Genomic DNA, 72089 nt, shown 5'->3' on the forward strand with positions numbered 1-72089 from the left:
ACTTCCTTTTATGCGCCATGTTTTTTACTAAACATGCAAGAGTTTCTGGCTTAAAGTGTCACGTGGTGCCTGGTGGTGCAGATACGACGATCTTCTGCTGAAGATATTTAAAGTTTGTCTTTGTGTGTTGGTCTCTGAATTGTTCTTTGAATGGAGATCGAGTTCACGACTTGCAAGGATGAAATTAGAGTTGGAAAATCTGGGTCAATTTTATTGCATCATAGATAAGTTTTGAAACTTTGCAGCTTGCAAAAAATTAAATTAGTAAATGATTGGCAGTTATAAATCTGCTGTATATCTTACACATATAGGCTAAAGCTTGAAAGTTTGTTTGCTTGTGTATTTGAAGTATGGTACTGTAAATACATCGAGGCAAATCGGGCGTTACAGATTTCGGGAAATTTTATTTTAAATGGTGAAATTTTGTGATATTGAAAAATTGATAGACACATTGGATTTAAAATAAATTTATAAATTTTACGTTGGAAAGTGTCATTAAATTTTGAAACAGGACTTGAATGTGAGTTCCATGCCAAATTTAGGTTTGAACGGGTCATTCATCAATTACTCGATTATAAAAATTATCAACTGTGTTCAGGATTATTGGGTTCGCGATTACTGAGACTCGCGATGATAGCTATTGGTATAACAGGATTCTGGAATTGCAACGATTATCATTTTTTATCACGAGCAAGGCTGATTTAGCCTGCTAGTTGACAATGCAGGTACAATGCAATGTATGAATGTCATATACTATAGTGAACATGATGTTCTGGTAATGGTTTTCGTTGATAGCGCCGTGTAAAAAATTTCGAATGCGTTGTAAATTGAAATTTAAAATTTCTTTTGTGTAGAGATTTTTATCATCCATTGGCAAATGAATCGCCCGTCCTTCCCTCGAGTTTATTCTTTCGTTTCAAGAGTGTTAATTTTTTAAAAAAAATTGTTAATTTTTTTAAAAATTTTTACACTCACATTTAATTTCTGTTCCTTCACAGAATTTTTTCAAGATGATTCGGTATTAGCCATCAAATAATTTTTCAGTAGAAGTGAGGACAATTTCGTTTCTCGGTGTAATTCGAAAATCATGTCTCCGAGCGCATTGGTGTTTTTCAGAGAAAAATTGGTGTTGTGATGACGTCAAAGAAAAAAGGAGTCATTCAGTGTTGGAAATCTTCTTTAGTGCGGCTGTATAAAAACATAAAGAATAAAATTCAGCGAGCATCATCCAGTAGATTAGTAATATCTTATTAGAATAATATTCTGTGGAAAAATTAATTTGCTTTGTCTTGTCTTTGAAAAATTGTAGAAACACTAAAAATTGAATTCACTCACCATGGATGTCTTCAAAATGGAACCAAGTCTCAACTCTTTAGGAACCGCAGTTCCCGGAGTTAAAGTTTCTACCACCGAAGTTACTTTCGATACCAACACCGACTTCAACTTGTCCTTTTTCGACTCGTCAACGCCTCCCCCTTCCGTATCAAAGAAGGAGCCCGACTTTTTGAACGATCGCGATGCAGAGGGTCTCTTCGAGTCCATGACTTCCGACTCATTGTTTTCTCCAGTCTCCATCAAGAAAGAAGATTTTAATGAACGGCAAGACAGCAGCATGTATGAACCAATGTCCACCGACTACTCATCGCCATTCACCAGCGAAGAGTCAAAATATACGTCTTTTTCTGATGCCGCGGTGCCTTCATCTCTACAACAAACGCCCCCCAGTCCCGCACCGACACTCAGCCCGCGCTGTGACACGCAGTCGGCCAGACAACACAGTAAAGTGCCCATCATAATCAAGTCAGGTGAGGCTTGCTAACTAATTAATGAACTTAGATCATGTATTAAAATTTCATGTATATGAATTAAAAAAACGCATTTGCAAATTTTGAACTCCAAGGACTAGTCGACGTAAGAAAAAAGTTTTTCTACCGCTTTCTTCGAAAAAGAATCAGGGAAATGATTATTCATTCTGGCGAAAATTCATGACTGAGCCAGTGAGAAATATGAAGTGAAATATATTTTATTATTATTTTCTTTCAAGTAATGTCTTATTGAAGCGCGTGTCACTGAGTGGCGTCGTTCGGCTGCAAACTTGAAGACAATTCCTGTTTAGTCGCAAACTTTAGTGAACTAAACTTTGGCTTAAAAATCAATCAATCTTTGGCAATCAAAAAAGTTGTAGAAAACATACTTTCTTTGACTTTCCTACTAAACGGTAGTCTATAACGTGTTTAAGTTTATACTTTTTTTCAATGTTCTGCCACTTATCTCGTGTAATTAAATTTATTTCTTCCTAACAACAATTTGTTTATTTCGACAGCTTTATTTCTACCGAGCATTGTCTTTAGATGTTAGGATTTTCTTTTGACGATGAGAAATCGTTCAAAATTTTGCACGCAGCATCTGAAACGTTGTTAGACGAATATTCGCGCATCGAAATATATCTACACATCGATCTACTCACACATGTATTATCTACACGCTATACTCTAAATATACTCACAAACGAATATATCGACACGCTAAACGCTAAATCTAATCACACACGAATCCATCTAAACGCTTTACTCTCGATATACTTACAAACGAACCTATCCACACGCTATACGCTAAATCTACTCACAAACGAATCTATCTACACTCTATATGCTAAATCTACTTACACACGGATCTATCCACACGCTATACGGTAAATCTACTCACAAACGAATCTATATACACTCTATATGCTAAATCTACTCACACACGAATCTATCTACACGCTATACGCTAAATCTACTCACAAAAGAATCTATGTACACTCTATATGCTAAATCTACTCACACGCGAACCATATCCACACGCTATACGCTAAATCTACTCACAAACGAATCTATGTACACTCTATATGCTGAATCTACCCACAAACGAATCATATCCACACGCTATACGCTATATCTTCTCACACACGAACCTATCCACACCCTATACGCTAAATCTACTCACAAACGAATCTATGTACACTCTATATGCTGAATCTACTCACACACGAACCTATCCACACGCTATACGGTAAATCTACTCACAAACGAATCTATGTACACTCTATATGCTGAATCTACTCACACACGAATCTATCTACACGCCATACGCTAAATCTACTCCCAGGATGACTAGAACATCGCTATCATGGTGCACGCTTGTACGTCTACTCCCTGACTTTCTAAGCTGCCAAAATGATCTCGACAAAAAAATGGCTACACTGACGCCTCTACACATTAATTTCCCTTCCATGATGTATATTGTGCACAATTTCTGCCACCGTCTACATTTCAGTTACTAGCTTTCAATGTTAAAAAAAGGTCATTTAATTTACATATGAATAGAAATACTTTATTATGTGATAGGTATTATGTATATAATTGTTTTCACAGTTGCTTCAATACGTTTTGTAATGCTTCTATTTTATACCCAAAAATATGTATCGCATATCGCACCCATAATGCATGCATACATTGCGCGGATCGAGGGATGAATGTTCTATTCATGAATAATTGGACTCGTTAGTCTCGTACCTGATCAATTATATATTCATAAGCGAAAAAGAAACAGATGAACCTGAAATCATCCATTCAAGATTTAATTCGAATACTTTAAACGTTGGACATGATATAATAAATGGATAATCGTTAATCATTACGTTGGATTTTTAATTTGAGATCCCGCATTAATGACACGCATCATTTCGAACATAAAATGCTAATAAAATGAAACGCTCTCGAATTTAATTCGAAGACTTTAAACGTTGGACATGAAATAATGAAAGAAAAATCGTTGACTATTACGTTGAATTTTTAATTTTAGATTACGAGTTAATGACACGCATCATTTTAAACATAAAATGCTATTAGAATTATTAGAATGCTATAAAATAGAACGCGCGCGAAGAATATCTCTCTCATACAAGTGTACCGTCTTGAAGCTGTGGTTCGCTGCAGGCTTCCTAAAGCATCGCTTCCTTTCACTTCCATTAATATCGATAGAGGCTTGCATATTGGCTCAATCTGAGACTCGGCGCGCAGGAAGCCATTATGTACGAGCCGAATAATTCCGGTGATGCAATATGAATGGGAGCTAAATTTCGGTAACTAGTAATAAAGAATATAACTTGGTTTATTAGTATTTATGTCAGCGTTAGTTTAAGGATAAGAATATTGAAGGTATTTTTCTATTTTTTTGTACATTGCAATGGAAGTCAACTTAGTGCTGGCAACTCCTAATAAAGAATATCACTTTGTTTATCAGTTTTTATGTCAAAGTTAGTTTAAGTATAAGAATATTGAAGGGTATTTTTCTATTTTTTTTGTATATTGCAATGGGAGTCAGAGGTTGGTATGTCTATTTGAGAAAAACAATTATGCATGATAAGCGCACAATTTGAGTGCTTGAGTTCCTCCAGCGGCGTTAGAAGATGTTGGCTTACATCAACAAGGAAGATGTTGGCTCACATCAACAAGGAAGATGTTGGCTCACATCAACAAGGAAGATGTTGGCTCACATCAACAAGGAAGATGTTGGCTCACATCAACTATACTTTGAGATGAAGTGAGTCAACATCCCGGAAGTTTTGAGCTCAACATATTCAGGAGCTTGTAGCTCCAAAGACGCGCCGTAACCTGTAATTGCCGTACTGTTGTTCGGGCAATTGTACTTCCTGCCGCTAGTTTACATTCGCTTCTCCTTGCGTCATAAATAATGAAAAATGATGGGTATGGTGCATTTACGTACAATATGTAAGAATAATCGTGGCGGTGTTCTGATTATTAGTAATGTTTACTGTATACTTTTTTTAACATGCATTATAATAATATGTTCTTTAAGAATGTCCTTCACTGTATGAAAATAATAATTCGGATGAAAATATTTGCGTATGACATTTAGAATTATTTTAATCTTTGAAAACAGGTTACCATTTGAAAATTACTTAATAAATTAAACAGTTCGAGTTTCTATTATATTTGCATTATGCACATTGGCGCCTATATTTTTTTACAATTCGTAAAATAGAAAAAAAAAAATAAAAAAAACGTTCATTTTTTCCCAAAAAATCACTTGATAATACTTCAGACTTTCCCCAGAACAGACAACCCCTGTTCCACATGTGATCGTTCATTCCCAAAGTACACTTCATATTCCCGACTGGTTACCTTTTACCTGGACCATCTCTAGCCAGCTGCGGCCGCCGCTGCCATGGTCTCCAAGAACCGGTCGGCTCAGCTCGTCAAACCTCGGCTCTTTTTAGAAAGAACTCTTCCTCTCTCTTCCTCTCTCTTCCTCTCTCTTCCTCTCTCTTCCTCTCTCTTCCTCTCTCTTCCTCTCTCTTCCTCTCTCTTCCTCTCTCTTATACAACGACTCTACACCATGACTCTGCCGCTACAGCGACTCTACACCATGACTCTGCCGCTACAACGACTCTATACCATGACTCTGCCGCTACAGCGACTCTACACCATGACTCTGCCGCTACAACGACTCTATACCATGACTCTGCCGCTACAGTCAGAGCAGGGCCTGACACAGGAAATATAATATTCGTAACGGGGTAATTTTGAAAGACTTTCTTTCCAGTGCAAATAATGCAATGATTCGTAAAAGTTAAATACAAAGCGTGTGATTTCAAGGAGAATACATTTCAAGCTATGGCCTCATGAGATTGATGATGCATGTGGCGTGTACAGAGCGCTAATTTCGTAAGACAGCCGAGCACCTCTGGTCGGAAATATTTACAAATTTAAATTTTCAAGTTTACCTGGGAACTGCCGCATTTGTTGCTGATTTGTTTGAGCCATTTTGCAACATTTTACTTTATTGAGATCAGCGTGTGTATCTCATTACCCAGATTGATCATTCGATGATGTTATGTGGCAGACGATGTTATCCTATTTACACAAATGCCAAATTCTGGAATAATTGAATTCAAAACACTTCGTCTTAGGACAATTCCCTAAACTAAATTTACACTAACAATCCTTGCGTATAGTTAATGGGGGATTAACGTTCGCTATAATTACAGATAACTTTGATAATTTTAACAACGCTGCTTCAATTTGAGTTTCTTGAGCAACAATGCAACAGAGAGTACGGAAATAACTGCTTTGAACAAGAATTTTTATAATCTCCATGAGCTTGAGAAGAGCTTTTTGCATAAAATCCGTCATTTATTTTTAATTTTTTTATAAGAAAGCGTGGAAGAACGTTAACGGATCCGAAAATTATTTATTTGGTAAAAATAATAAACATACATCGATTCATACTTAATTTAGTTGCAAAAAACGTTCATAAACTCCAAACTGAACAAATCGTTCCAATTACATTTCTATTTGGGATTCATGAAATCAAAGCCATTTAATCGATATAATTTCACTATTCTGTTGATGGTTATTTAAATTAGCCAAATAAAAAAATGTTCCAGGTAAATATATTTTCGTGATGCTCGTACACACTTTTCATTTTTTGAGCACTAATTGCATATATTTTCTATTAAAGGGACCTAGTAATACGGAAAGATGACCCACTTGTGATCATTTATGCATTTTAATCTCAAAGTGTTTACGGAAAATCCATTCATTAACTTGTGGGTACAAACTGAGAGCCTTCTGAATATTACAATTTTATACTCGTAATTATTTTATACTCTTAATACAGTTTTCTACAGTTAGTTTTCTACAGGATACAGCAAACACATTTCCCAGCAGTCATCTGACGTCTAAAACAACGTTTATTTTATGAATTTAAATTATATTTATTCAAGAAATGAATATAGTTATTTCAACGGAATCGGAAATAAATCACGATCGTTTAAGTCATTCTTCTCGGGTGAATATCCTGTCTCTGCGCAGACACAAGCGCCCGCCTCTGTGTTCCAGCACTCGACGTGACTCTCTGGCCGTATGCATGCATTAATAACGAGACTTCAACTTGACACAATAATATTTATTTTTGACAGCTGTGTACCTAACTATAAGTTGTTTAAAAGATACAAAGGACCATGTAAACAAGGGTGTTAGGCCCATACAATGGCCTCCTCTTGTCTGCTCCTGAGCTGAGGCTCATGACGCGATCTTACGCCATCAGTTTCCGTAACAGCTCGGCATTGGGCCGAGTGCGTCTAGGGTTAGGAGTGACACAAGCCCACGTAACAGCTCGGCATTGGAGCGACACAAGCCCACGTAACAGCTCGGCATTGGGCCGAGAGCGTCTAGGGTTAGGAGTGACACAAGCCCACGTAACAGCTCGGCATTGGGCCGAGTGCGTCTAGGGTTAGGAGTGACAGAAGCCCACGTAACAGCTCGGCATTGGGCCGATTGCGTCTAGGGTTAGGAGTGACACAAGCTCACGTAACAGCTCGTCATTGGACCGAGTGCGTCTAGGGTTAGGACTTAGGAGTGACACAAGCCTCCGTAACAGCTCGGCATTGGACCGAGTGCGTCTAGGGTTAGGAGTGACACAAGCCTACGTAACAGCTCGGCATTGGGCCGAGTGCATCAAGGGTTAATAGTGACACAAGCCTACGTAACAGCTCGACATCGGACCGAGTGCGTCTAGGGTTAGGAGTGACACAAGCCCACGTAACAGCTCGGCATTGGGCCGAGTGCGTCTAGGGTTAGGAGTGACACAAGCCCACGTAACAGCTCGGCATTGGGCCGAGAGCCTCTAGGGTTGGGAGTGACACAAGCCCACGTAAAAGCTCAGCATTGGGCCGAGTGCGTCTAGGGTTGACAAGCGTCTCGGGTGCAATGAACCTCTCGCACAATAACCTTCCAGCGTACTCTACCCCATCCCTACCCTCCTCCCTCCCTCTTACTCTATCCAAGCCCCACCTGCACCTCCCCTTACTCCACTCCAGCCCTGCCTATACCCTCCTTCCTCTATCCCAGCCCTATCAGCTCCCCCTACCCCCTGCCCTTCCAGCGTACTCTATCTAATCCCCATATGCCCCCTTACTCTATCCCAGCTCTACCTGCTTGCCCTACACCCTGCTCTTCCAGCGTATTCTACCCCAGCCCTGCCATCAGCCCTACCAACATCATGCCTTCCTATTAGACTCGCCAGAATGCCTGGTCCTAAGCGCTGTCATTTTCTTCAGCACTGCAAGTAATTGTGTGGGGTAAGATAAGGATTATATGAAATAAAGGAAAAGCTCTGCACCTTATCTTCATAGATTTTATTTACACTATTTTCTTTTATATTGCAATATTTGGAAAATACATTTGCTCGAAATTATTAAATGTTTACAATTTCGGCCCATATTATTTCAAAGTAACTCATGATTTTAGTTGCTGTGAAAAAAGCAAATTAAGCATGATTGCGGCCGCAAGGATAATTTGTGCACATTTTCCCTGAATTATAATGTTTACATTTGCATGAGCTTCGAAGTAAGCTGTGAAATCAAAGCATTGATGGATATTTTCACGAACCCCGGTTTCTTCTGTCTCAGCTTGAGCTCGGGTAATAACTGTACTCGTAGAAACTCAAATTCCATTGATTGACTGTTTACTGCTTTTTGCATTAGTCAGCACTCACCTAAAATTTGTTTTAAATGAAGTTTTTTTTAATCGTAAGTAGAAATAATCGAACAAGAGTCGTTTACTTATCTAAAACACTTACAACAATACTACCTTATTTCCCGTTGATTAATATACTTAGTCAAACTGTCTGTTGTTGAGTTTGTCGCATGTACAATTTTTTATCCAATTCTCACGTAGTGGTGTTAATCATGCTACGTATGTATACCTTGATCCAGTAAACGCGATGCGTTATTTTGAATTTATTACCATGAAGGCTGCGTTTTTTGCGATATTCATCTCGAGGGTAGATATACTGGTCCATTGTATCAGCTGATATAGTGATAAGTAAACGTGTTACGTTTTATAATCATTTGCCTGTGGTTTTTAAGACGAATTAGGTTGTTAAATTTGTTAGATTCGATCAATTTCTATAGATATTTTGTAATTCACTAATGTAAAGTAAAATTTCGATAGAGTTGTATCAATGCGTTCGTGACGTGCGAAAAAATCTCCTCTCGCGATGAAATTAGATAATTGTAAGATGAGCGATTTGAAGAAAATAACTGAAACCCTAAAATTAAGCCTGAACATTTTCATATTGACAACTAGATCTTCTCATATCAATTTTAAAGTTCAGGTTTATGAAAAATGTCGCCTGCTTAAATGCCAGATATTGCCGAGTGCCCCATCTGCCCTCGCTCTAACACTTCCCTCTCTCCGCGTTCCCCGACGTCAGGGGGAGGAAGGGGAATGCTTTGTGCGCGAGTTGCCACTTTCATGTTGTGAGCTCACAACAGGTTCTGTGCTGCACGAACTTCTGTTGTGCAGCCAAGATATTAGGCTGCTGCACCGCAGCCTCGGCACAAACTTCTGTGGTGCAGCCAAGATATTAGGCTGCTGCACCGCAGCCTCGGCACAAACTTCTGTGGTGCAGCCAAGATATTAGGCTGCTGCACCGCAGCCTCGGCCCGAACTTCTGTTGTGCATTCAAGATATTAGGCTAGTGCACTGCAGCCTCGGCACGAACTTCTGTTGTGCATTCAAGATATTAGGCTAGTGCACCGCAGCCTCGGCACGAACTTCTGTTGTGCATTCAAAATATTAGGCTAGTGCACCGCTGTCTCGGCATGAAGTGCAGCCAAGATATAAGGCTAGTGCACCGCAGCCTCGGCTCAAAATTCTGTTGTGCAGCCAAGATATTAGGCTCTGTCACCGCAGCATCGACCCGAACTTCTCTTGTGCAGCCAAGATATAAGGCTAGTGCACCGCAGCCTCGGCACAAACTTCTGTTGTGAAGCCAAGATATTAGGCTAGTGCACCGCAGACTCGGCATGAACTTCTATGGTGCAGCCAAGATATAATGCTAGTGCACGCAGCCTCGGCACGAAATTCTGTTGTGCAGCCAAGATATTAGGCTGCTGCATCGCAGCATCGGCGCGAACTTCTGTGGTGCAGCCAAGATATTAGGCTGATGCACCGCAGCCTCGGCACTGACTTCTATAGTGCAGCCAAGATATTAGGCTGATGCACCGCTGTCTCGGCTCGAACATCTGCAGCCTTGCCACAATTTCAAGCATCTGTATTGCAGCTTTTGTTAGCTAGCAGCGATATTAGACTGCAATGAATCATTATGGCTGTGCAGCGGTGCGTTCTGCTGCTGCAGCTGGAAGTGTGCGTGGCTAAATGGCAACTACCGTCGAGTGTTGCTACCAGTAGTGATGAGTACTCATTAGCAAGTCGCCGAATGCAGCTAGTGAAAATCTTTAGAAAAGACATAACTCATTGAACAAAATTATCAATTATTAAAAATTTATTCAAAATTATTCCATCATTAAATTCATAAACTTTAACAATAGAAAATTGGGATAAAATTAATTTTATACATATGATTCAACAGTAACTTGAATTGCAATTTCCCTCCGTTAAAATTACACCTTAATAAATTATTCATGCAGATAACCTGTTTCAAAAACAACCTTAATATAAATTAAAGTGCTTTATAAAAGCTATACAAGAAGTAATTCTTTCAGTTTCCTCTCATCCGCGTTGAAAGTAGTACGAGCAAAACATGGTCATCGCCCATGCAGCGGCTGCAACGATCTGAGAATAATATTTAATGCGGATGCGGGAATGCAAAACGCGGACAGCGCAATGTGTTTCCTGACATCGAGAAATGCGCGAGCTGCAAGTGAAGCGGGCGCCTTTCACTGGGCAAACATGCACCAACTTCCCTGCCATCTTCACACCACTCACATGTTCTGCAGCTCCGTTATCATCCTGTAAAGTGGTAGTTAATGTGCGTGTTTTTTTCATTGTTATTTTGTTGCATGTTCTGCTTTTGATCGACGTCTTCTTGAAGTTTTCTAAAAGCATATATAAGCTTTTAATACTTTTAATTTATTTCTATCTATCTAATGTTATCGGAAGGCTTCAGAGATTGTCAGTGTTTTGTGTTGCCAGAAGTTGGCATAATATTTCAACTGCCTTCGTATAAATTCATGCCAACATAAACTATCCCATAAAATTTTATCTAATTTATGAAAACTAAACGCACAGTCACTTCACTTGCTGTTTTATTGAATTTTGTCGTCCATTCAATGGAACTCCATTGAGGTTGCTAAAGTTTTGTTGCCACAAACCCAAACTCCAAATAATTTCGGGCGCGTAATTTTTTCCATCGGGCATTTGATTTGTAGGTATATTATCACTCGTTTTGTGTGAAGTAACAGAGATTCCACAAGAAAGTGTTCTCAATTAACTTTTCATTACTCACAAAGAATTTAAATAAAAGTTGTTTGAAAAAATATTTTCCTGTTTCGCACGAAAGTGCTATTATCCTTCTCTCAACTACTCACAAGGAATTAAAATAGAATCAGTTGGTAAAAAATATTTTCCTGCTCTCTGGTGAAGAAAATCTTTTTGATTTTCGTTTCGGGACTGGATGAGAGAGCTGTCGGACAAGAGCTTTTATGAGCGGGGCGACCAGGGAAGGCTTGCGTGTTCATCCAAGCGGAAACGCTTACGCACCTCTGGCGCTGCGATTTTTTTTATTTTAGTTCATGTCAAGACTTCAGTGCTAAATCCTACTGGTATCGCAAGCTTAGTTGCTTCAGTTGCATCCTTTCGTGCTAAAGATTTTTTCCGTTTTAAGATAAGGTAATCGCTTTATGACTGCCTGCAGTTGTCAGGTGCCTGTTTATTATTCTATTTTTTGGATTCTTTCAGCCTTCGAGATGGTGCCCCTTAAAGTGAAGGGATTTTGTTTAGGGTAACATGTGCAGCTGCGTGTTACCCTAAACCCCATGTCCATCAATGCAAAATTTATGCTCACACACTTAGAGTTTAAAAGATGCATTTTTCGTTCAACTGAAGTACTGACGGTGCATTCGCAATTGTGGGCGTTTAGTAAAAATAAATAAAAGATAAATCGAAATTTTTCTTTACGTCTGCAAATGAGCCAATTGTATTTTGGATGACGATCGATCATATATTATTATTTTTCTCTGCATAATAATATGGTTGATTTCGGTCAATCTTTCCTGAGCGCTGAAATGCTTGATGAAATTCCTTCGTTATCAGATTCCAAGTTTCAATGAACCATTCAGTCAATGCCCACAAATAATTATAAAATCAACTAGATGGAGCCTGGGTATAACGTATAAGATCATTCACTAGAAAATGACGCACATCTTCCTTCACTAATAAAACAGTGGCCATGCTCTTATTATCCGAAAAAATCTAATTTAAATTTAAGCCAAATCATAGGCAGTGAATAGCCAGCGTTATTTTTTATGGCCACCAAGACGACGTCGGAGATTCTCAATAGGGTACGACTGACACGATGCTGGTGATCAATTTTTTTGCAAACGAGTACGGCGCAACAAAGAGTTATGATGAAGGTTATTCATTGATGATTACTTTTAATGACTATATATTTCTCTCCTAAAATTTAAATAGTATTTTATTGTACCGATTACTGTCATTACTTAATTGACAGTAATTGATCATTAATTAATTAATTAATTAATTATTGTCGATTACTCAATTATAAACAAAAAATCTATCCTACTAAAAAACTTGGCTGAGACTTATCTGTGATACCTCTGTGCAACTACTCGAATGAAATTGAATTAATAAGAAGTTTCTGCTATAGCTGTTGACTATTGTCTATGGAGGCTCAATTACGCCTCTGCTGAGTGGATTTTAATTAGATGGATTGGTGAGTGGACGTGGAGTGGCAGTGTGAGTGGCATATGAGTGGACGTGGAGTGGCCTACATGTAGATGTATAATGAGTTGTTTTGGAGTGACCAAGTGAGTGGTGGTCTACATGTAGATGTATAATGAGTTGCTTTGGAGTGACCAAGTGAGTGGGCACGACCGTGAGTAGGTTGGAGTGGTTGGGTGAAAAGGCAGGGAGTGGTGGGGTGAGTGGGCACGAGTGGCGGGTGAGTGGGCACGAGTGACGGGGTGAGTGGGCACGAGTGGCGGAGTGAGTGGGCACGAGTGGCGGGGTGAGTGGGCACGAGTGGTGGGGTGAGTGGGCACGAGTGGCGGGGCGAGTGGGCACGAGTGGCGGGGTGAGTGGGCACGAGTGGCACGGTTGAATGACCGCTGTGCGCTAACGGGACGCAGTGGCTGAGCGCCGCGCGCTGCCTTGCTGGATTCCTGGGACGCTGCCAGCAACACTGACAGCAGACCAGTGTTATGCTGAGAACGCTGCCAGCAACACTGACAGCAGACCAGTGTTATGCTGAGAACGCTGCCAGCAACACTGACAGCAGACCAGTGTTATACAGGGAAAGCTGCCGGCAACACCGATATTCACTGAATGACAGCGACATTTACTGAATTTTGTTTAATTTTAGCACAAAAATCAAAGCGAAATTATCTGTATTTCTAGCACTTCTATCATCACGAAACTTGCACCATTTCCAGCACAATTATTATCGGCAATTGTATAGCATTCAAGCACTAATATGTAATATCATCAGGGTTGGCCACGTACACAATAATGTTTTTACCGACAAATAAACAAAAGTGAACACCTGTTACCCTGTTATAGCAGGAAGAATAGCAGCGTTTGCTGCTCCGATATAATTATACAGACTGTCTATTTCTATCGTTTCAATTTCATCCAAGGAAACCTATCCTCTCAAAAAAAAATTCAGACTCTTCAGCGTCTCTGGCCGGACATTGAGCAAACTCTGGCCGCGTTTTGTAAACTCTTGCAAAGGTTTTTTTTGAGCAGTCGCTTCGCGTCTATAAGCGAGGTTTCCAGCCCCGAATAAATAGTATTTTCCAGAGAAGTAACAGAGTATGAGGATAATTAGAGAACAGGTAAATATGAACAGGATTTACGTGTTTTTAAGTATTGTTCAGAACTCATCGCATCCGAAACGTAACATATATGTGTTATATATATGATCATCAGATGACGTGTTTTTGTCTTCTTTCGGACGTTTGAGTAATGTTTTATCGATGTTAGAAAATTACCTTCCCTTCATTCAAGTATACCTGTTCATGGAACTGCATCAATCATAAAATTGACTTCGTTACTGTTGTTTGATTTGATTGGGCCTTTGAAATACGCAAATTAAATATCTCGAGCATTAATTTTGTTCATGTATGATAGCAGTTTAGTTTTAAATTAATTAATTGTGCCGCGTGAGAAACGTCTTCACTAATATCGGTTAGGCTACGAATATAATTTCATTCATAAACCCTAGACCATCTTTGACGGCTGCTCCTGATAGACCAGCCGTCATACAAAATTCTGAATGAAAACATCTAAACCGTAAATATTGGTGGCAAGAAAAAAATTTTAATCCATTTGTTAAATATTTGTGAATTTTTTTATCGCTGTAGTTTGTTTAAGATCAATTCGAGTGCGCATTTTTCTGTAACAATTATCTGTCGGGATGTGCATTTAACCTGAAATTAGATTTTTCGATGGAGGCCCTTGAAGAACGGGAGTAGATGGCAGGATCACGAATTGAAATTTGATCTTTATTTTTTACATGTTATTTAAAAATAAGAAACAATTTTTCCCCAGATTAATTAGAAGTCAAATAAGATTTTTATTGTAATTGTGAGTTTAAACCGTTTTTTAACACTTACCTTTCCTTGAAAACCATTGAAGTTAATTTTGGTCGAAAGTTGTCAAAAGATTCAAGATGACGTGGTCCAGGTTGATGGGATCTGGGACTACATGCAGGATTTGAGACAACAGAATTGTGGTAAACGAAAATTTAAAGTCTCGTGTATCAATTAAACCAATCCGGCCAAGGACAGTAGCGCTGCTAGATCTTTCCGTTCATATGATTATTGAATTATTATGAGTTTCTATTACATTACCAAAAACGCCTACCGGTAGTTGTGGATTTTTATAAAAAAACTTCACAAATCGGTCAGTGATGTACCAATTATATACAGGCCTGCCAGTCTTACATTAAGACAAATCCTGATCTCCCGGATTTTTTCCCTATTAAATATATTTGTCTAGCCAACTTTCTTGGCAAGGGCTGCTCATACGTTTGGCAGCAAATATTTGATAGCTGGCGCCGTACGTACGATGACGTCCCGTTACGTGTCTACGACACGCTTATTTCAACAGCACACGACATACGGACGTGTAATGCCTTTGAATTACATGAAACATTGCATTAAAAATCAGGTTGAAACTTACGAAAAATTTGTCTAAGGATGCCGTAGATACGAAGTGACGTTCCTCCTAATTAAACTATAAATTGTGAATCCGAAGCTGTGTATACTGTGTACATGAACATGTTTATCAAATTATTTTCTTAAACTGTGATGTGAACTCTCTTATGATTTGTGAACTCTCTTATGATTAGAAGCTTTTGACCTTCGTAGCTTTTGACTTATGTTTTGAATGCACCAGTACAAATGCAATTGCACTGTATCTCGACATCATAAAAATACTCAATGCGGCATAAAAGTCATACAAGCTACACCTTAATGTCTCATTCTCCGAACGATCATTGAGTAATGGTCTCGAATATTAATAGAGTCATCAGATAACACCCAAATGTACAATTCAGCAAAAAAAAGCAAAACAAATCATTTTACGTGAATCATGCAATTAATCTCATACATTCATTCATGGAAACAAAATAATCGCTCAGCGCCCGTTAGAACCAAGGAAGAGACAAACTTCACTCCTACAAAAATTCGGTTTGTAGGCAGATGCAAAAGTCGCTGTTATAGGAATTTTCCACAAATCCATTGAAAAAATATCTAATTTGGCATATTATTTGGCGCTCTTATTTTCGAGGGAGAAGGGCACATGAAAGTAGTTTTCAGAGACCACACCCCGCGCCCGCCACAGTATGGCCCTGCTTAACGCTTATGTTCTGATTTAATTTCTTGCACAGCTGCCTCTTACTGAACATTTCTTGCACAGCTGCCTCTTACTGAACATTTCTTGTACAGCTGCCTCGTTCTTAACATTTCTTGCACAGCTGCCTTTTACTGAACATTTTTGCACAGCTGCCGCTTACTTAACATTTCTTGTACAGCTGCCTCTTACTGAACATTTCTTGCACAGCTGTCCTATACTGTACATGTGCGCGCAATATTTTTTTTCATTTAATTATTGAACGCATTTTTCTCTAAGAATGCCTTCCAGTCACATTTTTGCTTCGGGATTTTATTGCACAAATTATTTTATAATTTAGTTATGACAGAAGTATCCATTATTTGACTTCACACAGACAGACAACTGTGTCATTTTTGATTGTGCAACCAATAAAATTCTTCTTGACAAAACTCACCACAAAATATTCAATACTTCAACTTTTACCAGCGATCAAAGGATAACTGGAAGAACCAATTGTGAATGGTTGAACAATGGACGACGAGAGCAGCTTATGGCGGCCATAAAACCTCGAACGATGCGAGCTTAGGACTTCCTTTCGCCTTGCGATATGGCTGCCCATACACCGGTGCCATATTTTTTTTATTGGTGGAATCAAACTTGATTCGTAAATGGAAAAGAGCATTTAAAAGCGCTGGAATTTACAGATGGCATCTTTAAAACCTATTATTTTTATTTGAGGACATCTATGATGCAATGTCATATTTTTTGTAGTCGTGGAATTAAACTTTATCAATTGATGGAATATATCATTTAAATTTATGGAATACAGAGATGACTTTTTATAACGCAGTTATTATTAATTATGTAACCCAATGATGGATACTTCTGTAAAATTTAAATAATAGAATAACTTGTACATTAAAATACCAAAATAAAAATGTCATTGGCAAGCATTCTTAGAGAAAAAAAGTCTTTTAATAATTGAATGAAAAAATACATTGGGCACAAGTACTTTGGCGGCAATGATGCCCGGTTAAGAGATCATTACAGTGAGGCATTTAGTAACTCGTTGTGACATAACATAGCATAACATAACATAGTTATCTCGGGGCTGAAGTGTAGGCCTGATGTGGCCTGTCGCCGATTCTTTTCCTTCTCGTGCCTTGTTCACAGAAGATCTAATATCGTTTCATTTGGCCGGATATTTTGATGACTGACGATAGTTTGAAGTAGCTACTAGACTTCCACCGGGTTCGATAAGGAGCTAGGCATTTCAAATCTGAACATATATTTTTCCATAGCTTTATCTAGTCTGTTCTTGAACGCGTTCATATGTACTTGGAGCGCCAACGATGTCATCGGGGAGGCTGTTCCACATGTCGGTGATTCGAAGCGAGAAGAAATTTTGTCGCGTGGAGAAGTTGCAGCGCAGTTTTTTAGCTTATAGCCGTGGCCCCTGGTGTTGGTTCTTGTTTACATTAGTTACAAGACTTGACTCGTGACGTGGCATAAGCTTATGTCATGTACTCGCATTACTTGAACTCCTAACGTGACATCAAGTCACAAGACTCGTGACGTGACATTCAAGGCCTCGAGCGTCATGTGGCTAACGCATCGTCCCTGACCTCAATGCTCCTATAGTGGATACCGTGACGTTTACATGTAACGTAATGCTTACCTCGTTATCTCCTCTTGTGACATCATTTATGGCCTTAATGGCCTCATGATAATGTACTGCATGACGTTTACAAGTAACGTAATGCTTACCTCGTAATGCCCTCATGTGACATCATTTATGGCCTTGATGTGCATTATGTACTGCGTGACGTTTACATGTAACGTAATGCTTACCTCGTTATGTCCTCTTGTGACATCATTTATGGCCTTGATGTGCATCATGTACTGCGTGACGTTTACATGTAACGTAATGCTTACCTCGTTATGTCCTCTTGTGACATCATTTATGGCCTTGATGTGCATTATGTACTGCGTGACGTTTACATGTAACGCAATAATAGTGAAAATTCGTCATTTATAAACAGCTGGACGTTCGACTTTGCATTCAGATTTTTTAAGTTAACATTTCTGATGACGTTCAGGAATTTAAATCCGTCTAAATATACACATTTAACAATTTGATCTAAAATTCATTCTCTTGTCTAATTAAGATTTATTAGATAAATGTAATGAGCAGTGTTAGTAAATAATGTTTCTAACAATAAAAAATATACTTTTTATTTGCAACATTATCGTAAGTTTAAATGTAATCGATCATATAGTAAGGCAATGAAAATTGGACAGCAAATTAGTTACTTACTCCAGTGAAAAGTTTGTGAGGTTTAGTGAAAGTTATTTCCTGCCTCGCCTCCACGTGTAATTTAGCAAGTGTCATAACGCATATTTTCTATGATAGCGAAACGGCATGAAAATAAAACTTTTATACATGTGATAATGATTACGTTTTATTAATAATATGCGGAAATGATGTTGAAACAGTACCAAAATTCGGAACTGCAAGACAAAAAAATAAGAGAAAAAATATGTATGAAAATGTGCAGAAATAACTCCAAACCAGAATTATGTGAGAGAGAAGGATGGTACGAGAGAGAAGGTTGCTTGTATGGAACCGAGAGCGAAAGTCATATCGAGGCAGGAACTTTGAAGCGACCAGCGAATGGCAGAGATATTTGTACCTGCCTCTTGCCCTTGGTTGGGCAGTTCAGTTTCCTGCCGCTGCAGGAATTGGTTTCAACGTTAATGATTCGTAATGGGCCCAGCGAGAATTTTTACACGATTGTTACTTCAAGCTTAAGCGTCGTAAAGTGTCCAGCACCGGGCCTTTTTGAGGCTGTCGCTGCGTTAAGCGAACAGCAATCGAAAGCATATATCGAGGCGCTGAGCTCCAAGCAAAAAGAGGTTCATTCTGTTCTCTGCGGTCTAACTAGGCCACGGTGCAGGAGACCCACAACTCACCTTATAAAAAACTTCTTGCTCGTAATTCTGAAGAAATATGAAGTGGGCGCAAGCGGGTGCGTTGAAACCTGAGCCTCTTTCTGTATGAATGATAATTTTGAACTATAAGTAAACTTTTGACCAATTAACAAATATATTATTAAAACCCGATATCAAGTTGTTCTTCGATATACGAGGCCATAATAATACTCGATTTGAGGTCGTTAAGATTGCTTGACCAGGACCTAGCCAGCATTTGTACATTGTATACAATGGTATGAAGCACTGCATTGTATAAACTCTTTGATATCACCTATATACATTAACTGATAGTAGATGTGCAATGAATGAATTACGCATAATTCCTCCATTTAAATTTTATATTGCAGCTTACTTCCATTGACGGCAGAGGTGTTGAGTCTCGCACTCAAACCCTGTTTTTTTTATGTTCGATATCAACGAATCCCAATTTTTAAACCTTTCTTTGATTTTAGAAAACAAAGAGAAGTTGCAGAAGATTTGCCGCTTTGGCTCAGTTCTGTAACAAATCTATTGCAAAAACGGCCGTTTTGGTATGAACTTTTAACTCGCCAGTAGCAGAAAAGCGGCTGTTTCGGCTTTGTTTTATACCTTCCCCCTTTCTGAAGACTGGATTTTTCGACTCAATTTTGCAATTAACATGTTACAGAAGATAGGCAGTTTTGCTTAAGCATTGTTACTAGCCCGTTGCATAGGAGTGGCCGTTTCGGATAGGTTTTGTTAATATAGCCGGTGGCAGAAGAGTGGCCGTTTTGGCTCAGTTTCATAACAAATCGATTGAAGAAAAGTAACCAATTCGACTAGTATTTTTAACTTACCCGTTGCAAAAGAGCGGCCGGTTTTTTTCTGTAACTAGTCTGTTACAGACGAATAAATATCATAGCTCAGTTTTAATTCTTGTAATGCTATGAATTATTTCATATCTTTTTCAAACCAGAGCTACCAAGTCTGTTACAGACGAATAAATATTATAGTTCAGTTTTAATTCTTGTAATGATATGAATTATTTCATATCTTTTTCAGACCAGAGCTACCAAGTCTGTTACAGACGAATAAATATTATAGCTCAGTTTTAATTCTTGTAATTATATGAATTATTTCATATCTTTTTCAGACCAGAGCTACCAAGTCTGTTACAGACGAATAAATATTATAGCTCAGTTTTAATTCTTGCAATGATATGAACTATTTCATATCTTTTTCAGACCAGAGCTACCAGGTGGCCGACAGCACCCCCAGCGCCCAGAGCTCGACTCCCTCCAAGACGTTCGTGGCGTGCAAGGTTTGCGGCGACAAGGCGTCAGGCTACCACTACGGCGTCACCAGCTGCGAGGGCTGCAAGGTGCTACAATTATTGATATTCTCATGACACTAATTTGCTCTCATAATGATGATGATGATTATTATTGCTTTATTCTCTGCTGCGTGCGTGATTTTGGTCAATCAATAATATCAACGAGTTTTATTGAGGAGCTAAATAAACCTTTATTTTTAACCAAGAAAATTAGGTTTTATTCGGCGAACGCCTGACAACAATACAATTGAGGCCTGACATTATTACAGAATCGACCGATTTCGAAATTAATTATTTACAATTAGATGTTCAGAGAACGTAATTACATAGAAAATTTGCACATTAAACCACAGGTAAAACTAATCTGTTATAATATATTATTTTTACATTACTTTATTAAGTTTAAAACCGAATAGGGAAATACTTTCGTACTTTTTAAATTTTTTTCTCCTCAACATTAATCGTCACGTTCTAATATTTGAATTTCTGGGCAGGGCTACTTCCGGAGCAGCATCCAAAATATTTATTATTTTTTCCTTACTCTATTAAGTTTTAAACCGAATAGAGAAATACTTTCGTACCTTATAAAATTTATTTCTCTTCAACATTAATAGTCACGTTCTAAATATTTGAATTTCTGGGCAGGGCTTCTTCCGGCGCAGCATCCAGAAGCAGATAGAGTACCGCTGCCTACGGGACGGCAAATGCCTCGTAATCCGTCTCAACAGAAACCGATGTCAGTATTGTCGCTTCCGGAAATGCATCAGCGTCGGCATGAGTCGTGATTGTGAGTAACTCGAGTCAACATCATGGTCTTGGGGTGGGAAATTTTTATTTAAATTTTGTGTATGTTATTGTTGGTGTTTGGGATGTGAGTAGCTCAAAATAACATGTTCATATTAGGAATGTTATTTTTGTCATGCTTGGGATGTTATTATTGATGTGAGTAACTCAACCCGATATATCATCGCTGTTGATGTTGGGAGGTTATATTTGATGTTGGGAATGTGAGTGACTCGAGTTAATATTTTGTTGTTGCGCGTATTTTCGTTGACAACTCTTTTAATGTAAATATGATGAATTTTTAGCCATTTCTTTACTTTTGAATTCTTGGTTTACGTCGTTTCAAAAATTCAAATTTTCATACTTCCCTTCCATAAAAGTGACGATTTTGTCCGGTTTTGTCACCATGTAGAAGACTAGAGCGACTAAAACTTAACATTGCCACAACCAGCAGTCCGGTATGGTCGAGTGCCCAAAAGGTCTCGAGAGCGAGAGAGCCTCGACTCCCGGTCTCCCAGCGCCCCTCCTACGCCAGGGTCTGCAGCAATCGAGGGACCGCTTACCCCCACCGGTCTGTCCTCTTCATCCAACGGCTACACTCCAGCCTGTGATCTCCCTTCATCCCAAGGTGATATCTTTCACACGCCACCTCATGTGATCTTCCTTCATCCCAAGGTGATATCTTTCACACGCTACTCCATGCGATTTCATCTCAATGATAGCACATACCCACAACAATACTACTTCCATTTCTCAGCATTCCCGAAATGTTCTCTCGCCAAGAGACATATATACTCCTTCTTTCATCACATCTCAACATGCAATATTGCATGGAGTTTCGAGCCATCAGCCTTCCCATTTAATTTCAACTAGACTAAAATAATTTTTTCTCGGTAGGCTATAATCTTTTGTATCAAATTACTACAATTCTTCATTAGGGTACAGATATCTTAAACATTTCATGTCGGACAATTACAGCGTATCAAATAAACGTTTAATTTAGTTCGAGAATAATTCATTAAACGAGTAAGCCTCAACAGCTCGTATGATTTACTTAACATTAACTTGACTACATTTTCTGTGAACGTGCAATCAAATCACCATGAATTTAGAATAATTTTTCACGAAAAATCAATTGTTATTTGTTCGATTTATCCGTTCGGGATCAAACGATTTTCATTTTTTTAGATATATGAATATGAACGTGTCGTAATGTATTCTCAATTTGATACGACTTGAATGATTAGTATAAAATGATGATGTTATATTGCAGTTTTAATATAAAACGCAAATAAATTCACACATAAAATTGAATGATGATTCAGAATGATGTATACAAATTTGCTTAATGATATCAACATTACACAGGGCTGAGTAACGGGTCCAGCAACGGCGTGAGCAGCACCATGAGTAACGGCATCAGCAACGGTGTGGTGAACCAAGTGATGATGGGTAATGGTAGTGAGAGCTGTATTGATGATGGTGGTGATGGAGCAGGAAGAGCACGAGTGGTGAGCTCATCATCCATGATGGAGGTGGAGCACAAGCAGGCCGATATATACGACTTCATCATGGCGGTGTCACAAGCCCACTTCAGCACCTGCAACTATACGGAGGACAAAGTTAGAGACCTTGTTCGGAAACCCGTTCTTTTTGTAAGTAATTTTAAAAATTACTTTTATTAATAGGTGCTAAATTTTTTATTCAATTCTTCGCAATTATTTCTGTATTCCTTTCGAATCATCCATATCCTTTGTACATGTGAAAATTAAAAACAATGTTTCTCATATGCGAATCCCAAATAATCCAATAGCCTCACGCGGAAGTATTAGAAAAATATTTATCGATATGCTAACTTTAGACACAACACGATCTTTACATCCATATTTTGATTCTTCATAAATCATGCAATAGTTATCCTAACTTAGGCACATATTCAGATTTATTCATTCAACGAGCAACATAGATTACAATTTAACTTTTTGTTCAGAACTCAAGCATCAGCGACCCGGACGAAGCGAGCAGCACTGCGGATGCGCTGGACGACCAGAAGATCCGCCTTTTCCAGGGATTGTCGACATGTGTCAGCCCATCCATACAATCCGTGGTTGAATTCGCCAAAAGATTGACAGGTATACAAGATTAAAATGATATTATCTTGTAATGTTTCGATTGTCTAGTAATTAGGTAGAATATTACAACATAGTAGATATTGCACATCCGGACCATGCAGGAGCACAGTTTAACTCGATCAATCAGGATTAACATGTTATTGTTATTCTTTTATATTGAAGATGGTTAAGTACAGTAGATATTATCGATCAGGAAAAAACATGAGTGCACGATATCCAAATAGTTAGACCAGGATTAACAGTTTAAGGTTGTCCTAGGTAGAAGATTACATTACTGTAGATAGACGCCTATAGCAAAATACCGAAGCAGAGTAATTCCAATCGGTTCGACTTCATGCTGAAAATCAATTATTGAGGACAGTTTTGAATCTATCAGTATACTTTAAACTGATAAAGCAGGTCAACTTTTTCAAGGTGTGTTTTTGGATATTGAAGTTTAGGAAGGGTTAAAAATATCAAATTCTACAAGCAATATCTTTTATTTCATGGCTCACCAGGCACTTCTTGTCTATCTTTGAGCGTCAAAAGTGCTACTAAAACTTGCAATTGTTTTCTACGGTCTATCCAAGTTTCTTCATATTGTATTGATTTCATTTAAATCCATACCATATACATGTTTCTAAAATTGACATTTTGCATACCATTTGTGTACAAATAGTATGTTCTTTTCCAGGTTTCAGTTCGTTGGGGCAAGATATCCAGTTGAACCTCATCAAGGGTGGATTCTTCGAGCTCTGGCTGACACGCGTCAGTCGCGTCACCTCGTCTTTAGACAACACACTAACCTTCGCCGACGGTTCTTACGTCACGCGACATCACCTCAACCTCATCTTTGACGTGAGTTAAGGAGAAACAATGGTCATTTATACATTTATTTATTTATTTATTTATTCTGCGAAGTTATTGTCGGGACGTCTGGCATAAATAGGCCACGGGCCTATATCTTCAGTGCCGACACTTCTATTCTATTCTAAAACTTCGAAGGCACGTTACAACTTATAAATAGGAGCCCTGCGAATAAGTTTGAAGGTGAGCACAATGACTATTCGCGAGCCGAGTATTACGATAAAAACAGCAAAAAGCATCATTAGTATTCGTCACAATTGGTAACTATTACAAATATGTCGAAATTGTAAAGTTATTCGAATTCTTTGTCAATGAGGTTAAATTCCATAGAAAATAGTGGCAAAATTCGGAAATTTAGTTAAAGATTTGTCAGCTTTTGACAATTGTTTCATTCTGCTCCCATGGACTTTAATTTCAAAATGCTCTACAGTCATTTTAATATTTCCTTTTTTCAGGTTGATTTCGTTGACTCGCTCTTCAACTTCGCCGCGTCGTTCAATTCCCTGGGACTCCACGACACCGGCATCGGGTTGTTCTCAGCCGCTGTTCTCTTCACGCCCGACCGCCTGGGTGTCATTGACAGGAAAAATGTCCAGTATCATCAAGATCGAGCTATGGAGGCTCTCCGGACTCATGTAAGTCAGGTACTAGTGCCCAAAATAAACTGATCTTGAAGCTTATTCGTCATGATGACATCGGCCGAAATAACAGGGAGATTTCATTAAAAATCCCAGATATTGTCACGACATGATCAGTTAAATGGCTTTGAGAGATTTCGCTTAGACCCATGAATATTGTCATGACATTTTGCTCAAAACGAAAGATTTCTTCAACTTGAAACACTGGTTTTCTTAAGAAATTTCACGTAAAACCACAGATGTCGATTATCGCTCTAGCAACAACTTTTACTGAGAATGATCCCCGTGAATGGCATGGGGCGTAATATTTTTTTTGCTTCACTTTTAAACACTGTTACACATATTTTTACCTATAAACTTATTATCACACTTTAAATCGTGATGATTAAAATTAATTTACTCAATGTTGCCGTATATTACAGACGTCACGAAGCCATCCCATGGACAACAGTATATTCCAAAGTCTGCTCAGTAAACTTCAAGAACTTCGCAAGATTGGAGGATGCCATCAGAGTCACCTGCAGTGGTTCAGGGACAACTGGAACAGATTGGAACTGCCTCCACTTTTTGCAGAAATTTACGATATTCGACAAGACGAGTCGAAACTCATGTTGAACTGACTGGGTGAGGCCTTGAGATAGCATGTTGAACTGACTGGGTGAGGCCTTGAGATAGCATGTAGAACTGACTGGGTGAGACCTTGAGATAGCATGTTGAACTGACTGGGTGAGGCCTTGAGATAGCATGTAGAACTGACTGGGTGAGACCTTGAGATAGCATGTTGAACTGACTGGGTGAGGCCTTGAGATAGCATGTTGAACTGACTGGGTGAGGCCTTGAGGTAGCATGTTGAACAAACTGGGTGTGACGTTCACGTGATTCATCAAATGATTGCAGAAGGGGTGCTGACAAGTTTTAAAAATTGATCAGTCATAGATTGTCAAGTTTCAGAACAGAACTTAACTTTAGAATGCAAATAAAATGTAAGTTCAATTTTTACAAGCTTAAGCTTAACTTCAACTGAGTTAAGTATTTACAGTTTGAATTAGATGAAGATGTTGATGAATACATAAATGGTATGGTTGATGAATACATATAAGTACTTATAAATGATGTTGTTGCAGGTCCGAACTATTAAAACTTAAGTACACGTCACAACCATTTTTTTTCGTCTGTGATCAGTGGGTTTTGCTTTAGGAAGCCTTCATGTACTACATAGCTACAAACCAGTAATTATTTTTGATAGTACGGCCGCAGGAAGATGAAATGAATGCATTGTTTTCAGGCGCGTTGCAGCATCTACCTCGAGCGACCTTTGCCTCGACAACTCTGCCTGCTCCACTCTTCCTCTGCCCCCTTCATTAAATTCACCACCAGCTTGAAAATCAGTCGTCTTCGATACCAGATTTTTCATCAGTTCTTTGAAACAAATTATCTACACGTAAATTACAATTCTCTCATCATAAAATAATATTCGTTCAACTATCCTCGAGACATCTTTTATGTACGAAGGGCTTACGATAAAACGAGTCGAAGCATTTTCTGGAAGTCTACAAGCGTCTAGATTCTGCATCTCCACTCTAGATTCTGCAAAATCACCAATGTAAAGTTAGTAAAGCTCAAATTCGTGGTTGTTTACTTGGACCACTACACGTACAACTCCAACGAATACGGAAGCAGATTAGCCGTTACTTGAAGTAAATATCACGCAATTATTCCGATGTTTATTAGAAAATATCAAGAAAAATATTTAACTGAATTTTTGGGGTGGTTTTAACGGCCCACGATGTACGATACACGAACTAAGTAACTTGAAGTGCGGGTTTTAAATGCGAGTTGTTTAATGGTAGTTATTTTTGATGACAAGTTTATTGGAATAATTAGAAGTATGGTTGGTAATCAATTTAAACCGACACGGGCGGTGTGTTATCGCCAGGTAAGATATCCGAAATTACCGCGTGTAAACTTATTGCGAGTGAAAAGATTGGGATTCGTTCCCCAAATGTGGAATTATATATTTTTTCAATTTGTTTGATGGAAAATGGAATTGTATGTGAGAAAAGAAAAATTTACAAACCAGGTTTGAAACATAGATATATCACATTAATCGCAAAGCATAAGCTGGAAAGTTCAGGAAGTTTCATGCAGCTGCTAGATATGATTTTTCGTTGTTCACAACGATATGGGAGACTTCAAACGAGTTTTATTGAGCAGATGTCCCAGGACTTCCGATGAGTGGGAAGGTTACCTCTTGTGCCTCTGACCATTTCTTGTTATACTGTTATCCGACTGTGTTCAGTTTTGTTATAATGAAACATTGCGGTTAAATGTCTCGTCGGTGTTGCTGTTCTCCGAGTTGTCTTTTGGACGATACGATAATCTTCGAAAGTAACTCATGATATTATATGCAAACTTTATATTTTATACAGAATACTATTTCTCAGCAAGGAGCCGTACGAATTTTTCAATTTATTGGCTCAGAAATTCTTATGAAATGTGAGCCTGGCTGGTACCTACTCATAATTCTAGGAAGAAAATCCCAACCATGAATTGCAAAGAATCTCAGACTAATTTTGTCGTCGTGGTGATTGCCAAGGATTTGGAGAAATCATAAAATGGAGAAATTATTGTCGTTGTTGCAGTATAATATACATTGCAAGGTAATTAACTGGATATTGATGGAATAAACTCTGAATTAAATACGAGTGTTCTCATGCAGTTTGACCGTAATCTAGATAACCCTAGAGTAGAAGTTAATTTAGATAAGAACAACTTGATGCTGAAATTATTCAAATGGCAGCACCCGTTGAGCTAAGCTTCTTAGTCGTTCTCGTGAAGTTATTTTTGGTAGCAGGAAACTAGTGAGAATGTCTAGGTTACGTTTAGCCCTGTTATTAGTGATGTAAATAGGTAGCCCACCCACCCTAGACTATCGCTCTAGCCGCTCATTTGTGAAGTACGTGATAAACTGTGCTTTGTAGATGTCTAATATAATGTAAGGCTTTGCTAAGCGCACAGAAACTGGGAGATTGTGAACTGGAGTGCAAAGGACACAGAGTGAACTGGAGTGCAAAGGACAGAGAGTGAACTGGAGTGCAAAGGACAAATGACGAACTAGAGTGCAAAGGGCTGATGGCGAAATGATGTGCGAATAGAAGATGGTGAACTGGAGCGCAAAGTGCAGGTGGGGAAGTGGAGTGTAGATGATGGATGACGAAACTGGAGTGCAATGGTGGATGGCAAACTGCATGGAGTTCGAATGTAAGATTGTGAATTGGAGTGCAAAGGGCAAGTGGCGAAGTGGAGTGCAAATGGAAGATGGAGAACTAAAGTGCAAATGATGGATGACGAACTACTGTGAAAACCGCGAGCTAGCGACAGCGATTAGAGATCGATGAAAGTGATTAAGCTAGAATCGAGAAGCTTGCGGATAAACTTTGTTTATTTAAACAGATTTTACCTTAGCAGTGAAATTACTCGTCCTTTTAAGGCACTGTCATAACCTCGCTCGAGTTTCTTGAAAAGAAACGTTAGGAGTTTAGCCCTTCAACTTTTTGGTGTTCAGCGAATAGTTCCTAGGTTAATTGCTGAAAATTACACTATTGAAATTTCTCATCATGACTTTAGACATAAGCTTGTTTGGAGCCACATCTTTGTCAGAATTTATTGTAATGAAGTCAGAGCTCTCCAGGAGGCACAAGGAAAAAAAAAAACATTTTGCAGATTTTTTAGTTACTCTGACAAATTATTGCCGTTTAGGCATGCCAGCCGTACATTGAAATACAGCCGTAGTTCTCAGCACAAAACAGCATAAATTACGATTTCATTATCAGAAGAAATGTTGCATTTTCGCTTCATGGTTTGTGTGTTATTTTCTCTCTTTTTATTTTTTATCACTCCGACGTGCCATAGTGTTTACTTCACCGAAGTAGACAAAATATAAAGGTCATTGCAAGCAAAATAAATTGACCTGAATTTAACCAAAAGTTTTAGTTATGAATGGTTCTTAGTAATCTAAAAATTAGGGCACAAGAAATTATGGAAACTGGTTTTCTGAAGAATCGAGATGGACATTAATTTCCTAAATAATCTTTCATAATGCTTGACATAGTTTGCGATGATAGAAAAATTGTGCAAATTTTCATTTCTTCTGAAAATGCTAGCTAAGAAAGTGTGGTCAGCGTTTATTTTTTAGGGCCGAGAGAAGGAATTAGTGTCGAGGTTGAGACCGATGATGGTTGCTTAGAACAAACTGTATACCCCTCACCCCAATACATGCACTCACCTCTCGTTCGGTTCCAGTTGATCGATTATATTTCATAGACTGACCTGTAGATCGGTAGACTCATGTACCGTGAGACCTAATTTGGAAGATAAATCGATTGGTTTCGATATTTGTTATCACGACTAATGGAACTGAATTTGAGTTAATTGAACTTTTTTGCTTACGTCGAAAACTCAATAATTAAAGTAGATTGAACTTTTTTGCTAACGTCGAAAACAACAATATTCGCTGAATAAAATTTTCATGGAGAGTATTTTAAATCGTAATTGTCACTCAGTTCATATCCGTAAAGTAATGTGATGAAAACCTAACAGATATACTGTATTATTGTTGATCGATTTTTTATTTTTCAGGTATCTATCCTTGAATATTAATTAATTTCGACTCGAGAGGTTGCCAAGTCGATAAAATTCCTTTGTAATAGTTCAAAAGCCCGAAAAACTATTTTTCGGGTGGCAACAATCCCAAATGAATCCCTGCCCGTGGATTTTTCTTTTACATGAGTTATGCTTCAATCCAAGGAAAGTCTTATTGCAAAGTAATTGTGAAAAGTAGATTATAAGAGACGAAAAAATGGTAATATCATGTAAATATTTCTATAGCTTTGGGTGACGTAACTCAGAAACACATTACAGATCGTAGCTCCTTGCCTGAAAACTGCGTACTCTAGATTTTGTGTTGTACCCTCTGGTGATGATCTGTCGTGTAATGATTGTGCTGCCATCGAGTATTGTTCAACCTTGAAAAATTCCGGCTTTCTTCCACTGAAAAACTCTTGTTTCGTTTGTTCAACCGTGAAAAATGCCGGCTTTCTTCCACTGAAAAACTCTTGTTTCGTTTGTTCAACCTTGAAAAATTCCGGCTTTCTTCCACTGAAAAACTCTTGTTTCGTTGGTACGATCCTTGCTGTCAAATAAGAATTGCGAGGCCTTGAGGATTTCCTAGCCTTGGGATTGAAAGTTGTTATCATTTGAGAACCCATGTTTCGTATTCACGATCTTTGTTTTTGTTGTGTCATTCGAATAATGCAATGATTTTTTTTATTTTCAAATTATATTTATAAATATTATCTTCAAGATTACTTGCGTTCTTCACTGATGAGAATTCAGATTGTACGTGCAAGTTTTGACTAAAGGTTCAATATTTGTACGATTTTAAGGAAGAAATCTTGTTTCGGTTTAATGTCATCATTTATGTAGATGTTTAATATGCCTTACATTTGTGTTGTGAATTATATTACAGTAAAATCATTCCTCTGATGTGCTACAAACACGTTATTTGTAAATAATGTTCATGTCAGTCATGTTCATGTTGGGCGCTCAAGTGATGCCTATATGTTTTGAAGGCAGTTTAGAACTCGTAAACAATTTTGAGAGGCAGTCACAATTTATTTTTTATGCCTCAGGTGCTGCAGAAATTTCAATGTTTTTTATAGGCTTCGATCTCTGAGTATAATTTTTTCGAGCCATTTGACCTTTTTTCTGTTAAAAACAAATGAAGAAAATTGCAGCTCAATTTGTACGAGATCTCCTAGCTTCATGCTGCAGTTGCGGCCAAAAGATGAGCAGTTTTCAGATTTATTTCAAATTGTACATCTTTTGGCCGCAACTGCAGCATGAAGAATATCTCGTCAAAATTGAGCTGACATTTTCTTATTTTCTTGATATTCAAGCGTATACAATTTTAATGTTTTTAATGAAAATTAATTTTTAAAATATTTTTAAATACATCTCAATTAAATATTAGAAAAAAGTCTTGGAAGAGAAGCACAAAGAAGAGGTTGAGATGTGTACCTTTGCTTGATATGCGAAGGCCAGCCGAACGAAGAACTTCGGTCGTTATTTGAGTAATTTACGCAACTTAGTTCGTTATTTGAGTAATTTACGCAACTTAGTTCGTTATTTGAGTAACTTACGCAACTTAGTTCGTTATTTGAGTAATTTACGCAACTTAGTTCGTTATTTGAGTAATTTACGCAACTTAGTTCGTTATTTGAGTAATTTACGCATGCATCCTTTTAGTGATGCGTCCCTGGCGATTCTCAGTGCTCAGTTCTCAGCAACTTTACATTAGTTAATTTGTAAATTAAACTTTAGAAGAGAATTTTTCTATTTGAAATGTATTTCCGTGTAACTAGTTAGTCTTGTTAAGTTAATCTTCGTCTCATTTGTGGTTCTCATGTTATTGTTGAATGATGTATTCTTATGGAATTTTTTGGTTGTGTTTTTTTTGCAGATTGATGGTCTTTATGGACAGGAAATAATGTTAATTATATTATCAGAAACTTAGTTTCCGGTTGACTGAATCTCCTTCTTCTGGAGAGGCGAAATGATTGGACTGTCTTGCTGTGGAAGTAGTTGAAGCCAACATTTTCTCAAGTAAAACATGAGCAGAAAATAATAATTGTGATCTACCTCCACTCATTGATATTATCTATCATTGGAATACATACAGCCTGTTGTGGAAATTTGGTTTCGTTAGCGCCGTTAAGGAATACCGTAAGCGTTAGATTACGTTCTACAACCATGGAAAAATCAGAGACCATTAAAATATTCTGAAAGTTTATTTGATCTTCATTTTCTTTAATTATGGGTACGAAAATTGTATTCGTGAATTTCTAAACACAGAATTTAACTTCGTTAACTAATAATTCTGTTTAACTGTTCAATTGGTTTTTGACGGCTTTTCTTCTCGTTGAATTCGAATGACGATTGATATTTGTCCTGACACTGAATACTATTGATCTGCCTATGCTAGTTCAGTTTAATTAAATGAAAACGCAACATCACTATGAATCACGCTCGTAAAGTTGTTATTTATTTCTAGAAATTTTAATATGGATTTTAGTTCATTGTACATATACATTCATGTTCTAAACTTAAGTTGTAATTTTATCAGGAAAACTATAAGTTGTACAAATTATCATCGATGTGGAAGCAGGCGTCCGTTATAAGATCATGACATGTGTTTTATTAGCATCTGCCGTCAGACAACTTTATTTGGAGTGACAGCTATTTTAGAACGATGCGTTGAAATGGACTGGAGAACAGTATAACAGCAGAATTCGCTTTTAAAGAGTCAACAAATTTAGGACGAGTGCTTGAGGTGTAAAGATATGAAGATTATTTTACGAAATAACTTGCTAACAGTGCAACAAAAATACAAATGTGCTCATAGATAGATTTTACAAGAAAAAGTCGATCATTTCGTTCCAAACCATTCTTTCAGTGAATTAGCAGTGGAAAACCATATCATTCAGCAATTCACATTTAATTCAGGTAATTAAATTTCATTTGATGTTCTATTCCCAACTAGTGAAAATGTTTTAATCATATTTCTATTGTTCCCGTTTTTTTTTATTTAGAGACCAACCAGTTTGCTGCTATATTGAGGAAAGATACGTGGAGAGACGAGGTTCTTGAAGGTTTTCGTTTTCTCAAATAAACTTCATCAAATGCCTTATTGTAAGTCACATTTTCATAGTGTTCATCAACAACGAAAAAAATCAATGTGGTTCTAGAAAGCAGCAGCGCATACGACAGTTGCTTTTCAATGATTGGCTTTCAAATTAATTGAAGGCGAAGCAAAGGCATTTGCAAAAATTCTAGCAAATGCAATAATTATTACACTCAAATGCCATAAATTTTTAAATAAATTAGTTTGGAGATTCAATAACTCGATACCTAATTAAACAGACATAAATATTTCCGTCATGTACATAAATTTTAAACTTTCGACATGAGTACGGACATATTTAATGCATGAGTTGATAATTTTTACTGAGTGGGTACTAAAAATGATTTTTGTTTTTTAATGTGCGAGATGACGTTCATGTTTCGTTTGTGTATTGAAATTCTCCGCCAAGAAATTGTTCTATTTTGATAAGGATGTAATATATGCCACACACGAAGGATGTTTGTCAATGTTTATTAACCTTGGGAGTTAATTTCATCAGAACAGCAACGCTGAACGCTCCAACGAACCCCACGGCCGCGATGGCATCAGGATAGTTGAGAGAGTGAAAAATTCTACACAATAATTGAGCGTAAAATAAAAATGAGAAATGTTCTCTCCTACGCGAGATAAACTCGAAATGTGAAGGCAGAAATTCAAATAATATGATACTTAAACGTAGTCATTTTGCGGAATGCGTTAAAATTTGTCATAATCTTGTTGAAGATTTGAAAACATTAAATTTATTTCCAATGAAAATCGAACAGTGTAATTCACCATAGAATATTTCTGATGAATTTAAATTTTAAATTGCTGATTAAATAGGAAATAAAATAGTTACAATTTCTCCATTGAATTGGTATTTTATTATTTAATTAAGATCATCAATAATCGTCATCGGTGCTCAGATGAATAAATTTTCAAGATATAACTACAAATTTCAAGAATTCCGTTTTTTTCTCAACGTAACCCGAACAACTAAAATGTTTAAATTTTGCATCATATCGCGAAATTAAGTTTTCAAACAGCTTCAAACATAAATTTCGTCATTTCTAAAATGATGATATTGATGTAAGAAAACTGGAATCTCGCCGTTATTATTTCTAATTAATTATTGTTTCTCGCCCTTAATTAATTAATTAAGTGAAATTAATAAATACAGCAGTGCTGACACATCATGCAGGTTATTAAGTTATTATTGTACTGAAAGTTAGGATTTGTTTAAATGTTTTACGGCTCGACTGGCATAAGTGGGTTAACCAGACCTTTTGAGAGACTTTGGTTTGGAAACATGGGTTAAACGGACGCACTTACTTTACCGGTTCTCCATATTTTATTGCCGCGAGATATAATAAACGATCTGCCAATATTATAAGTGATGACTGATAAGTGAGTAACTATATACCAGTTAATTAACTAATAAACTAGTCAATATAGTTGATAACTATTGCCATGGTTCAGATCTCATTTTATCGCACATGTAAGGGATACAGGTTTCGTTTTATCGCTAGTGTCCATTATTCAGGTCTCATATTATTGCAGGTTGCCACGATGCAGGTGTTACTTCATCGCAGGGGCGCTGTTGACATCCACATCATCATACTTGTTGATTCTGTTGTTCAACAGCGGTTGGTGGTTGTGGAGAGGCAGGCCCTCCAGGTCTTCATCGTCCAGCATGCTGTTCTTCTCCATGCTATAATGATAACAAATCCAAACATCATTTCAATCCGAGTAAAGTTTCAAGCAGTAAAAACCAATTAATAATGGGCTGAAGCCCCAAGAAATTTCTATATTTTCTATCAAAATTATGTCGAGTGAGCAAAATACGTGAGCAACACATATGATAGAATACGTGCTTAAAAATGAACATGCGAAAAACATAAATATACTGACATTATGAAGAATCACAAGCATGTATACCAAGAAGCATCAAAATGCAGTTCATTCATTAAACAGTTTTTCTAGGGAATATCAGACATTAATAGCGGTTTAAAGCCGCATGGAGCAGACTATGAACATTGGGCAGAAAATCGAGAAAAAGTATATTAGTACAATCTAAATTAAAGTACACATGAATGCAAATAATACCGAGGAATAGTACAATTTTTTCTACGAATAACTAAGAATTGAACTACGTTCAATTTTCGAACTCATCCATACATCTGACTTATAAAGTTTTTCGACTCACTTGTTAACTCACTCAATTTCAGTCACAGAAGAATTTGACTAACGTTAGTTCGAAGCGTGTTGAGTGTTCTAAATAGTAAAATTCTGCACTCACCGAAGACTCTCAATATTCCAAATCTTGAGCGTGTTGTCGTAGCCTGCAGTGTACATGCGGTTGCCAGCGATCGCCAGACACTGGACGCTGGCGCTGTGGCCTTCGAACGTCTCCTTCAAGGCACCGCTTTTGATGTCATAAACGCGGATGACAGAGTCTCCTCCGGCCGTGAAAACTGAAAATAAATTAGTTAATCGTTAGAAATGTTTTAGAGCCATCTTTTTTTCTTACATTTTAAACCTCACGAGTCCTTCGGTTAGGATGAATATAATTGTTATTAAAACAAATATCATAGTTTTTTTCGAGCATAATTGTTACCAAAGATAACTCACGCAATCCATTCTTGACGTGGATGACCACAAGAGAGTCGGTGGCGTCGCGGTAGACGTTGGTGCAGTCGCCGAACTCCCGCACCCAACAGCGCGCAGTGCAGTCCTGACTACACGAGTACATCAGGCGGTTCACGATGAGCAGGTTCATCACGGGAGCATCGTGCTCCTCCATTACCTGTACACAAACGGTTAATTATTAATGGTTGGCAATGAGCAGGTTCATCAGGCTACTATCGTGTTCCTCCGCTACCTGTACTAACTGTTAATGATGGTTAGTTTACCATTGGACGAACTGGAAACACCACATAATTATTGTGCTCCTGTGCTCCCACGTCCCCAGAACCTCAATATAATCTACCTTTTCTCGTTTCTTTCAGTATTATACGATTATGATTATCACTTACCATAACTGGTATGCCTATGCTAAACCACCTAATAAATGGGATTACGGGGTTTTGTATTAACTGTACGCCATAAAATTCGTAACATTTTTAGAAGTGAAGTCAAAAGAGAAACAAAGTATTCACTTTCCAAATGATGGCAATCGGATACGCAATCGAAGTCTACTATAAATTATTTACACTTCGTATAATCTCTAATAAGCAAAGTAATCGTGGACTTCTAAATCTGAATTCTTACTAGCTGCATTAATTGACCATTCAAAATTATAATTCTTTAGTAACATATCTTTGAAATAAAAACCTTATCGCATGTTATACGAGCTACTGCTGCTAAAATATTAACTTTTTCAATTCAAGTTATATATTTAGGAAAATATGAGACCTTTAGACATTTCAAACATTAAATTCGAGGGCGTCCTGAGACATTATCGGAATAGAATTGCGTAATACCTTACACATTATTATAATACGATTCTAATATATCCTTAGGTTTATTCAAATGAAATGATTTGAAACTTATGTGCAAACCTCCATCTCTGTCGATCATGACGAACGACAATGTCGGCCGGAGAAGCCTCAATATAGTAATTATCGGAGAGGATCGTTCTCCAATATTTTAAGAATTGATGAAGTAATTTCATTTCAGCAAAAGCAACGAACAGTGGATAGCACTTGTACTTAGTGGCGAACAAAGAGACTTTCTTATTGACCTTGCATTTTACATGACTTCTCTTTAACTTCACTTCATGTTTGATTGTTTGTTTGTCTGCTACTAATCTTATAATCAATATTTAACACACTTCTACCAGTTCAATCGATCTGAAATTTGCACACTTGCGTAAAGCCGGAGACAATGCTTGAATCAATTGACAGAATAAATAATTTTAGAAATTTATTACTTTGTTTATATAAATAAATGAAAAAATAATTTTTTTAATATTTAAAAATAAAATTAGAAATCCATTGTACAAACATAACATCGGAGACACTGGCCTCTTTAGAAGTGTTGTCTTCAAAAAGTATTTATAAAGGCATATTATTAGTCCTATAAGTAAACCAGTAGAGTTTCGTGGATACCGGAGTTTTACCATCATACCTGTGATGATGAATGAAGTCTTGAAGAAGGTTAAAAATTTAGTACAAGACCAAGAAGAAACTTTCAGACTGTCAGGAAATGTAACTGGCCGCTAATATAATATAATCGTACCCTGAGACACTCGCCGCGTTGGATGTTCCAGGAGCGGATGGATTTGTCAGCGCTGCCCGTGTAGAGGACAATGCCTTGAGCATCCGTCGTCATGCATGTCACGGCCGCTCTGTGACCCTGCCATAATGTTATAGTTATTCATTTATTCATTATTGCGATCATTTAGCAGATCAATTAGACGTGATCATTTTAATTAGATCAATAAGAAGTGCGGAGAAGGATTATAGAGAGTTATTTCATTCACTTCTGGTCTATAAAAAATGCGTGTATTTCTTGTCATAATCTCAAAATAATTTTTTTCCTCAAGGGAGGGTTTCTCACAGGGTTCAAAGAAAAATCCTCGAGAGGAAATGATTCCAATTTGAAAATAAAACCATACCGAAGTCTAGCCTACGTTTTAAACATTATCGAAACTTTCTAAGCGCTATAACTTTACCTTGAGCGTGTGCAGGCACTTGGCCAAATCAAAAGACCAGATCTTGGCCGTGAAGTCTCCGCTGCCTGTGATGATGAGGTCGTTGGGGTTGAGGGCTTGGTCGGTGAGGCTGCCAGGCGTGTAGTACTCGTCGTCCGCTGAGATGTAGATGATAGGGTACACCGACTTGTTGTGGCCCTAGAAACATATGTTCAAAGTTGTTATAGGAGTTCATTATTAGGGATGAAAAAGATTTGATGAACTTATTAATGATTTCAGTGACTGAGAAAGAGTTTATTAGTTATTTTCTAGTTCTGGGATGATTTGTTTGGTTTTAGTGGAACGACCTCTTTCAGTGAAAGGCGATTGATGTGCGATATACATGATGAACATTCATTTGCTTGAAAAGCATTAAATTACAAGAATGGTATTCATTTGCTTCAATGGCATTTATTTGCCTGTATGACATTCATTTGCTTGAATGACATTCATTTTCATGAATAGTATTCAATTACAAGAATGTTATCCATTTGTACGAAGGACAGTGATTTACCATAGCGACATTCGTGTGCACTAAGGACAATGATTTACTCGTAGGATACTAATTTCAATGAATGAAATGAAGGGACAAAAGACGTGGGACAATGGATGTCCCACGAACGAGATCCATAGAAATTAAGGCTACCTTGAAGGTCCTGATGCAGAGCAGCTCCGAGTACTCCTGCTCTGTGAAGTCCTCGGGACTGTCCGAGAGCTCGTCGTCGCTGAAGAACCACGCACGTGCGGTCTTGTCGTGCGACGTCGAAAACAAGAACTCGTGGTTGCAGATCACGCGGCTGATGCGCGCTGTGTGGCCTGAAAATAAGATTTGAATGTTATATGTTCCTTCAATATTCTTTGTTTTTTTTCAATATTCTTTGTTCTTTCAACATTTCAATATTATTTGTTCCTTCAATATTCTTTGTTTTTTTCAAATTCTTTGTTCTTTCAATATTTCAATATTATTTGTTCCTTCAATATTCTTTGTTTTTTCAATATTCTTTGTTCTTTCAATATTTCAATATTATTTGTTCTTTCAATATTCTTTGTTTTTTTCAATATTCTATGTTCTTTCAATTTTTTTCTTTGTTGTCAATTTTCAATATTGGTTGGTGTTGTTATCACAATATAATTAATTGTTTAGCACTGCGTGTCAACAATTGATAAGCATGCGAAACAAGTTGGTTATGAGGAATGAACTGTTCACAAGGTACGTTTAAATACAAACACTTGAAACAATAATTTCAAAAAATAATTATAACCATAATAGACGTTGACGCAGAGGCAGGTGGTCATGTCCCACTTCCTGATGGTGGTGTCGTTGGAGCCCGTGAAGGTGAAGGTGTCGGCGATGGTGATGCAGGTGATGTAGCTTGTGTGGCCTCTGCGGTGAAGAGCAAATATTAAATATTATAATTATTAATATATATTAAATAATAATATTTTATTTAATATTTAAATATACTAAATATTATTATTTTTATTACTAAATATTAATATAAATACTAAATATTAATATTTTATTTAATATTTATATAATTAATAAATATTAAATATTAAATATTATATTAAACTTCTCGTTATAAATTGTTTTACAAATTAGAATAGAAGTTACTCGAATAAAATAAAATAACAACGTTAAAATTTATTTCGAAAACAATCTGGAAATGCGTTAATCGCGATAATGAGTGAATGAGAACATATACTTATGATGCGCAGTTAATTGTTCGTATGTCAACACAAATGATTACAGACTTCTGTATTGGATATTTTGCAATTGCTGACTTCCGACCTTATGTGATAATTCTTTTATAATACAAAATTTTACCATTAAAATTGTCTTTCATTATATATATTTTTGCCAGTATCTTATAAAAGAATTTAATTTCAAATTTCAAAACCAAATCTGACTCTGCGGTTGATATTTAACCTTCTACTAGTGGCAGCAAATTTCTCAGAGACAAATAGACAATTCTCAAGTCTAAAGCCAAAAGACGCGGGAATTCTTAGATTAGAGGAATTGATTGATTCCGATTGATTGGAATTACGCCAAAAACAGAACAGTTCATCTTTACTAATTTACACTCAGAGATAAATAGACAATTCTCAAGTCTAAACCTAAAACACTCACTCAAAAGTTCCAAGACACTCGTAGTCCTTGTCTTTGAGATCGTACATCTTGGCGGTGCAGTCTTCAGACCCAGTGACCAGGACGCTCTGGTCTTCAGACAGCGCCATGCAGTTGATGTCTTTGGCGTGGTCTGCGATGGACTTCACGAGAAAGGCGCTCTTGTCTTTGCTACCGCGGCCCCCCATAGCTGGGCCATAAGAAATTCAGGAGATTTAAATAGCTAGTGAACTTAGAAATAGAATTACTATTGCAAATAAGCAATTTGGTATGTTACTATTGCAAATAAGAAATTTGGTATGTTACTATTGCAAATAAGCAATTTGGTATGTTACTATTGCAAATAAGAAATTTGGTATGTTACTATTGCAAAATTTGTACTATGCGTTAGTATCGAGAAATTTATTTTTATATTGCTAGATTGGCTCCGCTGTTGACTAGCGTGGGAATATGTTAATTACTAGTCAGAAACAAAAAAAGTGAGCGGATGTTTTGCGTTTTGCTTCACTGTTATTAATAATATTTAAAACTGGAAAAACAATGAGTAATAATGTGGAAGAACAGAGTGTGAAATCGAAACAAAAATAACGAGTTGGGGCACGCAAGGCGCAGTAATGCGCCAGAAATAATGACTCTTGAGATGTTCTATTAAATCATTGTTATTTAAAATAATGTTCTATTAATCATTGTTTTTTGAAACAGTGTTCTAATAAATCATTGTTCTTTGAAACAATGTTCTGTGAAATCATTGTTCTTTAAAACAATGTTCTATGAAATTATTGTTATTTAAAACAATGTTGTATAAAATCATTGTTCTTTACCACAATGTTTTATGAAATCATTGTTCTTCAAAAATTTAAAAAACGTTCTATTTAAACCATTGAGCATTGGTTTGAAATTGAACCACCTCTATGTTAATTGATTCCCGAATAAAGATATATGACATGCCATAAATAAAATAGTAAATCAAACTTCCGAATTCACTCTTTACATTAGTTTTACAATCGTATTTGCATTAGTGTATGCGTCCTCATCCATTAAATTTATCAATCATTTTATAATAATTTATTTATAATAATTTATAAATAAATATAAATATTTATTTATAATAATTTATCAATTATTTAGGTACAAATATATCATATGTGGTTTTCATTAATTTAATTTGCATTTGAATAATTTAATTTCACATGAAAAAGCTGCTTTAATTAACCAAATGATTTTTTCCTCCACATCGCTCATCCTCTTTTCTTGTAGTGATGCAAGTAATTGATCAATGCATTTTAATAAACGTATTAAATATTACAAATAATATCTTAAGAAAATTGCCATCATTCAACGCTTCACGTGATTAACACACCGGAAATAGAAAAACGACTATCTACAGACATACCGCCAAATTATTGAAGAATTTGAACAATTTTTTTTCAAGCGTTAAGTCTGAAGGTCGATCGAGGCTGAGAAAGACTAAACAGCAACTGACAACCTCTCGTGAAAGCGAGCTCTGGTCGTCATAGTGCGGCGCACACAACATTTGGGCTATGGCAACCAACTGCCTTAACACCGACGTCATATTCAGTCAAAGGTCGATAATAACGATTGCCTTAACACCGACGTCGTATTCAGTCAAAGGTCGATAATAACGACTGTCTTGACACCGACGTCGTATTCAGTCAAAGGTCGATAATAACGACTGATAATAACGACTGTCTTAACACCGACGTCGTATTCAGTCAAAAGTCGATAATAACGACTGTCTTGACATCGACGTCGTATTCAGTCAAAGGTCTATAATAACGACTGCCTTGACACCGACGTCGTATTCAGTCAACGGTCGATAATAACGACTGTCTTGACACTTGATAATAATACATAAATTTCAGCTCTCTAAGAGATTAGTGGCTATGTTCAAAAGTCACACGTTTTATTTTCGAATATGAATTTTTTTGGCCAAGCTGATTAAATTTCCCCCCAAAAATGGCAATAGGGTAAATTGAATAAATCTATTTTTATGCAAAATACATTCATTTATGCGGATGCATGCGTGCATGACTATATAAAATCTATGTTCGTTCCTGAGTCTGACCGTCACTCAATGACTTAAGGTAAACAAAAATCACCTGATGTTTCGTATATGTTAATCTCACGTTCGATTGCCGGTTGCTAAATGTAATTATTCCTATTCCAAGTTCAACAGATAAGTAATAACTTGTGTTCGGTAACGCTTGTTCCTACTACTATAACGCTTGTTCCTACTATATAATTCTATATTTACGCGCACGATATTGACACGACTCGTCTATATTCACGCGTGTGATATAGACGTACTCGTTTACATTCAGGCGCACGATATATAGACGTCAACTCGCCTACATTCGCGCGTGTGATATAGGCAACTCCTGCTAGTATTGAATATTGGTCCATTTGGTGTGATATTTAATTATTTTACTTCGTTTTCTGTACCAGATAATGTTTGGACAATTACATTGAGAATAAATACTGTTTTAACAACAAGTCGATTTTTAGCGCAAGTGAAACTACAGTGCGTTGACTCTGGCAACTTCCGCACAAAACAGCCAGTCGAAAATATGCTAAGTCCTTTATTGCCTTTTAATGTTGTTGCTCTGGGATAAAAAGTGATCTCAATCCAATATACGAGTTTATTGAATGGTAAATATAATGCATATGGGTATTTCATGCATATTGCCATCGAAGTTAATCAACCCAAATTTATTATGGAAAAGTAAATTATGTGTCAAAGACCCGTAACGAAAAGCCTGTTTGCATTTTATTTTCATTTATTTTAGTGCGTCTGAGAAGCAAAAAAAAAAAGATTTTACGACGAAACTGATTTTTATTTATTGATTTTTTGCTTTCGTAATATATAACACAATCGTCTTATTCCATTAAATGATTATTGTCCTTAACTAATATCAAGATAATTCCCGCAAGTTTTTAATTTTTACTTAAAAACTAATATTGATTAATATTTTATTTTATTTTTTGTTCACACATTATCTTCGATACCGACTCACGCGAATTTCATGAATCACGATGGACGTTATCTCACAGAGAAAGTATTATTGAATAAGTGCGGAAAAAAGAGTTCTAACATCATTACTGTTCAACACAAATCATTTAAAAATTAGTATAATTTATAGATTAATTCATAATATCTTAAACTTCGAATATTAGTGTTATTATTACCATTTTATACCATTATTTTCAAAGTATATGATAATTAATTATTAATTGATAATGCGTATTATAGATGTACGTTTAATTTTCTTGTACGCGAAAAAACTTCAACAAAATATCACCAGCAACACGAGCGAAGATCGTCCTTGATAATTGAAGATGGGTACTGTATGGGGCGGCTGAAATTATCCTGAAGATTGGCGTTTCGATACATGATTTGGTGCAAAAATTAACATCATTCAACGGCCAAATTTCAGCGATCATCTTAGGGATCTAACGAAATTGGAACAACCGGAATGAGCTGCATTTTTTCCATCACTGAGAGGGTAGGTAGGATTGTAGAAAAAATGCAAAGTAGTAATAAACGGCATGTAGATGTGAGAATAATTTTGTTTGTGAAGCAGGTTATATTAGCATTGGTAAAAAACCTTGATATATAATATAGCTTCAAAACCTAAATTGATTGATTTCCAAATGCAATTTCTTAAACAGAGCGACATGTCAAAAATTTCCCAGAGTCCTGAAGAGAAAATTTTGTACCGACGGTCTGTTCGTAGTCGCATTTCATAATTCAAGTTTGAATTCCATTGGGAATGTTTTAGTATTCTAAATGGTATACAATGAACAAGCGTTAGTGGGGATTAAAAGGCTGCATTCATTTTATTTTTAACGACTCGATGGCTTGGTCATTCAACAGAAAACGACGGTCAGTGGGAGCCGCAGGATCACCCGCTATTCATGTCCAAGTTGTCGTACACGAGCAGGTGTTCATGCGATCTAGCACGACTGATGTCCACGTTGTCGTAACCTCCATGAATCCATTCGATCACCCACGATTTATGTCCCTGTTGTGGTACAAGTTGATGAGGTCATGGGATTACCCTCGATGTCCAAGTTGTCGTACCCTCAATCTAATTCATGCCCAAGTTGTCATACCCGCCTAGGTATTCATGCGATCTCCCACGACTGATGTCCACGTTGTCGTAACCTCCATGAATCCATTCGATCACCCACGATTTATATCCCTGTTGTCGTACAAGTTGATGAGGTCATGGGATTACCCACGATGTCCAAGTTGTCGTACCCTCAATCTATTTCATGCCCAAGTTGTCGTACCCGCCTAGGTGTTCATGCGATCTTCCACGACTGATGTCGACGTTGTCGTAACCCCAATGAATCCATTCGATCACCCACGATTTATGTCCCTGTTGCCGTACAAGTTGATGAATTTGGTCATGGGATTACCCACGATGTCCAAGTTGTCGTACCCTCAATCTATTTCATGCCCAAGTTGTCATACCCTCGATCTATTTCATGCCCAAGTTGTCGTACCCGCCCCGCTGTTCATGCGATCTCCCACGACTGATGTCGACGTTGTCGTAACCTCTATGAATTCATTCGATCACCCACGATTTGTGTCCCTGTTGTCGTACAAGTTGATGAGGTCATGGGATTACCCACGATGTCCAAGTTTTCGTTCCCTTCAATGTGTCCATGAGATCAAGGACTCATGTCCACGTTGTCGTATCAGTCGATGGCTAATTCCATCAGCCACGACTCATGTCCACGTTGTCGTACCCACCGATGCGTCCGCTTTGCTCGTCCAGGCTTTGCAAGTTCAGTTTCGGGCTCGAATCTTCGTCGTCATCTTCAATGTCTTGGTTTTCCTCCAGACTGCAAAATTATCCAGAGCTGTCACTCACTTTTAATAATATGTATAAACTGAAATTTATATTTTTCGCAAGCATTATTCAACATGCATAATATTGTTAGAAAAACACGCAGCAAATGCAATCGAAATAGTAAATAATAGTGGTGGCTGTTCGAATATTTTTCACCCCTAAAGCTGTACGATGTCATAATGTCAGCATGAAGCTGCAATAGTATGATGTCAGCATGAAGCTGCAGTAGTATGATGTCAGCATGAAGCTGCAGTAGTATGTTGTCAGCATGAAGCTGCAGTAGTATGTTATCAGAATGAAGCTGCAGTAGTATGATGTCAGCATGAAGCTGCAGTAGTATGATTTCAGCATGAAGCTGCAGTAGTATGATGTTAGCATGAAGTTGCAGTAGTATGTTGTCAGAATGAAGCTGCAGTAGTATGATTTCAGCATGAAGCTGCAGTAGTATGATGTCAGCATTAAGCTGCAGTAGTATGATGTCAGCATGAAGCTGCAGCAGTATGATGTCAGCATGAAGCTGCAGTAGTATGATGTCAGCATGAAGCTGCAGTAGCATAATGTCAGCATGAATCTGCACTAGTATGATTTGATCATGATGCTACTGCAGTTTACTTCTAATCTATACAGGAAAATCTCCTTTTAAATGAACTCCAATTCTTTAAATGAAATTGTTGAAAGAACTTGGGAATTTTGAGAGGTTTGAAAAGTTATTAAATATGTAATTTGCTTCACCTGTGAGAGTGCCAAGTAAGCAATGTAAGCGTTACAAACGCAATTCAAAGTTAATTTCGGTTCGATAACGTATAAAAATTATGTTTCGATAAGCCATTTCCTCCTAGTTAGGGAGAAATGTTAAATCGTTTCTGTCGCGCGGCAACTTTCGTCTCATGGATGCGCAGTAAAATGCATGCGTTATGAAATTATTGAATCTTTTGCACCGGTACGGGATTGTTCCAAACATTGAAAATTTTTGTAACCACGAATAAACATTCATGAGTGCACATGCAAGATTTGAATAAGTGAACTCACGCATTCAAGTCTCGATGGTATGAAATTGTTCACTTTCACGCTCAAGATGCATAATTATGTCAATAAAAACTCGTCAAACTGTGAAATTCTTTACAATTTTGATACTTATTGCAAAAAAATTTGGAGCTCAGGTAATAATCAGGTAAAAGTATGGAGCTCAGGTAAAAATATGGAGCTCAGGCGAATAATCACCAAGCATACTTGCAGAGTTCGACGACGACGTTGTGTGGAAGGATGTTATCACTCATATTCTTAAAAAGCCTGACTGTTTGTATTCAACTTACAATATCTTACTAAAGAACGAACTCGAATGAAAAAGGTAGGAAATAAATCATGGTAACCTCACTCTACACCTTGTTTATTAGTTGCAACACTGCAAATGCAGAATATCATAAAATAATTTAACAGTTTTCAGTCTATATATGTTGACTTTTTTATAGCGTTCGTAAAGCACAAAATACTGAGGGAGAGTGAAGGTCTGATGGGAATGATATTTACCTGATTGCCCTGCTCTTTGCCTCATTGGCTTTATAATTACATGTTTGGAATAATTATTAACTCGTTATTACAATTACATTATTGTTATAACGTGACTTACTTGTCGCCTGACACCAATGAAATTTTCCACTTCGGTGGTCTTGAAAGAAGCGATCTTTCCATTAACATCACTAACTACTGGTTACGTGAAGAAACAAACATGTGAAGAACAATCCGCACTACAATGATGTCTACGTAAGCCGTGACTCGATTAATTTCGGAGTCTTAACCACCAAAGCAAATGCCGTTAAAAAAACGTGTAATCAACATTATTTCAGCGTCAAATGCGCGGTGGGATTATGTCGGTTGTAAAACTCTCACCGCCTGGTCGGGACTGGAGGAGGGAGTGGCGCTGCATCTTCATCTTCTTCTTCCTGAGGTTCCTGATCTTGGCTGTTAGGAAGTAAGTTCATGCATGCGTGGCTTTAGAATAATTAGGATTTTTTATCCGCGGTTATCTCTTCACGGCCTGCGTGGCAATAACGTCCAGTCGCATTCGCACTTCCGTACAAAATCCTTTATTTTTAATTTATAGAATTTGGTTTTTCATTTTAGAAGATCTAATCTCTTTAATTGATTCATACGCCACGGAGCTTTAAAAAGAATACTTAGCGAATAAAATTCTCTTTGAAGCAGTTCCTTTGTGAAGGGGGACTGTACCCTTATTTAATTCTTCACTCGAGGCGAGAAAAAGGTGGAAGGCATAAAAAGTAAACGGACACAAAACGCCGATTTAAAAAATTGTGCAAAAATAGTTGAATGGTGTAAAAAAAATTTTAGTCCAAAAAATCACATCTAGGATCCAAAAAAGCATGCCTTGGATCTTGGATCGGGTTAACTTACTCTTAATATTTATAAAAATATGTTTTAATGGCGATACTGAAAACATGTGGCGTTAGGTAGCAAGCCCTCGCTTTCAAAAAATTTTCAATTATTCTGAGACTGATTTAAAATATTCACATAATAACAATTTACAGATGATCAAAATTTCATTCTAACAATTGAGGTCATAATCTAAACAAATGTCATTTGCATGGAAGCACTAAAATGTTAGCGCTTCCATGCAGCCTAAAGCTTTGAATGTAGCCTAATAAGATAAAAGCTTTGAATTTTCTTGAAGAGTCAATGATTAAAATTTCAATTTCTCAAATTTCAACTTAATTACGTTGGATTACTGACACAGATGAATTGATGATTTAATATGTGCTATTAAATTTATTCGAATTTTTTAAATTTACTCGGATTATTTATTGTAAAAACTGAACTATTTATCTCAAAAATTTACATGTTATTAGCTTTCATAGCGTAGCGCTCAATGAGCGGCTTTTTTAAAGTCAAAAAAAGTAAAGTAAAGCTCTCAGTCACTCTAATTCTTAAAGTAATGAACTCCTAATTCTTACCTAACTGAACAATTCTTATGTCAACCAACAGCCCTCAGTCACAGTAAACTTTAAAGTAATCAACTCAAAACTTTGAACTTACTGAACGTTTGTTAGATCAACCAAAAGCCCTCACTCACTGTAAACCTTAAACTAATTACCTCCTAATTTTGAACTCACTGAACGTTTATGTCAACCAACAGCCCTCACTCCCTGTAAACCTTAAACTAATGAACTCAAAATTTTGAACTTACTGAACGTCTTTAATGTCCCACACCCTCAAGGTTGAATCTGAGCCGCCGGTGTACATTTTGTTGCCGACGAAAGTCATGCAGAGGACGCCCGTCATGTGGCCCTGGAAGGTCTTCTTCAGTGCCGCGGTCTTGGGATCGTAGGCACGAGCGCACGTATCTCCGCTGGCGGTAAACACTGCAAAAATATCCGGTCATTGAATCGGTAAACGTAATTACCTCGGAATAGTAAATAGTTAATTCGCTTATTATTCCGAGTACAATAACATTCTATAGCGAGAACGCCAAGAATTCTATTACTTTATTGTTATTATTAGCGTACTCGCTCAATTTATATTCTGTTGAAATTAATGTACATCCGGAACAAATGTGTAATCTGTTTTTGGATTTTGCAACAAATAATCTCAGTTGATGTGCAGTTTAACGCTGACTACGAAGTGCTTAATATCAAATAAAGAACGTGTATGCACTAACGTATGCCATTGGTGTTTTATATACAATAAAGAGCGTGTATGCACTAACGTATGCCATTGTGCAGCTTGACGCTGACGATGGAGTGCTTAGCGCCTCTGTAGACTCTGGTGCAGTCGCCGAACTCGCGCACCCAGCAGCGCGCTGTGCCGTCCTGACTGCCTGAGTACAGCAGGCGGTTGACGACCGTCAAGGAAATGACGGGACCTTCGTGGCCTTCCATCACCTGATCGCAATAAGTTCGTTGCTATTTCAAAGCCATTTAGTTAATTTAGTCACCCACACGATAAAAATTACACCTCTGCATAAAATTTTGTATAATTTGATCCTGTATAATTCCTTGACTAGTCGAGAGTGGCATTTTCCAATGATACACGCCGAGGCGGATTTGTATCGTAACTTGGGACATTTGTGTCGTACCCTGAGACACTTGCTTCGTACCTTGAGACACTTGCATCGTACCTTGAGACACTTATGTCGTACCCTGAGACACTTGTTTTGTACCTTGAGACACTTGTATCGTATCTTGAGACACTTGTATCGTACCTTGAGGCACTTGTATCATACCTTGAGACACTTGTATCATACCTTGAGACACTCGCCGCGCTGGATGTTCCAGGAGCGGATGGTCCTATCAGCGCTGCCCGTGTACAGGGTTCTGCCAGTCGAGTCTGTCACCATGGACGCTACGGTATCTTTGTGCCCCTGAAGAAAAATCAAAATAATTAGGGAGAAAATAATATTCCAGTGGCTCTAATGAACGAAATAGATTATTTGCAAAACAAGTAATATACTAGTTATGGAATCAACGGTACTTTCGAGTACATAATGTGCGACATAAAATTATTAATGAACAGGAAAAATGCTAGTTTTTAATTTAAACTCCTCTGAATACTCCTGAAATATACAATTATTTATTCGAGTAAAACATAGAGTATGAAATAAATACTCTTTTCATCATGAGAATGTTCATATTAATGCGAATGATATGTTGAATCTAAGGTTTCGTTACCGTAGACTTACCGCAGCCGCCTATAATTTCAGCCTCAAACTCATAAATAGCACACTGGATCAGAAATTGCTGACTCACACTCATATTTGACGTACCCAAGCAACAATTTTTGCCTCAGACTCATATTTAAAGCTTTGAATAATAAATTTCTGCCTCAAAGACTCATATTTAGCACAATGAGACATGAATTTTTGCCTCAAATACGAAGGTTCATCATACTGAGACAGAAATTTCTGTATATACAGTACATGTAAATCATCCGTGACTACTCAGAGAAAGCTATTGCTATACCTCAGACTCACCTTAAACGTCTGAAGACAAGTTCCGTAAAGAAAAGACCAAGATTTAGCCGTCTTGTCGCCGCTGCCCGTAATGATGATGTCGTTAGGGCTGATCGACATCTCATCAGGTGATTCTGCGCCATCATCAGGGGCTGGGATGTAGATGATTGGATACACCGCCTTCGTGTGACCCTGAAGTGATATTTAGTAGAAAATTTTTTTATTATTATTTCTGTCTCCAATGTCAAGACACTGTAGCTCCAACACTGTAGAACCAATTTAGACTTACGCAAATGACAACTGTCAGTCGGAAATCCACGAAGCGAAAAGTTTAAAAACATTTTTTAGACTTAAAAAAATGACATAAAAAATTTAAAAATTAAAAAATTTTAGACATAAAAAAATTTAAAATCATAAAGCTCATTCCATTTTTATCAACTGATTCTCGTCAGGGACTGTAAATTAGTTGAGCTTCCTCCCTAGGTTCTTTGTGTTAATGGCCATGAGGTGCGTTCAATAATTAGAGAGCAATCAATGGCGTAAACTACAAATATTTTATTATCGCACTAAAGCCAACCATATTTTCGTTAAGACTTGTAAAAAGCTAAAATAATCAAGCGCCTCACTCGTTGATAACTATTCAACTAATTATAAGAATTACAGATGATAAAGTACTATCCATAAAGATAGAGATTCTATTTCTATTCCATATTCAGATTCAGAATCGTCCATACTATTCAGATTCTAATCGTCCATACGTTCTATTCAGAACCGGACGATTCTGAATACCGGACGATTCTGAATACCGGACGATTCTGAATAGTGCATTTAAAAATAATCTGATGAAATAATTAATTAAATTTAAGGCAATTTGCCTTGAAAGTCCTGATGCACATGGCGTTGTCGAGCTGTGCCTGCGTCAACTCGGCAGGATCGTCTGACAAGTCCTCCTCATCAAAGAGCCAAGCCTTGGCGCTCTTGTCGTACGACGTCGAGAAGATAAACTCGCCCGTGCAGATGATTCGCTGAACGCGAGCTTCGTGACCTAAAGGAACGTTCTCAAACATAATTTCTTCTTATTATATAATTAATAAGAATAATTAATAATAAATAATTAATAGAAGAATAATTAATTAATAGAAGAATAACTAATAATAATCTTAAATTATATAATTTTTCTATTCCATACTGAATAATTCGTACCGCCGAGTTTCGTACTGATCCGACATACTAAGTTAAAGATATTTAAATTTGATGCTGATCCTATGTAGTAAATTGTCTCATATGAATTTCATGTTGATCATGTATAGTAAATTCGTCTTCCCCGAGTTTCATTGTGACTCGACATAGGTTATTCGTCTCGTTTGAATACATAATAATCCTCCATACTAAATTTGTCACTTGAGATATTTCATAAAAAAAATCCTTTTCATCACACCTGCGCAATACGTTTTATTTAAACGAGTTGAATATTGAGCAATAGAAGTTAGAAATCTTTGGTCTTTGCGTGATACGATATTGATTAGTGAACATGTAGCATTCCCAAAAATTTCTTTAACATTTAACCAAATTTTCAGGTTAGAAATGCCTATTTTTTGATTGAAAACTTATCCAGAGCAGAAAATTTTGAATAGTTATTGATTGCATCAAGGATGAAGCAAGTTTCATAAGTGTGGTATACAGTTTAATCACAGAAATAATGTAATAGATAATATTAAAATATAACTTAATGATAAAATTTGACATAATAAAGATTAAATGCATACCCCTGTAAACGTAGACACACTCGCAGGTGGTCATATCCCACTTTCTGATGGTCTTGTCGCTAGACCCTGTGACGACGAACACGTCGCTGATGCCAATACACGTGATGTAGCTCAGGTGGCCTCTGCGGGGAATAAGGTGCATGACTTGATTACGGGTGTAATGGAGGTAAAATAATGGTCTCTGCGGCAAATAAGGTGCATGACTTGATTACGGGTGTAGTGGAGGTAAAATAGTGGCCTCTGCTGGGGATAAAGTGCATTAATTGACTAGGATGTGATGGAGGTAAAATAGTGGCCTCTGCTGGGGATAAGGTGCATGACTTGATTACGGGTGTAATGGAGGTAAAGAAATGACTTCTGCATGGTCTAGTGGAGCTCGACGCATGCATCTATGTACATATGGCTCACAGCATCACGTAATTTTGTTGGAAGATATCAGTCGTATTTTGCAGTAAGATTAAAAATGCTGTATTTTCTTAAGATTTGAATACTGTAGTTTCTATTGCAAAATTTTAAGATATGCAAATTATATTTTGTTCTACAATTTTCAAATGTTATTTCGTACGACGATTTGCATACTGCATTCTGTTGCAATATTTTCAAATCATATTCTGTAAGAAGATTTATCATCATCATCATTTACGTTAGTATTTTGTGGAAAGATCTGAATTCTTAATTTTGTCTGCATTTGAGGGTGATTGGCTAACGGTGATTAGATTTTACGATTTGATGTGAAGTGATTAGACTTAACGACGTTCAGTCTAAATGTACAAATAGCAATTTTTTCTATTACTTGTATCTCGGACTTAAATTTAACAAAAAATTAGTTCTGATGATTAACCAGCATTAAATTTGGTATACTTTTTTTATGAATTGAAATTGAAAAAAATTAATGATAGTCATGACACAAATTACCAATTGATGTAACAGGATCATAAATACTTTAACTTAAATTATTGACGTTTGAATGATTTAAGCCGCGCAGTGGTTCCCAAACTTTTTCAGGCTGGCGCCCCCCTTGGCTCCCGAGTGAATCTCTAGCGCCCCCCCCCCCGCTGACAGCCACACATAAAAACAAACGCCTCTTTCTTGATATTTAGTATGCTGCAATTTTGAAAGAGAAAGGTAAAACACAGATCTTTCCAGAGGCCCCCACAGATCATTCCACCGCCCCAGGGGGGCGATATCGCCCACTTTGGGAACCACTGCATTTTAAGCGTTATTGCGGGAGCATTTCCACCAACTTACATGTGACAAACTCTTAAGAATATAATACTATAGATTATTATGTATCCATTAATTAATATTGTACCTTCATGACATTCTACAGACTCACTTGAGAATGCCGAGGCACTCGGTCTCGTCGCTCTTCGTGCTCCACATCCTGGCGGTGCAGTCTTCTGAGCCCGTGACCAGCAGACTCTGGTCTTCAGACAGCGCCATGCAGTTAATCTCCTTCTCATGGTCGATGATCGTCTCAAGGAGACGACTGTTCTTATCCTTGCTCGCGCCGCCCCCCATGCTCACGATCCAAAACTAGGCAAAAAGCATTTATTTTAGAACAAAGATTCGTAAAGAGTTCAGATTTTTCGTTTTTTTTTGAAGAAACTGATAATGATCAATAGGAATTTGAATAAAATATCTGGAACGCAAAGTTCGGGTCAAATTGGATGTAACAACTAACATTTTCAAGGACTATGTATAGCAACGACTCATTTTATTACTTAATTGTTTAACCTTAAATTGATCAAGAAGGTTTGAATTTGTCATTAAAATGAAAGCTGCAGGACAAGACGGTGTTTGTACGGACGTTTACCTTTTGATGGAGTTTATTAACGTATCGATTTATCCAGCTGTGCGTACACTGGAGTACGTACACTTCTACTCAACTAAAAAGTATACATACTCTCAAGCTGCATTCATACTCGGCTCTGTTGTTGAAGCTGTACAGTAACACCAGATTACGATAGGGGTCAGGGTGTAGTACAGAACCTTCATCTATCTAGACATTTTAATATTGAATAGTCACAGCTCTGAGTGCACTTAATTAGGAAGAGCACACTCGGCTTCGGCTGTACACTTTGACTCAGTGCACCATCAGCTACGTGTTTGTTGGTAGCAAGCTGTACAGTAACACCAGATTACAATAGGGGTCAGGGCATAATACAGAAACTTCATCTATCTAGACATTTTAATATTGAATAGTCACAGCTCTGCGTGCACCTAATTAGGAAGAGCACACTCGGCTTCGGCTGTACACTTTGACTCCGTGCACCATCAGCTATGTGTTTGTTGGTGGCATTGCTAGGTCATGACGTTTCCTGGTAACCTATGGAGATTCTCTGCGTCACAGATCGGCCTTGGAAATCGATGGTGCTGATCGACACTCGCATGCCCCCCTCGGGTATCGATACCATTGAGTGGATGAATAGCTGGCGTCAATGCATTTGGTTGAATTAATAGTGCATTGACCGAATGTCACTTTGGGATCGATAATCTCGAGATTTAATAATCCTGTTTTCATGTATCCCATTAATATACGTAAGAAAGTCTTTAAATACATGAACACATGAAAATCAAAGTAACTTGGAAATTATTATAAAGTATGTGAGCATGTAGGTGGGATTTTTAATACATACTCGACTTAGAACTATACTAAAGGCTGCATAATTTAATATAATTCTTAATCAGATAATTACATCCTAGACTTCGGGATTAATGTTATTAATCATTAGGATTAAAAATCTCCCTGAACTATAACCGGTGGGGATAGGATTAATGAACAACAACAAATTCCTAACGCTTGGAGTGCATGAATTTTGACACTGTTGGATACCGGTGTTCACGGTGTTCAAGATGGAGTTCATTTCGACACCACAGTAGCAAACTACAAGCCGCATTCGGCTCATCAGAGAAAAATATACAGAATTTCATTCATTTAATATTTAATTCATGTTTCAATCTTTGCAGCATATATTTTTATTGTTCTGCTATTCGGCTCAAGTCGTGGGATATTAAATTCATTGTGTTTATTTTCGTAAGTAAAACTACAGGTTGTAATAATCTTTGTGGAAATAAATTTGATTTTAATAATTCTAATTTTGAAAAGCAAGTTACAATTCTTGTGCTGAAAACTTCTTAGATACATCTTAATATTTAATCCTGCATTTTTTCTGCGGAGTGTAGGTACGTAGTCGTTCCTGAGAAACGACATTTTTCTGTTTAAAAATGTTAACATCGAACGTCTGTATACAATTTCATTCAAATTTTGTAATTTATTGTGCTTATCTTACCTCAAAATGGAAATCAGACTAGTCAGTTTTATGGATAATAAATTTCACTGAAGTCTCGGAGCGAATCTGACTTCATATTAAGTTAGGTTAGTTAAGACTGACTGAGCCCGCGCGCCCCTGGCCCGACTTGACCGTGACTCAAGTCGCCATGGCAGCTCGAGCGCACAACACCTCCGCCTCTAGGGCAACCTGCATGACGACGCTGAGGTCGACTTGCCTCTGCAGTACACGCGATCACTGAAAACAATCATAAGGCTGCACGAGGCAGTAAATAATTCTGGCTTGAGTATGTAAATTGCAAACTTTTAATTACTTATAAATATTTGTTGGACCCATCTTAGCACGACGCAGAGATCGACTTGCCTCTGCAGTACACGCGATCATTGAAAACAATCATAAGGCTGCAAATAATTCTGGCTTGAGGTCGTAAATTGCAAACTTTCCTTTCCTTTTAAAAATTTGGTAAGCCCATTTTAGCACGAGTCGATTCGACCCGGCGTCAGATGTCACTGAAGAAAACATCGTGCAGCAGCGCAGGTCGGGATGAAATTTTAACTCTAGAGTGTAAATTATGTTTACATGTAATTATTAAGATTAGTCAGATCCATCGTGTAGCACTGCTAAGGATATCTCGATGGTGAGCACGTCATGTTCGCAAACAACCCTACATTTAAGATTTTAATGCTTTATTACTATGTATTATATTACATATATATTATATTGTACGTATATTATAACCGAGACCTGCATAAATATCTTGGAACTGCAGATAAAACCCGTTTGTTTATTCAAAAAATTTTAGTAGATATGAATAATAAAATATAACCACAAATAGACTTTAAAAGTGATTCAGAGAAAAAAAAACGATTTGAAACTGAAAATTTAAAATGAGGTTAATCACATCCATTAAGGTACAGAAGCTAGTGCTCCAGTTACACGACTGGTGGGAGTTCGATAATTTTTACCTGTATGTTAAAATAACGGGTTACTAATAGCACGGGTAGGAGCAGCCAGCCATGCGGGCGGTAATACGTTAATACTGCAACGCATCCAATTATAAAACGTACGCACTGTCTTTAGACACAAGGTTTGTTAATAATGCAACGAGTTCAGAACGGTTTAAACAGATAAAATAACTGGAAGCTTTTTGACACGACTTAATTCCGTCAATAAACTTTCTTTCGTGATCAACTTAAACTTTTTCAACTTTCTAGTTGGTGCTTGGTGGAGGTAAATGTGGATCACGCGTTGGTCTTAGGTTGAATAAAATGATACAAAAAAGTTCCAAGAAATACCATTATATTTCTAGTAATATATTTACGCATACAATAGAATTCAACAATACTGGAAAAAGTTAAACCACACTGGGTCTGAAGTTTTTCCAGCGCGCGAGAGGGTATGAAGTAATGTGCAGCAAGCAGTTCGCCTAATCATGCAATACATGAAATCCCTAGCACGCCCGCAAAAATTTAACACGATAAATCCCGTAGTGGCCAAATCTCCGTTGTCGCCGTGTATGGTTTAATGCTCATGAAGTGTACAGTAGCATCAGCGCAAGCTTTATCGCACCTAATGTCGCAAGAAAAAAAAAAATAGCCTACAAGATGGAAGGTCTCGATGGTCATAAATTCCAAATAATTCATTGTCCATAAGGGGCAGGAGGTTTTTAATGACGAGTCTGCAAAAGCTTGTCAGAAAGAGGGCCAAGGTAACTGTAACCGAATCGAAGACACTCCAGAAAAGTTAGCTTACACGAGACGTCGGCCATACATTAAGGCCATTTTAATGTAATAATGTAAAATTTATCAGACAGTACACGAGAATTTTATCTGTATTAAGCTCATTCAAAGCATTTATTCATTTGAAACACATTGAAATATATGTGAAAATTAAGCAAATTACCTCAAGAATTACAATTTGCAGCTACCAAGACATCATAGACAAAAGTTAGCAACTCGAAACTATCAGGGGGCCATAAAAGTTCAGAGGCTTCAATATACATGCCAGTCGCCTGCAGAAAAAAGACATGGTCATTAGAACAAAAACTGTTTATCAATGCAAAAACCGTGTATAACTTAATACGTTCCCGAGAATAAGATCTTCATAGAAGACAAAACAAGGATTTATCTGGAAATTTGGTGAATTGAGGGTGAACGAGTGTTCAGAATAATTGCGCCGATACCGAACTTGTGAGTAGCTTTTATAGAATTTAGGTCGATGATTTTCGCAGTTACAAACCTGCATGAAGCACACGCTCATTAATAATTCTATGCATATAATCTTCTAGGAGAACTGGACCAATTACTATTGCCAAAGTATCAAATTTAAACAAATGTGGAAAAGGCGACGAATGCTCATAGCCTCGTTAGAAGAATCACAACTGCTTCGAAGCCAGCTCTACTTTCCATCCTGGAGTGAGAAAAAATTTTACAGCAACGTCGGCAATCGAAGTAGAAAAAGAAAGCAGGGTGTGGTGGAGACTCGATAAAAACCGGAACTATTAAACACATTTGCTTGATACAAGCACTAGAAAAGTTTACTTAAGCTCATTTTCACGTGTTTGTTTCAGTATATGATTTCCGCAAGCGAAGCTCCATTCAATAAACATTACCTAAATTCTATAAAAACCCTTTCCCACGGTCGCAAGGTCGCAAATTTTGCCGAGTCGTAGACAGGCTTCCTTGACCGACAAGCAAAACGTTTTGGCCAAGAAAAATACAGTTTGGGTTAAGATGAAAATATTCATTTATATAGAGCATGAAAACCCGTTGAAGCAGCATGCCAAAATTACAACACTCTACCGTATCAGAAACTATTAGTTTTTAGTTACTGTTCAAATACTTAGAGTTTTCGTGACAGATTTATTTCCATTCAGAAAAGACAAGAAGCTTTTAAAATACTAGAGCTAGCACTTGGTTATTAATGCACGCTGATCTATAATAGAACCCCACATCGGCGCCCAGAACTTCAGCGAAATGTGATTTAGCCTTCCAGTTTGATAACAATAACGTCATGACTAATACACATAGAATTCAGAACAATAACAAATCATAAAATAGGTCAAATGAACTTCATCGCGACATCTACCAAGTTGAGTCATGTACAAAGTTAAGTAATGCAATTACACTACAGTACATGTGGGAAGATGTTCATTATATACGTGCTAAGCGCTTAACGATAACACACGGCGCCTCTCCAGGCCGCTGAGCTCAGTCAAAGCACAGAGTAAATACATTGAGTCGCGTTTACATGGACTGTACAGTGCACATGATTGGAAATGTCAAAAATTTATCCACAGGAAAGCACTTCGACGCAAGTAATAGGCAATTAGGTAGTAATCTTGTACCTGATCACGAGTAAAGGAGCTCTAACAAGTCTCCGATAATCGTATGTTCACATTAGAGAAGATAACTGATACGATTTGTATGTCAGAGACATGGCAGCAACGCCGTGTGACACATCGTATCAAGTAGGACACGTAAAGCCATGACTATTATTTAACGCACAAATATCTAGATAAGTGTCACTAGTTAACAGTAATTATTTAGGTAGTCAGAATCACATTCGTGTTCAATTCTCGCATTATAATCACACTAGCAATAAGTGTAGCACAATTCTAATAACTATGGTTACAAGAACTGGTACAGACATGATGGTATAGTCCAATACAAGCCAACGATAAGCTATGAGAAAATAATGTAAAATAAAATGGCAACTATCAATCTATGCTGGAAAATTTACAATGCAAAATATGGATACATAATTCATTCACGGTAACGCTGAGCCAAAAATGTTGTCTTGACTTCACGATCTTAACTAATCTATACACGACACTTGGCAAGAAATTCAAACGGAAAATAATGCTCAAACTTTGCGCTATTATTCAAAATCACTGCTGGTCGAACTAAAATCCGAGAAGCTGCCTGTAATTTCCAACAAATCGAATGATTAATTTTCATCAAATAAAAAATAACAATAAAATGAAGCTTCATGAGGAATATATGGGCAGCTCTACGGGGCGAATCAATGTTCATTACTGATCAGTGGAAGAATTTCAAGGCACGAGTCCTACAAACAACAGCCACAGCTACATCAACTTAGCCGCACTGAGCTATCTATGCTAAACCCACGCCACTACATCAAAGCTTTATTGCAGAGAAATAGGTAATTCTAGTAACAACTACGACGCTGAACGATAGTGACACCTTGCAATAGCCCAATGCAAGTCCTAGAAAAAATAAAATAACGTGCCTCAAAATTAATTCATAATTAATGACAGGTAAAACTTCTGGATTGAAGAAACACCGTACTACAAAACGCGATTTCTCAAATGAAATGATTTAGTTTACTGATACCTAAATTTTGACTACTTTTTCACTTGTATGCGGCCTATGAACCTAGAAGATAATAGTTGTTCAGAAGAATGGTGGCTAAAGATAAAAGTGGAGCTAAATCAGAATAACCTAACCATCGCTCAGGTCAACAGAATACGGGAGATGTGACCTTCAATTCTATGCAGATTCATATGAAAGAAATTACCCCGAAAACATAAAAGCACGACAGGTACCTACCAAAATACTCTTGTAAATGCAAATTTGTGAATAAACACTACAGAATGTGACCAATGTGTGGGAGGCAAAAAGGGAACAAATGAAATAAATCTCCAGGTTCTAGAGCTGATGGATGGGGAAAAGAGGTCAAATTAAAAATGTACAAGAGAATACAAAGAGAAGGAAAATAGAAGTGATGAGAAGGGCAGGTTAAGACAAGAATAGTTGTGTGTACGCACGAAAGGCAATAGCGAATTTATGGAAGGATAAATTTTAGGTAAATGCCATTGGAAATACTGAAGACAACTAATATAAAATAAAGATGTTTTTAATGAGTAGGTGAAGGCGTGCCAGCTCCATCAGCAGGAGGCTTCATTCCACTGCATGGCAGACAAGTTTCATGTCTACTGAACACAAGTACAAATAAAATCAGTGAAGCTCAGTAGTGAGAGGACACTGAAGTGTTTTTCCTAGTATGCGTTGATATGATACTTCAAATTTCTTCCTTTCTACAAATCTATTACGAATTTTATACATTTAATATCATTTGATGAACAATTATTTATCAATACGAATATCATACACTAAATTTTATATGATAAGCGAATGACTACAAATTTGTGCACCTTTAGCGATTCTTGTTTACCATCAAACTAAACGTGTATCACATTTCCATTAGAGATGCAATACAGGCCGTAATACAACATCAACATGGAAGAGCACGCTAGTGAAATTATCATTGGATGAAACATCTTCTTTATAACTGCAACATTATTTGATGGCATCAACATCATCAAAAACGATACATTCTGGTGACTACGATAGCACCATGCAGCAACATACACGATCAGCACGCAGCTGCATACACGATCAGCACGCAGCTGCATACACGATCAGCACGCGGCTGCATACACGATCAGCACGCAGCTTCATACACGATCAGCACGCAGCTGCATACACGATCAGCACGCAGCTGCATACACGATCAGCACGCAGCGTCATACACGATCAGCACGCAGCGTCATACACGATCAGCACGCAGCAACATACACGATCAGCACGCAGCAACATACACGATCAGCACGCAGCAACATACACGATCAGCACGCAGCTGCATACACGATCAGCACGCAGCAACATACACGATCAGCACGCAGCTGCATACACGATTACCACATGATCATCAATACATCCATGCAGTGGGCACTGCAAACGGTTCAGTCATCAAGCAAGAGCTGCATGGTTGCAAGATAAAGATCCACAATTCAGGCCTCCTCTATTTGACCAGAAAGTTTTCATCAGCTGGCCCCGCAGCTGAGCAAGTTGCTGTGAGAGATGAACCGACATGAAGCGTTCGCAACCTCTCAACGGTACCTGCAGCTCCCAATCCACCATACTTCTTCTCCTGCAGTACAAGACCAGTTTTGCCGCCCCCTCCTCCCGCCCTTTCACTCGCTGAAAGTGGCGGCATTTCTCCCACAACACCATCCATCAGAAGTTCGTTCCCATTCTCTGGATTGCAATCGTCATTTCTGTCTTGCCTCAAACTATGTTTGAAAAGTTCATAGACGGTCCAGGATATCGCCGTGCTAGGCATCTGAAACAAGACTCGCGCTTGGAGGCCTTTGAAAAATCCCTTGAAACCTCCCATCACGTATATTGTCCGCAGTGCATTTCTGACCCCGGAGATGCGAGATGCACGAATTTGGTTAAGTGTTGAGGTTTCTTGTGTGTTAAGCAGCGTTTTGCACACGTCAAGAGGAGTTGTGACGGCCGCACCGATCGCCCCTGCAACTGCACCAGCCGCGCAGTGCACCGGCGCATTATATTCTCTGGAAGGATTAAAAAGCTTCTGCATTTTCTCATAGACGACGAGGAGAATGGCGTGGTTGGGAAGGTTCATCATGAGCTGTGTTGTGTATGAGCGGTAGAAGGCACGAATTCCTTCCGTCCGATACAACTGCTGTGCACAATTGAAACAAGACGAGTAGGGACTGTTGTACATTTGAAGGCGTTGTTTAATAGCTGAAAATGACGGAAAAAATTCAGGTTAAAGTCATGCAAAGAAAAAGTATGTGTAAAATTTTCACACCAATTGTTGGAAAAGTATTTTGAAAAATCTAGATACAAATATATGCACTGTCACTATTAGTTGAAGATCTCTACCAGTGATTTCCTTACTAAGCTTGTCAATGTATCTTTGCAATTATCAATTTTCAGAAAAAAAAGGTAAAATTTCTCACCATCAGCAGGCACCATAACAGCATCATGGAGCAAAGTAGCACCACAGCCAGCAGCCGCTGAAAATTAAGCTCTAGTCAGGTAAGATTTGAAATAGATTAAACACATATAAAAAATTTTTTTTAACAACTGTATCAGATGATTTTCTTGTGCATTATGTTGTGTGATAAATAGATGACTTTATACCTACTTTAACATTCTCTACTACTTTCTAACATTCTCTACTTTATGTTGCTGTGAGAGTCCTTCTTTGGGTCCCTCTCCTAAAAAACCTTAGAGGACCAAAAGGAAATTTAGCATATATTGAAATCTTGGATTGATGAAAATATTATATTAACTATCATCAATGCTCACTTCATGGACAATATTTTCATGCATTGGTATACAAGTGCAGAAACTTCTAAAAAAGCTGGTAGGCACTAGCTTGTTACCTTGTCAAGCCTGGTTCAAACAATCATAATTTTAATTCAAAGTTCCTTAATTTTAATTCAAAGTTCCATAAGTTTAATTCAAAGGCACAAACCATATAATAATAATAATAATCAATAATAATCATTTTGTTGACTTCATTGAATAATTCAATCAATCATCGTTGACTTATTCAATGTCTTATTATGTCTCCTAAGGAAGTAAGTAGGCATATAACCTAAGAACCTGCATGTGAATAAAATAGTCAATGCAAGCTATGCTTAACACGTTGACTACGTATTGGTACATATGCGTACCACGAAATGTATTTCTCCAGGACGTAGTGGTACATAATTCAGGTTGCCTAAAATCGGCCAAATCCGAGAACAAAAAAGGCCGATAATTCAATGTATACTAGTTTATTTGTAGGTTCCGCTATAAAAATTCCATTTATTTTCTGTTTGCAGTATTTAAAATTTAATTAGGAAGTCCCCCTATCATAAATTTTAGCCGGCCAACGAATTGAGAAAAACTAAATCACGGAATTTGTCCGGAAAAAATGACCGTCTGGCAACCCTGTTTAAAAAAAGTACAAAAAATGAAATAATTGTACAAGATGAAGCAATCGTAGTCAAAGTGTTAAATAAATAAATCTGTATGGAATGATATTGTCATGTACTGTGGCAAAGAAAAATTGTACACACTAATAAAAAGCAAGGGGAATACCTTGATTACCAAATTTATGCCTATATACCTTGTTGTTGATTAAAAAAATGTAGTTTAATTTTAAATGAATCCAAGTCAGACAGGAGTGTTCAGTAGGCACTCCGTATGTTGAATAGAATTCGGAAACCAAGTATATTTCAAGCAATCTATTAATTCACATCTCCATCAATAAGACAGAAAGATTGACAAAAATGTGTTAACAAGCATTCACTTGCAAAAAGCCTTCTCAAATTAAATGAAAATTGAATTAACTTCAGTAACAGGGCATGGAAGCATAGATAGCAATTTTTCAAGAATAGCAAGTGATTTTCCACAAGTCATATAGTTCATACCTAATGTTCAATGTGTTGAGAATGTTTGGGTACGTACCATGCAAATTCACAACAAATTCAGGGAGCTGTACAAGGCTAAGGTTCTCTGATATTTTCAACTGGTAGAATCATGCACAGATCTTTTAGCATCAGGTATATAAATGATGGATAATACTATAGAGCTGTCTTGTTTTATGAATGGATCAAAAGCCAATCAAAAGAGACTTTGTTGACTTTTGTAAAAACTCAACAAACCAGTAGCTATTAGGAATACCGTAAAATGGGGTAACTTAGACCACTTTTTTTGTTATAAATGATGCCATTTTTTTACTAGCTAAATTAAACTTGAATTGAAACATGCAAAATACAGGTCTATACTCTAGCTTCACTCACCATAAATTGCTGGCTCCTGCCTCTCATAGTCTTTATGTAATTTCAAAAAAAGTGATGGTCTTTGTTACCCCAGCTCTTGGGGTAACTTAGACCAGGTGGTAAAATCAATTATATTTTTTGGTAAAATAACTCCAGGTTTTGGTGCATTGTAGTAGAACTCTTCTAGTTACATATGCAAATGACAAACTTGAGGAAAGTGTCATAGTTTGCAAATGGGGGGCACCGCCCCATGATGAGGGAAATGTGACTACCTAATGGCAGCCCTGATGGGGTAATATTGACTGGCTTGGAAATTAAGTTAAAATTACCATATATAAGACTCTGTAGAGTCTGAAACATAAAGAAAAAAATAAATAGGCTGTCAAACATAAAATATGTTATTTATGGTAATTTTATATTAACTTTCAAGCCGGTCTATGTTACCCCGTCAGGGCTGACATTAGGTGGTCTAAGTTCCCCCATTTGGGGGCGGCACCCCCCATTTGCAAACTATGACACTTTCCTAAAATTTGTCATTTGCATATGTAACTAGAAGAGTTCTACTACGCATCAAAACCTGGAGTTATTTAACCAAAAAATAAAAAAACTGGAGGGGGTACTCTGACAGGCTTTAAATAATAGCTTTTTTTTGTGGGTCACATTTTTAATTTTTTAACCTATTAGATATGCAAACTTTTCAAATCTTCTTATTGTGTTATGTAGCCTCAGTACCTATTAGGCCTCTAATGCCCATTGACAAAATTTTTCTATGTCAAATAGTTTCTCAGTTGTGGGGGATTTTGTTAAAAAAATGAAAAGTGGTCTAAGTTACCCCACCGGTCTAAGTTACCCCATTTTACGGTACCTATATTTTGAAATGCTACAAGGGAAAACTTGTTGACAAATAAGTAAAAAATTTCTAACTTGCTCATGTGTAATGTATGGTACTCTCTAAGAGTCAGATATATACACTGTGCACAAAGCCAAGACATGAGGCTTTTTTTACCAAGGCATGCCATGCACTGAGGGGCACAGGAAACTGGTTCTCACCATTTGCTGCATGGTCATTGATGTAGTTCTTGGAGCCTATGTTTTTCTTGATGCCTTCAATAGCAGAAAAATATAAAGCATGTGCAGGTCCCGCTCCCATGATAACAGCATTTACTCCTCTCACTGGCCGCCAAATGCCTTCATTTGTGATCATTTTGCTGAGACCATCACGGACATTGTGATAGGAAGCCTCTGGTGATGGAGCAAGGCACTGCATCCTTGTCTGAAAAACATATAAAATTTTTACAAAGGAAAATTATATCCAAACTATTTCACAGAATATCAGGAATTAGCAATAAAGGAAACATCTGACAAAAAATAAATTTGTACAATGCTAGAGGATTGGAATTTTCTTACCTATTAATGAAATTGCTTGGCTCCAAATTAACAATTGTCATACTTTAATAACATACTTTAATAATAACATAAGGCCTGATTGTGCACTTTAATTAACAATTTGATAGAAGCTAATTCATCAAGCAGAGATTTCACAGTTAAAAAAATGGTGGGAATATTAGTTAGGAACAGGTTCCATTAAAAATTTCCAATGCCGACCACCAAAAACGGATTTCAGATTCTTAATCTACACTCCAAAAAATATATAATTAAAATAAACACCCTTTTTTTTGGGATGCACTTAATCTAAAGTAATACCACATTTTTTAGCCACAATTTTTAAAAATCATAAATAAAACTATTATTTTCCTGCAATTTTATTTTTGGACAATTCAGCCTAATTTTCTAATTTGAGCCTCAACAATTCATTTTAGGTATTCAAGTTTCAACTGAAGACTCAAATCACTTATTAATCCAAGAGAAATAGCTAATACCTAGCTAAATGAAAAATACATTTTCTAACAACAATCAAATAATATTGTATAGGCAAATTTAAAGCAATGTACTTATTTCATGCATAAATAAAAGATCAACAAATTTAATTTCAAATGATTAGCTATAATATTAGCTAGGCCCATCATTATTTTTGAAATTTTGATAGAGGTGGCAAATAAATGTAGGTAGGTAGGTAGGTAGGTTAAGGTAGCTAAATTAATTCTCAATAATATTACGTCATTGACAATACCTAGGTAGTAAAAATTCAAGTTTTTAAAGATCTTATTCTTAGGGACAGGGTTAGTGTTAGTCATTACACAGACAAGTATTCTTCCGTAGCTACAAAAGAATAAGAAAAAATCTCAATTTCTTACCTTTACAGAATCGATGGGATACATTACAATATGCTCAAAAATGCCAGCCAGAGCTCCGGCACACATGACAACTCCAATCCTGTCATCGTTCAACTTTTCGTAGTCGTCAAACTCCATAATATATATTTTTATGAGCTTCACAAATATATATTCACATAATTTGAATAGATGAATTTACTTTAATTCTATCCAACACCAATTTAACAAAAGAGCAAGGTTTGGTAACCACAGAACTTATTCCAAAATCGCAAGTATTGCTAGAAAATTGTCGAATAATGAGCTTCAGAAGCATGCGTTACAAGGAGGAATACTTTGTTAGATGATAATCATAGGTCGAAAACTAAAGTTGTTATGTAATCAGCAAAACGCACCGGTCTTGAGTTAAAATTCAAGAATAATTCTGGTTCATACTATCCGTTGACTATTACAGCTCACGTAAACAGAATTAGTATGAAATACAATTCATGATTAGTGTGGAATGCGACTCAAGTTTGCTCGATATAGGAAATGATAACTGATATGTGCACTATGATTATGGAATATGCACACAAGGATTAGACAAAATAACGGAAAACCTGAAAAAAACACAAAATATATTTTAGTATAGTGTAGCATGGTTGAACTAGATATCTATGTTGTTTTGCCTGCTTTTTGAGGAAGTGGAGTCGTCCTCCATACACCGCAACGCTCAAAACTAGATATCTACTAGTTCAACCATGTAGTGTAGGTTCCATCTTTTGCGGCAATAACAGCCTCAATTTTCCGAGTTATTGATTTATTCAAATTGTGTGCAATTTTAAAACATTCTTCAATTAAAACTCCTTTTAGCTCTTTTAAAGACGATGGCGGCTTGAGACGGCTTCTGACTTGCTTATTTGAAACCAACCATAAATTCCAGGTCTGGTGTTTGTCGTGGCCAAATTGTCTGGTGTTTGTCGTGGCTCAACATCATTAAAATGTTCCTCGGGCCATTTTTTAACAGCTGTATAGATAGATCGGAACATTATCATCTTGATAGATGGCGTTCCCCTCCGCAAACAGTGCTCGAACCATTGGATGAACTTGGTCCTCCAAAATTCTGATATAGTCAGCGGTGTTGATACTTTCATGAATAGAAATAATTGGTCAGTCGGATTTACATGAAATATCACCTCAGATCATCACAGATCCCCTGCCACGTTTTGCGGTTGGAGGAGGTAGTCGGGATTAAATGGCTCCTTCTGCTGTCTCGGGAAAACAAGGTAAACATTTATTCCTCACAGAAAATCACATATTTACATTGCTCGAGGGACAAGTCCTGGATGTTTTTTAATTAACCACTCGAAACGCTTCGAAGCATTTGTATTTAAAACCAGAGGTTTCCTAATTGCAGCTATTCCATAGAATACAGATCTTTGCAGCTCTCTACACACTCTTTCTGTAAATTATCTTCATGCAGCAATTTTCACAACCGTGGTCTTTCGATTGCCCCTCACAATTCGATTTATTTAATGACGGTCTCTCTCAGACAACTACGACCTTCGGCCAGATCTGTGCTTTACTGAGGACGTTTTCCCTTCTTTTTCGAAAGCAGTCATTACATTTGAGACAGCACCTCTATAAATTTAAAGCATTCGGGAAGTGTCTGTAAAAATAGCACATGCCATACAAGCACGAAAAATTTGGCCTCTTTAAAAGTCATAGAGGTTTGCCATTTATAGGTTATTACTCTTAGACACGAAAAGTTACTAATAATATATGTGCAAGGAAAAAATATCAATTAACAGCAGCTATAAAAAATAATACCATGTCACGATTTCATTGTTTATAACATGCACAAAAATTACGGCAGCCAAATTTTTTTTGCCAAACCAAGTATATCTATCCTTTCTCTCTAAACCAACTAAGATAGGTATATTTATTTATGAGATTCAAATTAGACATCACAAGGAACGAAAGTAAATAATGCAGAAAATTTAAGAAATTTTCGATGTGAGATAATTTCTTAGAAATGCAATTATTGCGCGGAGTTAATGAGAGCATCAGAGCACTTGCACTTCCAATGAAGCTAAAAGACCAATACTATTGTTCAGGTACATGATTTTCACACAATGTGCCTCAAGCATAATAATTCGTATTTTTTTAAATTGTATGATTAATATAAATTTATGATCTGCTATATTGTCAGAAACAATTTTTCACGGTCATCATGGCATAATTACTCTTTGCTGTTTCGTCCACCGCACAGTAAGCAAGAAATAATTCTTTTAGATTAACGTTACGAACATGTAACCATTACATCTTACTCTTGAACACAGCCATTTCCCCACCCAGAGTTTGGCGAGACTGATGGAGCAAAGATTGCACAAGTGGCCTGCTCAAATCATTCTGATTTTATCTTTTATCTATTTTATAGTGAGTGTCAGCGAACAAACTACGCAACATCGTCATCATCACCTTATAATCGCTTGCTATCAGCATGTATGCGTTAAATGATCATGATAAAGTGAGAAAATTCGAGCTATCGAGTGATTGACGTGATCACTGAGTGACTGAGAAATGCAATACCGACATATAAAATAAATAAATAATTTCAATAAATTTGCAATAAATAACTGTTGATATAACAATTTGAAGTATTATATGAACTGATGAATTATTGAATTGAATTTTAAACGCAAATGGCCATCGAAAAGCCACTACATAAAATAGTATATCGTCAACGAATCCCGCGCTTTAAAATTGCAAAGGAATCTAAATAGTATAATTTTAGAAATAATATCACAAGTACAAGTTATTCACTCGTAAATTGAAGGAATCAACGTAAATTTCCTTCCTCCTGGAGCAGATCGAGAGTCGGAGGCATGAGGATTTTTTAGACGAGCATCAACTGGAGCCTGTGGAGGTATTGAATGTCAATTGAAGGTCAAGCTGTTGCTAACTGAAATCAAAACAAAGCTCGCGGTAATGGCGGCCATCATGCTGCATACTGAAGAAGTTCACAAGACGAAAAATAATTTGACATGACAGATCTTTCCAAATGTAAGTAAGCTTCAACGGCTGGCTTTCGTAAGCGACTAAAATATCGTAAGATCTTCTATGTAGTTGGCAGACAATACAATCTGACGTCATTGTGAGCTTCCCGCCCCAATCTGATGTATCCGTGGGAAAGTCTAGTGTCCACTCCTTCACAGTGAAAATTTGCACCTGCACGACTAGGCACGACAGTTTGGCCAGCCAGGCCGTAAATTCCTAAACTTACGAGTAATGAGGCTTAATTTGGACGATAATGCCATGGATAAGGTGTTAATATGAGTAACTATCGACAAATAGGTCCCAAATATTCCCCTTCTTTAATTATTATCCTTATTTGTGAAGACGAATTGACAGCAAAGGAGTCCTCGCAAATAAAAAATTAATTTATGCTGAGTAACGTAAAACACACATGAATTTGATGATTTTTGATGCACCTCGTTTTCTGCCCATTTACTTTGGCGACAGATTATGAAGTTAGCAAGTCTAGTTAGGTAGCTTACCATTACCAGCCTTTACATTCAGAGTAGTTCAGACTAGCAAGGGGATTTCTAAGAGTGGCTCTCATTGCTTGGCCGGTTGGATGCAGAAGGCTACACTTGCTTCTTCTTCTCAATTTTCAATAGGTGAACAAATAACCTACAGCAAATCAATATGGCATTACCCTACATTGTGTATTAGCGCAAATAATCATTACTATATTTCAACTCTACTCCTTGAGACAGTTGAGATACAATTCTATCTCTAGCCTATCACCACAAGAAGTTAGCCTGAAGTTTCAGAGGAAGTGGCTTGTAACGTTACATCAGCCGGACTGACCGAACTGAACGTTTCTGATATGAATGTGTATGATGAAAAACGGTGAAACGCTCTCAATGTCATCAGCACTTCAGCCGTCCAGATTACACTGATGACTCACACCCTTCGCTAGCAACAAACAAGGTTTTGAGGGAACAAACTTATATCTTTGCCATGTCAGCGGAATGTTGACGATGTGCCAGGACCAGCAACTTTCAAGTCTTCAAGACAGACACCAGCAACTTTGTTTCAAGAGTACTGACGGTGTCTGTCTCTCTAATGCAGATTTCAGCAAAGATACAGTTAGCGCTAGCCAAAGAAACACAAATCCAGAGATAGCGAGGCAATGAAACACGAATTTTTTGAAGAATCATCATTTAAAAACGGAAGTAGTTTGCAACAATTTCTGTTTATTTAGAAGCGTAGGAAATTTCCATGCATTTACTTCAAAAAATGGCGTATGTATTAATAAGATTCTGTAACGAAGGTAAAAATCTATAATCGAAGGTGAAACGTCGTCGAAGAAAAAAAAATTTCCTAGAGTTTACGAATATTTATTATGGAAAAAAACATGCGACGTCACCAAATTATAATAATCTAGAGCGATACTATAAATTAATTTAATAAACCTTTTCAGGACACGATACGTACCAATAACTTGGAATTTACTGTTCGCAACAGTGTCGCTCTGACCTTTTGAGAAACTCTCTCTGGTAATATTGTACAGATGCCCAGAGTGTTCATTTCCGTGAACGTCCCAAATTGTTAATAAATAAATTAATATTATTTGTAATCAATAAGCTTTAATAGATAAAAGTAAACAGAGTTACATCGACAAACGCGGCAGAATTGGAGAAAATTAACTTCGTCACACTAAAAAGAAAATGTTAGCCATAAAAAGCTCAGAACCTCATGCTCATTTACTTCACATTTCATCAATAATCAAAACGGGAGTGTCGAATATCAAGAGAAAAATCGAACAGTTTATCCATTGGGAATACCGTTGCCTCACATGACCATAGGAACAACCAAGCAGCTGTAATCAAGGCAGGTGACTTTTATGCGTAAAGCAGATTCTGAAACAAGAAGTAACTGAGGGGACTCGTCGAGTAAAATCATTCCACCCGGCATCATAGAACATGTCAATTCAGAACAATGCAGCACAGCACGAATTTCGCACAATCGATGTCATTTATTAATGTGAAATGGAATGCCCAACCATTTTATCTACACGAACTGCAAATTTCAACGGACAAAGTTAACCCTTTGAAATAAATTTAACTCCAATCGTAATACAGCAGATTAGCTTCAATTTCGGCCCAGTTTTTTTACAGTTCGAACATGCCGAGTGAAATGCTTTACATGGAAGTAGACTTGAAGTACGAAAAAAGCAACAAATTATTGCTATAACTAAACCTAGTCAATGAGACCGCGTGCACCTGGCATTAGAGAACATATTGCATCTAATTTAATCTCGAAACTACAACTTACTAAGAGCTAAATTATACTTGCATCTAAAAACTATGTTAAATTACATGTGTCTGTCTCGCTTGATGTTGTCGTTTTTCCAGGGCGGAGGAGCGAGGTGATTGTCTTTTTTGACGCCCACCTTGCGAGCGTCTGCAGCGCCAGAAGTCACACCGGAGGCAGGCGGAGGGCCGCTCGTCGTGGTGTTGTAATTCCCAAGATTTCCATAGGAACCGTCGTAACTTGTGCCGTAACCGTAAGCATTGCTGTTGTTGCCGTAACCGGAGTTTGAGTTGTTGCTGTAAGCGCTTGCTGCTTGAGATGGAGGAGCCGAGAAGGATGCAGTATTACCAGCCGATGCGTTATTGAAATCTGTAGGCGGGTAGTTCCCGTACGGCGCAGAGCTTGAAACTGAAGGAGGAGGTAAACTATAACCTCCGTACGCGTAACTTGAAGTAACTCCGCTGGTTATTGATGCAGAAGGAGTACTGACGGTGCTGTTGATCTGCGACACGATGTCCGTGACAAAAGACATTAGGTAGCCCCAGGAAGGGAAATATGACATCACATTTGGAGTGCTGATGTGGAAATTCTTCTCAAGCACCGACACAAACTCAGCCTCGCATCGCTTCATAGCCTCGTAGTATTGCCGCAACTGCAAAGAAAATAGAAGAACACGGTTCAATATGTACGTAGTTCAGTTGGTACGCTGAAGCTAATTATTGGCAGGGCAATAGAGTGTAAGCTATACAAGGCCAAGGATTAACAATTAAACAAATAGAAAAACTGCGAGAGGTTTCTAAATACATACTTTATTAATTATTGTTAACAAGCATCAACAAGGTCATAGAGCTCATAAATCGAAAGCAAAAGCATAAACAAATCTTGGCACAAACCTTCCAGAAAATATATCCGAAATCATACCTTGGACTCGAGGTATTCTTTTTTCTCGACAGCCAAGTTGGCTTCTTCCTTCCCAGCCTGTGCCACTTGCAGCTTAGCTTCGAGTTCGTCAGACTTGCGCTTGAGTTTTATTTTCTCCTCATTGACGGTGGCGAGCTCCAGGTTCAGAACCTTCACAGAATCTCGCATTTCATCGCACTCGCGGCGCGCAGTGCTAAATTTTGCCTGCAATTCAACATTCCAGTCGCTGATGCTCTTAACTTTAGCACTGAGCTCAGCGTGCTCCTGCTGCAGCATGGACATCTGCGGAGGCAGGCCTGAACCACTCGACTTCATGTAGTTCAGTTGCTCCTGGAGTTTGGCATTATCCATGTTAAGTCGGTCAATGTCGGTTTTGAAACGCGCGCTGTCTTCGCTAATTATGCGCCGCAAGTCCATGTTTTCCCTAGTCAATTGGTCAACTTCCCGCGGCATGACATCAGGCAAAGACTTAGGGAAGCCATACGGATCACGTGGCGGTGCAGGCTGCTGCCAATCATAGTCACGCCGGCCAGGCTCGTGCTCATAGTCATGGAACGGAGCCGGACGAGGCGGAATGTCAGCATCCAACGGCGGCGGAAGACTGGCTGAGGGTGGAGGAATTTCGGGATTCGTGCGCCGACATTTCTCAAACACCATTTGACAGATCACGTGGAACATTTCCTCTTCGTATTCGCGCTGCGACACATGCCGGTATCGGCACACGTCCATAGAACATTCGCCGCTCTGCATGAACAGCTGTAAAACGAAGTGTATTACCGGTTACGCTCGTCAAAAATATCAGGAGCATGCGACAGTGAGTGGATACAGCGAGATATTTCAATGATTATCAAATAGAATAGAAAGTCGGGGTATAATTAACCACAAACTTGGAGTCTGGCAAAGTGAGAAATCGTGTCTTGTGGCATGTGACATGGAATTCAAGTTGATAACCCAATGATGGTTATCGGAGGCATCGAGATTACCTTGCACACAGGTCTGCTCTTGAGCAGC

At 37.5% G+C, this 72089-nt stretch overlaps 5 protein-coding genes across 10 annotated transcripts in view; 1 reads left to right on the plus strand and 4 right to left on the minus strand.

The window, feature by feature from the left end:
- Positions 1 to 997: 997 nt before the first annotated feature.
- LOC108672497 (ecdysone-induced protein 78C) lies at positions 998 to 29764 on the plus strand. 4 transcript variants are annotated; one of them, XM_047883669.1, is made up of 11 exons: positions 998 to 1805; positions 19905 to 19918; positions 20101 to 20223; positions 20821 to 20962; positions 21410 to 21586; positions 22327 to 22613; positions 22949 to 23090; positions 23764 to 23927; positions 24392 to 24580; positions 24997 to 25198; positions 25860 to 29764. In XM_047883669.1, the coding sequence occupies exons 1-10, from the start codon at positions 1337 to 1339 to the stop codon at positions 25192 to 25194; spliced, it is 1905 nt and encodes a 634-aa protein (XP_047739625.1). In that variant the 5' UTR covers positions 998 to 1336; the 3' UTR covers positions 25195 to 25198; positions 25860 to 29764. The 4 variants fall into 4 exon arrangements, with proteins under 4 accessions (XP_047739625.1, XP_018015661.1, XP_018015663.1 ...); XM_018160172.2 differs by lacking the exon at positions 19905 to 19918 and having other exon boundaries at positions 20087 to 20223; XM_018160174.2 differs by lacking the exon at positions 19905 to 19918 and having other exon boundaries at positions 20087 to 20223; positions 24392 to 24571.
- Positions 29765 to 33142: 3378 nt separating this feature from the next.
- LOC108672498 (WD repeat-containing protein 86) lies at positions 33143 to 40582 on the minus strand. The gene is made up of 9 exons (XM_018160175.2): positions 40509 to 40582; positions 39119 to 39305; positions 38250 to 38371; positions 37634 to 37803; positions 36970 to 37146; positions 36534 to 36650; positions 34926 to 35100; positions 34594 to 34768; positions 33143 to 34005 (listed from the first exon to the last, which is right to left on the minus strand). Exons 2-9 carry the CDS (start codon positions 39301 to 39303, stop codon positions 33873 to 33875), a joined length of 1254 nt encoding a protein of 417 aa, XP_018015664.1. The 5' UTR covers positions 39304 to 39305; positions 40509 to 40582; the 3' UTR covers positions 33143 to 33872.
- A 2774-nt stretch (positions 40583 to 43356) lies between these two features.
- LOC108672510 (WD repeat-containing protein 86) lies at positions 43357 to 54095 on the minus strand. 2 transcript variants are annotated; one of them, XM_018160190.2, is made up of 10 exons: positions 54015 to 54095; positions 52058 to 52257; positions 50722 to 50843; positions 49831 to 50000; positions 48977 to 49147; positions 48251 to 48367; positions 47714 to 47888; positions 47195 to 47369; positions 45883 to 45954; positions 43357 to 43987 (listed from the first exon to the last, which is right to left on the minus strand). In XM_018160190.2, the coding sequence occupies exons 2-10, from the start codon at positions 52240 to 52242 to the stop codon at positions 43861 to 43863; spliced, it is 1314 nt and encodes a 437-aa protein (XP_018015679.1). In that variant the 5' UTR covers positions 52243 to 52257; positions 54015 to 54095; the 3' UTR covers positions 43357 to 43860. The 2 variants fall into 2 exon arrangements, with proteins under 2 accessions (XP_018015679.1, XP_018015680.1); XM_018160191.2 differs by lacking the exon at positions 45883 to 45954.
- Positions 54096 to 55296: 1201 nt separating this feature from the next.
- Positions 55297 to 65450, minus strand: LOC108672503 (mitoferrin-1). Its single transcript, XM_018160181.2, has 4 exons — positions 64878 to 65450; positions 63673 to 63895; positions 60808 to 60864; positions 55297 to 60589 (listed from the first exon to the last, which is right to left on the minus strand). The coding sequence occupies exons 1-4, from the start codon at positions 64992 to 64994 to the stop codon at positions 59841 to 59843; spliced, it is 1146 nt and encodes a 381-aa protein (XP_018015670.1). The 5' UTR covers positions 64995 to 65450; the 3' UTR covers positions 55297 to 59840.
- A 3777-nt stretch (positions 65451 to 69227) lies between these two features.
- The window catches only part of LOC108672501, a 19599-nt gene continuing 16737 nt past the window's right edge, over positions 69228 to 72089 (minus strand). For both annotated transcript variants that reach the window (XM_047883670.1, XM_018160178.2), the window contains exons 3-5: positions 72062 to 72089; positions 71079 to 71834; positions 69228 to 70809 (exon numbers count right to left, since the gene is read on the minus strand). The exon at positions 72062 to 72089 is cut by the window's right edge and continues 105 nt beyond it. In XM_047883670.1, the coding sequence (XP_047739626.1) occupies positions 70219 to 70809; positions 71079 to 71834; positions 72062 to 72089 (1375 nt within the window). In that variant the 3' untranslated portion in view covers positions 69228 to 70218. The remainder of the gene's footprint in view (positions 70810 to 71078; positions 71835 to 72061) is intronic.

The sequence above is a fragment of the Hyalella azteca genome, unplaced genomic scaffold (genome assembly GCF_000764305.2).
Source record: "Hyalella azteca isolate HAZT.00-mixed unplaced genomic scaffold, Hazt_2.0.2 contig13457, whole genome shotgun sequence".
NCBI classification, from domain to species: Eukaryota; Metazoa; Arthropoda; class Malacostraca; order Amphipoda; family Hyalellidae; genus Hyalella; species Hyalella azteca.

Excerpts from the sequence above, each read along its gene's own strand:
- LOC108672497 (XM_047883669.1), top strand. The coding sequence starts at position 1,337 with ATGGATGTCTTCAAAATGGAACCAAGTCTCAACTCTTTAGGAACCGCA. Across the intron at positions 20,224-20,820 it reads CCAGCTGCGAGGGCTGCAAG|GGCTTCTTCCGGCGCAGCAT; the intron begins GTGCTACAATTA and ends ATTTCTGGGCAG. Across the intron at positions 22,614-22,948 it reads TTCGGAAACCCGTTCTTTTT|AACTCAAGCATCAGCGACCC; the intron begins GTAAGTAATTTT and ends CTTTTTGTTCAG.
- LOC108672498 (XM_018160175.2), bottom strand. The coding sequence starts at position 39,303 with ATGGGGGGCCGCGGTAGCAAAGACAAGAGCGCCTTTCTCGTGAAGTCC. Across the intron at positions 35,101-36,533 it reads AACGCGGCGAGTGTCTCAGG|GTAATGGAGGAGCACGATGC; the intron begins GTACGATTATAT and ends GTTTGTGTACAG. Across the intron at positions 34,006-34,593 it reads TGGAATATTGAGAGTCTTCG|CATGGAGAAGAACAGCATGC; the intron begins GTGAGTGCAGAA and ends TTATCATTATAG.
- LOC108672510 (XM_018160190.2), bottom strand. The coding sequence starts at position 52,242 with ATGGGGGGCGGCGCGAGCAAGGATAAGAACAGTCGTCTCCTTGAGACG. Across the intron at positions 50,844-52,057 it reads GAGTGCCTCGGCATTCTCAA|AGGCCACCTGAGCTACATCA; the intron begins GTGAGTCTGTAG and ends TATTCCCCGCAG. Across the intron at positions 45,955-47,194 it reads TGGGACATTAAAGACGTTCA|CCAAGATCAGGAACCTCAGG; the intron begins GTAAGTTCAAAA and ends ACTTCCTAACAG.
- LOC108672503 (XM_018160181.2), bottom strand. The coding sequence starts at position 64,994 with ATGGAGTTTGACGACTACGAAAAGTTGAACGATGACAGGATTGGAGTT. Across the intron at positions 60,865-63,672 it reads CAATGACCATGCAGCAAATG|CGGCTGCTGGCTGTGGTGCT; the intron begins GTGAGAACCAGT and ends CTTAATTTTCAG. Across the intron at positions 60,590-60,807 it reads TGTTATGGTGCCTGCTGATG|CTATTAAACAACGCCTTCAA; the intron begins GTGAGAAATTTT and ends CGTCATTTTCAG.